Source organism: Alexandromys fortis, unplaced genomic scaffold (assembly GCF_014885135.2).
Source record: "Alexandromys fortis isolate MF-2015 unplaced genomic scaffold, M_Fortis_MF-2015_v1.1 scaffold_125, whole genome shotgun sequence".
NCBI lineage: Eukaryota > Metazoa > Chordata > Mammalia > Rodentia > Cricetidae > Alexandromys > Alexandromys fortis.
The window spans coordinates 1377184-1442483 of NW_026068026.1; the positions used below are offsets into that span (position 1 = coordinate 1377184).

Consider the following 65300-nt stretch of genomic DNA (forward strand, 5'->3'; position numbering starts at 1 on the left):
ATAATTCATGTAGTGCTGACCAGCACAATAAAATATTTTACTTTGAGCCTTCATCTACATTTCTTAGCTTAGCTCTCAATCATAATTACTGCATTCATTCAATTTCTGTTCCTTGATGAGAGGAGGAATCCTACGTAGACCTGAACAACAGGCAATGGGCTCCATTAAATAGACTGGTTGAGCAAAGCGCCGCTAGATTTACACATAAATCAAATTTCCTTCCTGAGTGAGAACTCGAACAAACTGTTAAGTAGGCAGAGGTTTATCCACAGACTTGGCAGTCTTGAGGTGGTGCTATTCTGTCATTGCTCCCTTCCTCTATCACAGTTCCCATGACCAGGGGATCCCTGGATACCAGGAAAGGGAGAAGGAGGCACCGCTCTCCAGCTTCATACACACACACACACACACACACACACACACACACACACACACACTCCTCTTCTCTAAATTGTGTTGTTCTCAATGAGTTTGGGAGCAGAAGGAATAGTAGGGTGCTTTTCACATCCTCTTGGGTCCTTGTTCTTGCTTTCCCAGCGCCGTGGGTAGGACCATCCTGACAGTTCAAGAAACTGGGTATTTCTCAGAGACCCTTAGGAGATATAAAATACTGAACTCCTCTCAGAAGGACCAAGGGGAAAGGAAACTTTTTCAGGTAGCTTCTTCCTCGACATAAAGAGCAGGGCTACTTTGAGCACAGGCTTCATTCAGGACCCAGGCTGCTATCTTTCCAGTAGATGAGGGGGGTCAGGCAACATTTGTATTTCTCTATCTGTGTACAAGCTCCTCAAAGCAGGGGAGTGTCCCACCCAATATCCTGAATAGTGATGCCCAGAAATGAATGAGCAAATGAATAGTTGAGAGGAAATGGATTGTTTCACTTTATAAAGGAGGTCAAAGCTTAGCAGAGCCCTTACAGTCAATAATCTGAGTGACAGAATCCAAAGGAACATAATTGCTCTTCTTCTTCTTCTTTGCACCCTTATGTAAATTCCTAGTTTACAGTTGCTTGTGGGGGCCCACACCTGTTATCCTGGCACCTTGGGAGCAGAGGCAGAGGCACCTTGGATCTCTGTGTACGTGACGCCAGCTTGGTCTCTATGAGTTTCAGGCCAGCCAGCACTCTTTGCGGAGACCCTGTCTCGAACAAACAAACAAAATACCAAACCAAACTAAAATCTGGATGAAAATTTCAATAAGTAAAGAAGTTTTCCTAGCTTCGAAACACCAAGTTTTCTATACGGCTTCTATTAGAATAAGGAACTTTTATTTATTTATTTTGTTTTTTGAGATAGGGTTTCTCTGTATATCCCTGGCTGTCTTGGAATTCACTTTGTAGACCAGGCTCACAGAAATCTACTTGCCTGTGCTTCCCAAGTGCTGGAATTAAAGGCACGTGCCACCACCACCTGGCCAGAATAAGAAACATTTAAAATGCTCCTGGCATCCCTAACCCTTTCCCCACCATCTCATAGAGAATCATGTTTATGTTTGATATAATTCTTTTCCCTCTGTGTTTTATAAAATGTGTGTTATTAATTTTACATGTCTTTATTTTTAATTCTATTGCACTATGCTACAAATCTTCTCCGTCTTATTTATTTTAACTTTCATGCCGAACACAGTGATCCATTGTATAGCCTAGCAAATATCCAATCCAATTACTTTTAATTGCTACCTAGTCCATCATAGACTACACAGTAATCTCCTTACACTTCTGGTTTTGCTTTGTAATGGCTTCAGGTAGCTGTAATCAACAGACATCTGAAAACATTAGGTAGAAAATTTTCTTGATAAGTAAACATTTCAAGGTGGGCATCGTAGTAGGATGAAGTCTCACACCCTCCCATATTGTCTTTGCTTGGATGCTAAGCGTTCGTTTGTTTAGTGCACCTATGCTGTGTACCGACCCACCCCTTACTTAATTAGCTGTCTCCCTAGCCAATCATAAAGGCACCGCGGTGTTGGCTCGGAAACGACCTTTCGCTTGTTTATTTCGATAGCCCAAAGCACTGGGATAAATTACTTGCTACTTTCCATGTGTGTTGATTATTTTTCTCATAATTGTCCCACAAAAGCAGCGCCAGGAAAGAAGCTTGTTTGGGCTCATTATTTGAGCATGCGTCATGGTAAGGAAGATAGGGCGGTGAGATCGACAGGACACTCTGTCCTCAGTCAAGAAGCACAAAGAGATGAATGCTGGTCTCCACTCACCTTCTCTTTTCCTTTTTCAGCCTAGGATCACAGGACATGGGATGGCACCAAACATTTGGGGTGGGTCCTTCAGAAGCAGTTATCCCTCCGTCCCAAAGTCTGTCTCCTAGTTTGATTCTGAACAACAAGAGCTGACACCCAGGACGGACCTCCACACAGCATGCTCTGAACAACCAGAGCTGACACCCAGGACGGACCTCCACACAGCATGCTCTGAACAACCAGAGCTGACACCCAGGACGGACCTCCACACAGCATGCTCTGAACAGCCAGAGCTGACACCCAGGACGGACCTCCACACAGCATGCTCTGAACAGCCAGAGCTGACACCCAGGATGGACCTCCACACACCATGCTCTCAGGCTTCCATGGGGACCTTGGAATGGATTAACTATGGAGAAAGGCAATTGATCTATTTATCCCACAGTGGCCAACACCTAGATTATTTCTGGTATCCTGTTCCCAAACTGATTGGAGAACATCTTGCTGTTTGTTTCCTTAAAGACAAATATGACCATTTAGTACAGCCCGTTCTCAGCCTGTGGGTCGCAACCCCCTTTGAGGGAGGCAGTGACCCTCTCCCAGGGGTCACCTAAGACCACCAGAAAACACAGATATTTATATTACAGTTCATAACAGTAGCAAAATTATACAGTTACGAAGAAGAAACAAAAATAATTTTATGATTGGGTTTGCCACAACATGAGATATTAAAGGGTAGCAGCATTAGGAAGCCCGAGAACCACTGATTTAGTGGGACAGACATGCCTAGGAGTGACATTTGTAAGGCAGAAGAACGAAAATCATATATTTAACTTAGGCAACGTTAGGCAGTGCTTTAGCAGGTTACCCAGTGCCGTCCCACCAGCAGTGACGAGCATGCCTGTGTCCCTGTGCTCCTGCCACAGAGATGGCCTATACGATGATATCCTATTATTTACACATTTTAAGTCCGTGTGTTTTGATTAAGACTTCTTTTTAAACTGGCCATTTTCCTTGCCTGCTCATATTGGGGCCTCTGTCTTTTCCTTGTTAATTGTGAGTCTCCTACCATTTTCATGTCTTTCCCAAATCTGTCACAAATGTCTCTGTTAACACTTCTTATGACATCTTTTGTCTGACAAGATATTTAATTTTTGTAAAATAAAATTCCTATGTTTGGTTTTGCATTTTATGCCTCTGGGGTTGAGCTTTATTAAAGTGATATTTTTTGATAATAATACAAGGGATGGAGAGATTTTCCCCCCCCAACAGTTTTATGTCAGACAACAAACACCATTTCCAGAGTCGAGCATGAACCTCTTCTAATGGCCCCAGGCTTCTTCTGCATTACTGCAAATAACTCTGAGTCCCTGTAGAGCCAAGGGGAGACTGCAGTTTGCTCGTGGCTTGCGTGTGAACGAGCTTTCTCACTGACGCCAAGACGGCTTTCTGAAGAAATGCTGTGTTACAGAATGCTGGGGCTGCTGGCACCGGGCTGCAAACACACAATGAGGAAAAGACATCACTGTGGAAGTTTCCACAGTGGTTCGCATATATCTTCCTTGTTGGGCTGATGACTTCAGTTATCTAGGAGAAAACGTAGATTGGTTCCCTAAGGGCTAAGTTCCACATTGGGTCACAGTTGGTATAAGGGACACCTATCACGGTGGCACGGGTTAGATCAGAAAGCGACCTTATCCGAGTGGAGAGTCTCCTCACACAACCAAGTGAAATCACTCAGTCAAGTGGGCCTCTGATCCAATGGCTGACCAGTGCGTCCGCAGAGAGGTGCCCAGTGAAGCAGGGCAGCTGCAGCTGGAGTGTGGAGTGCCACAGGCCGGACAGAAGGAGTCTGTGCTGTGCCTGCAGCTGGAACCTGGCTCTACCACGTTCTGAGGTAGGCACAGGCGGACGGCATTGGCAAAGCGGTGGTTTTCAGCGGTGGGTGTAGAAAAGTCTTCTTTACTAGTTTAATGTTTACTATAAACTAATAAAGTTCTGTGGCTGTTGATACAGTTAGTCGGCTTGATAGATGAATCCAAGGGCAGACGTGTGATAAACTATCCAGATTTTAGGTTAGACTTTGGGTCTGCCAGTAAGGGATTTTCCAGAGTTTGTTAACTGAAGGGGAAAACCCTCTGTAATTGTTGGTGGTCCCCTTCCATGGCCTGGGGTCCTGGATGAGCAAAAAGGAGAAAGCCAGCTGAGAGCTAACCGGCATCTTTCCTGACAGTCAACGATATGTAACCAGCTACCTCAAGCTCCTGAAGCCGAGGCCTCCCAGCATTGTGGTGTGTACCCAAGGGTGTGAACCCCAATAAACTTCCTCCCTCGAGGTGCTTGTCAAGGTGTTGCTGCGTCACTAAGATGGGTACGTTTTGTCTCATCCTTTATAATGCCCTCAATCAGAGCTATTAGAAACCACTCACAAGAATAAAGCAAGCTCTCAGGGGCTGGGAGAAAGCTGAGACTGGATAATACTCCCCTTGCAAGCACAATAAGCCACCTTATTTCCTAGAATGCGGTTTTTAAAACAGAGCCAGCCGTGGCGGCATGGTTGCTATTCCAGCATCGGAGAGGCAGGACCAGGCAGATCCTGGGGGCTGCCGGGATTGTCAGGTTAGCCAGCTTGGTGAGATACTGTCTCAACTAGAAAGGGCAGCAGCTGAGACAATGTCTCTGGCCTCCACTTATACAGCTGCACACGCATGCACTGACATGCATAGGCAAAACCTCCAGCCTTTTTTTCTCTTCTTAATAGTGTTAATATCTGAAGCCTTTTATTTGTATTTTTAGCTAGAAACCAATGCTCTTATTATTGAACTATTGCCATGAGATTTTTTTTGACTAACTTTTATGGAGAAAGATGCATTATTACCATTTCAGTATAAAAGAGCGGAGGTGTAAATTAGACTTCAGGCTCAACCCTGGTCCCAGAGCACACAAGAACAAACCAACAAATCACACATCTGTAATAAACTCAGGTTAGCGCAAACAGGTGCTCATATTTAAATTCCCCTTGTGCTTAAAAACATCCACAAATGTTCGAGTTACTTTTGTTGGCAGCTTTTTCACACATGCCCTAAGGTAGATCCATTTCCTCTCTCAGTTTTCGGATTTGAATCGATACTGAAAACTCACTGGCTAGCCGCATCTCCTGTCTCCGAGTCATGCATCTTATCTCCAAACGAGGCCGGGAGGGATGCAGGAGATCAATAAGAGGGCTCGACCAATGTTCAATAGAGGAAGGACAGTCTAATGAACAAAATATAGGACTGGGAGCTGAGCCAGCTCTGAATTCCAGTCTTCTCTCGGCCTTGTAAGCGGGAGCCTGACCAGTGAATTTTTCTCCCGGGGTCGGTTACGCATGTGCGCAGACACTCGGGAGCAGAAACAAACCATGGTCAGCACAGAGCCTGCCCTCACGAAGCTTCTGCGGCTGCGCGGAGGCTTCCCCGCTGTTTGCCCACCGGTATGCTGGCACACATATTTTGTTTCTCTCTCCTTCAGTCTATTTATTGACCATTTCTGGCCTCGGGTACCTGACTAGCATGCGTTCAGTCAACACTATTTACCTCGTGGAGAACTGTCCCGGTGACCAAGGGTTCAGGCATGGGCAAAACGTAAGGAGAACCTCACCCTAGCTTCTCATTAGTCCATGAGACAAATATAAGAATATTTGGCTTAAATGAATGAACACGTTCAAGGGTAAAGAACGGGGAGACAGAGAAATCCCAACGCATCTATTAGCAAATTTTACGAATCACCGGCAGGTGGCGCACGCTGCTTCATAGCTATCTTTACCCTCTACGTTTTCCTTGCAAGTCTTGAGCATGCCTGTGTACTAGCTGGTCACGATGCAGGTCTCTGTCTTTATACTGCTCTAGAGAACAGTTCGGATTTCTTCAGTTGGAGTAGGGTGTGAGGTCTTGCCAGTGTTTGAACCTCTGCCTTAACAGTGTCTTCATGTCCCAATCTAAAGATATCGCCGACGGCTGCTCATTCACACCGGGACCCTGGACGAGTTCATTTCTGCTTTCAGAAGATGCCCAAGTCCCAGCTACGAGGAAGGAAAGACAAAGGAATGAAGTTTGGAGTGGATTGTGACGGGACTGGCGACTGCTCTGCCCACTGTATGCGTGTGAACTGCTGCTGCGCATGGCCGTGCATCCAAGCTTACCCGAACATTCGAGTTCAGCCTGTCCTGAAATCTCAGCCATTGCTATTTGTGGGCTTTTATTGTTTCTCTATCACTGGAGCTTGGAGTCAGGGAGGTGGGGTGAGCAACTGAAAAGTGGGTAAGAAAGTAACAGTAGTAAAGATGATCAAAATCTGATTAAAATGATGCCTATTGCGTTTACTGTGTGCTGAATACCCCGCGAACTGGGTAGCATTTTCCTCCTCTTTTAATAGGGGATTAGCCAGACAACTGGACCGGGCCCCATAGCAGCTGTAGGCAGAGCTGGAATTGAAAACCAAGCAGCCTTGTTCCAGACAGGCCCACCCTGACGGACACAATGCTACAGTATGTTTTTTACGGACAGACGGCACATGACCACATGATGGGGGGACTCGAAGGTACACGGAATGGGGAGGAAGAGTGAGGGTGAAATGAAGGAATGAACACAAACCGCCGGACTCACTTTCATAGATGCACACGATTTTCACAGCAGGAAAAGGTGTGCAGGGAAGCAGGAGGTTTTATTCTTTCTGCAGAGTTTTCTCAGGAGCCTAAAATTGCTCTGAAAGAAACATTTTTTTTTAATAAGTGAAGCTTTCCTAAGATGATACTGCGTGACAGTTTCAACAATTTAACACAGTCTAGTTGAAAGTAAACATCATGGACACTTTCATGCTTCAATATCATGGTACTATGGGGGAGATTTTTTTTTAAAGCCCTTATTTACTTCTCCCGCAGTGTTGTGAAGATTAAACAAGATTCATGGTTCAGCGCATTCATCTATGGAAATGTCTTAATAAAGGCCCTCCCTTTGTACAGTTAATATGCTGCTAAAATGGGATCCATGTATCTGAGAGTACTCGTATGGAAAACCTCACTGGTTTCCGTTGACGCATTTGGCTTTGCTCTTCTACCTGTGTCCTCTTTTGCTTCCTGATTCCTGCAAGTACATCTTACCAAGCTGCCTTCTGTTGCTGAGAACTGGTCCCATGTCCTCTGGGGTGTTCCTATACTTCTATTTCTGTTTGCATAGTGGCAAGATTGGAATACTCCAGAGACTTGCTCCCTCAGAAGAACTGTAAGGAACACTTTGCACATATTATAGTCAGTTGAGTGTGAGGGTCAGGTGAGCGTGAGCCTGGACTAGAATGATTGGTGGGGTCACTAGGCAGAAGTTCCTGCTCCAGACATTTGCTTGAGCAGACTGCATAGGCATGTTGGTTACTTAGCTTCTTCACAGTCAAACAATTTAAAGAAAACACAATAATATACATAATCCAGACTCTGTGTATTCTCCATCTTTACATGACTTATTTGTTTTAAATCTATTCCTTTTTAATATTTATTTTATTATCTTTACTCCTTTAATAATCACACAGAAACTGTATTAATTGAATCACTGCTTGGTCCATTATCTCTAGATTCTTATTGGCTAGCTCTTACATATTAATTTAACCCATTTCTAGTAATCTGTGTATTGCCATGTGTCTGTGGCTTACTGGGTAAAATTCTGGCATTTGTGTCCAGCAGAACTTCATGACTTCTCTCTGACTCTGCCTGCTTTCTCCTAGCGTTCAGTTTAGTTTTCTCCACCTACTGAAGTTTTACCCTATCACATGCCCCAAACAGCTTCTTTATTAACCGATGGTATTCACAGCATACAGAGGGGAATCCCACATTAAAGAGATGGTGGATTTGTGTGTCTGTGTGACCTGAGGACTCATGATGGAGCCTGACAGGTTGCATTGTGTGTCTCACTTTGTCTGATGGCTTACTATTTTGAGAGTAGATTTGAAAACCGAAAGCCAGAACTTTGACATTTTGATTTGGTTTTATAGCTCTGTGTAGTCAGTGTTTAATAAGCAATGGGCAATACTGCTCAACTGATAATAGATCTCAGGGACAGCACGCATCGATTGTGTAGATTAGACTATGGCTCTCCCTGTGTACTGCCATTCAGTCATAGCTCAGATGCTTTGGTTGTGGAAAATTGCCAGAGCTATCAAAGTAACAATTCTCCACTCTTTTCTTTACCAGTTTCGATAAATATAAAACAATCTAAGACAAAAATCAAAACAAAGGAAAAATTAAACTCACATGTTTGCTAAAACAAAAAGAAAAAAAACTGAAAGGTATAATTTAGAATAAATAAAAGCACAATGTTTGAGAGTAGAGACATTTTGAAAATTGTTTCCAGGTGCAATAGGAAAGATTAAAAGCTATTTCTAGTCATTAATCCACAAGAGTTGTTTTGCTTGTTAGTGAGATATTTGGGTACCATGTGCCAGGGTACAAACATACAGATCTATGTGAAGGCTGTGGAGTATTCTGATCTATCTATCTTTTCTCTTCTATGTCTACCCCTTCTAGGGATCATCCATATCTGAAAAAAATTCTTAGAAACTCAGACCATGCAGCGGCGAGTCATCCCAAACATCAGTCAATACCACTTGGCCTCGGTCTCTGCTTGGCTCCTTTCCCTCTGTGTTTAAACTTTAATTGGTTACCTGTTCAAAAAGGGAACCTCATCTATTCACACATCTGGCCATTGTGCCAGGTCTTGGATTTATACCCAACAGCTTCTCCTCCACTTCTCCTTCTTCTTATAGTCACAGATGTGCTATTCTCTTTGTGTCTCTTTGTTTGAAATGTGACTTTCAATGGAAGACTTTATGTTTTACCCATGGATGTTACATTGTCTGGCCACATCCTGTTTATGCATGTGGGAGTGTGCAGGACACAGAAATAAGCTAAAACTAAATCCATTGCTCTTGTCTACTTCATCTCAGGAGAGTGACTTCCATTGCATATTAACTTAATGGGAATGGAGGCATTCTGCCCCATTTGTCCTCTGAGCATTGTAGACCAGACATCAGATTTTAGCCTCTGACTTATATGGAGTTCCTTGGTGGGTGTTTATTTAGACTCTTTGAAGTTGTTGACCTGAAGAACTATTAGGTTATAATAAATCCTTCCAGTGTGCCATCCTGAACTGCATGAGGCTGTTTTCTGGGAACAGAAGCTTATATCTCCTACATTCATACAGAAACGTTGACTTATATATTGTGCTTATTTATCAAGCATCTACTTAATCCTCACAACCGTTCAATGAGAATAACGTTGTAAGTTTCTCTTCTACTCATGAGAAAACTGTGATAAAGATGGTCACTGCTTATTCTTTATGTTGCAATTCAGCTACACCTCCAAAGGCTTTGCTGTGGGAAATTGCTAGAACTGAGAAAACATCCAACATTATGCAGGCAGCAGGCCCTGGAGCCACAATTCGAATCAAGCCACCTGGTGTTAGACTTTGTTTCAACTCTGTGCCCCCCCATGCAGTGTGTGTGAAGGCCCAGACATCTCACAAGCTTATGTATGAAGTGAGAAGGTTGGTGAACTGGCAAAAGTTTGGAGAGGAGGACGCTCAGTGGTCCTTGGAGGAACCTAGGGAAGGGAGTTTGAATTTCCTACAACTGTCTTCAGTCCTTAGGTTTCCCTGTCTCTGCCCTCTAAACACACTGCTGAAGGAGAGAACTATGTGCTTGCTATGGAGTGTATCATTAAATAGTGTCTAGCGCCTCAGGCTGCCAGCTCGCTGTCAGAGGCCCTCCTTTATAGAATTCCCAGATCCTCCCGTGTTCGGTTTCTAAGTCTGAACGGTTGCACATGGTCTCCCTGCTCTAAAAATACATACTGTGGGCCTTTGAGATTTGAAACCAGACCATCTCATGGTGGACTTTTCTTTTAATTTCTTGATGAATGGAGTTATGAAAGTCACATAAAAATGTGTTCCCAAAGGTTTATCAATTTTCTATTAATATTGAATTTAGGCAGTTCCCTCCGTGTTTTGTTTGTATGACATTTTTATCTTCTGAAGAAGACTTCTAATAACTTTTTGTGTCAGTACATTTGTGAAAAGCTCAAAGCCAAAGCAGGCAGCAGCAGCATTAAGATGCTGATTATGAAGAAAATCCATATGACTAGTCATTGCTCCAAAAAGACTGCTGGCGTTTAGCCAAGATCAAAGGGGAGACTTCTCTGAGAAGAGATTCTGATAGCACAACCTACGTTAATTTCCATTCATAGCCTCTTTGGGAAATTCGAAGCAGAAGTGGGCAGCCAATGAATGTTCTGCCTTCTTCTCAGCTGCCAGTGGCACTTGGACTTCTCCAGAGGTAGAGACTGAAGTTTCCAAGCAGACTCTCTCAGTCCTGAGATTATTCACTCTCAGAGACCTACAATTTTCTCTTCATGAATTATGCATGAGCTATAATGTTCCTCATAACCCTTAGGGACCTTCAGCTCATCAGTTGATTCCACATCGTGTTAACTATCGCAACTAATACAGCTGTTCCATATTTCGAAGTAAAATGCCCCTTTCTTGTGATTGATAGACATGTAGAGCGGTGTTTCTCCTTATAAGGAAGAGTGTGTCTGTGTGTGTACTTTAATTTCACACACATAAGGAACCAACTTCTTCCACATTGCTGTGGTCTGTGAGCTGAAAAACAAATGCCCAGAAAGAGTTGACCCTCTTGAGTGTAGGCAAAGCTACTTTCTTTGCTTTGTAACGAGTTCCTAGAATATCAAAGTGCAGTAAAAATATTACTATAATGTGGAGAGCAACACATAAACACAATTAAAAATCACCAGGACTGGGGAGACTGCACAGCAGTGAAGAACACTTACGTCTCTTGCTGATGACCTGAGTTAGGTCAGCACCCATGCTGGTCAGCTCACAATGGCCCAGCTTCAGGGGATCACCTGTTTTCTTTGGCCTTCCCCATGCACCTAGACACATGTGCCATGCGCACAGACACACATGTGCACATAAATAATTCTCATGAACCAGAACAGGGCATATTGCATTCATGAGAAGATTAAGAGTTAGTACTCACTGAAATGGTGATGACGAGGGCCCGGACACCTGACACCTGGCAGATGGTACCTGACATTTTGAAAAGTTTTGTTTGTTTATTCCTGTTTGTTGAGTCAGCCTTTTTCTCATGGTCCTCCTGCCAGAAATGCTGGGATTGCAGACGTGCCTCCTCATGCTTAACCTTGCTCTTATTTCTCATTGATTGGTCCATTCGCTTATATGATATGAATAATCTGTGCATATGTGCATATGGAAGCCAGAGCTTGATGCCAGGTGTCCTCTCTATTACTCTCTGCCTTAGATTTTGAGAAAAGGTCTTTCAGTAAACTAGAAAGTTCCCATTAGGGTAGGCTGGCTGTCCAGTGAGTACTAGGAATTCTTCTGACTCTGTTTTCTGTTTCATTTTTATCTATTTATTATTTATTTTGTCAACTGGGATCACCTGGGAAGAGAAAACCTTAATTGAGAAAATACCTCCATCTAATTGGCCTGGGGAAAGTTTGTTGGCTCATTTTCTTGATTAAAGATCGATTTGGAAGAGCCCAGCCCATTGTGTGTAGAGGTGCTCCTGAGCAGTTGGGTGACCCCAGAGTGCATTAAAAAGACAGGCTGAGCAGGCCATCCAGAGCAAGCCAGTAAGCAGCACTCCTCCATGGTCTCTGCTTCAGCTCCTGCTTCTAGGTTCCTGCCTTGTTTGGGTTCCTGCCACAGCTTCCTTCAGTGACGCACTGTGATTGAGACACATGGGCCAAATGAACCCTTTATTTCCTAAGCTGCTTTTGATCATGTCCTTTATCACAGCAATAGGAACCTAAGTAGGATGCTGTATTTCCCCAGTGCTGGGATTCTAGGCAAACATGCCTCTATGCCTGTCTTTGAATGGGGGTGCCAGAGATTCAAATTTACTTTCCTATGCTTGTGCAGCAAGGACTTACTGGCAGAGCTTTTGCTCCAGCCTTCTGTTTTTATTTTACACACACCAATTTGATTTTTTTAAAAGGTATATTGAAACTTAATAATTAAAATAATAGCATGCACTTGGGAAAATGTCATTTATACGATTAATTTTCCTGAAAATAATTATACCTATATTGAGTATCTCCTATAGATATCTGTATGTATTATGAAGGATGTACAGGTGAAAATATCACAGCCTCTGGTCCACAGCAAGTCTACATGCTTGTTAGTTACAGTGACCTATTTGAGCAGTACCTGAAGGTTTTCAACAGCTGGCACTGAATCTTTTCATGCATTCATGAGTTTCATTTCCTTTCCGTAGTGGGTGCAATATTGTTTTCCCTGGAATTTTATTAGCTGGGGATTCGCTTGCTGCATATCTGGGCTGTTTGCTTGACTGTTTACTTTTTTCTCTTTAGATCTAGCTCCACTCTCTTATCATTTATAATTATGCATCCTACTCCTGGTCCTGGTTCTCAGGGAGTTTTATTTTGCCTCCTTTGGTTTTAGGGTAACGTTTGCTTAAGGTCCAAGACAGTAATGGGTGGCCTCTTGGTGGGACTGTGTTAGGACACTAAAGCTGTCAAGTCAGCCAATTTCTTGTGCCTCTCACTCAAATCCTAGAGATTCAGAAATCACCCTTCTGATCATTTCTTTGGCATCACCCACAACCTGTGCGGGGCCTGCAATTGTTTCTAAGTGACTTGAGCTCAAATTCTGACCACTAAGTTTTCTTATGTTAGGTCTATCCTAGTACTCTTGAGTATGAAAAAAGGTGCTTGCTACAGTTCCCCATCTGTTTTGTATTTCAGAACGATTATGCAAATTTGAGTCAGAAACAGCAAATAAATGCTTGAATTGGTGCTTTCACAAAAATAAAATTCTTGCAAATGAGATTACATACCATACACACATACAAAATATGTGAAGTTAAGAAGAAGTTTAAGGTGAAGCTAGGTTGTTGATTGATTTAAAAAAATCTTAAGAAATATTTGAAAAAAGTCAGCTGGTCAGGTTGGACTCATCGAATGGTTGCTACAGGAATGAATTCAGACAAGCCTCTTTCTCTGAGAGTGACATTTGGGTGAGCTAGCCAACTGTCCTGGCAAGTTATATGACCGAGGGTTTAAATTAAGAGATGTTATTTTAGTGACAATTTTTTAAAAATCAATGCATAAAGCAGTGAGCACTTCCTAATTTATCCATCAACCTTGCTTTGTCTGTTTCTGGGCAAGGAGAGGTCAGGGCATCGATTCATATTTAACAAATTCCTTAGCTTTGATTCAGAAATCTCAAGTTGCCTAATTGCAGTGAGTAAAGACAGCTGTGGAGCGTCGTTCTCCTGATGGTGAAATCTTTTCTGATAAATTAGACATCAGAGAAATTGCTCACCGAGCCTGCAGTATCAGGGGAAGGTCGGCAGGACATTTAGGTCCATGTTCTCACAGAGAACTGAAAGGGCCCTCGTGTGCTCTTGAGACTTCGCGGATGGATGTTTGAGTTACAGTTCTATCCTTGAAAGGACAAGAGCACTTGCAAGCAAGCTCTATTTTGATTTTAAATCTCAAACCCTGAAACTGATTACACAAAGACACTGCAGGCTCCTTGTCAAATAAACACAATGAGAGGGAGCTGGGTTTGTTTTTTCTTTGAGAGAGAGAGAGAGTTGCCTGTTGAAAAGTATCATCCTGTTTGCTTAACATTTATAAAATTTATTCATTGCTTAAAGAGACACATAATTTATTACTTACTGCTTTGCATTCAGCATGTCTGTTCTCTCCTAAAGAAATCTGCCTATCAAAAGAGGTCAGCCAAAACCCAGAGGAAAATATCATGCCCCTGCAATGCTCCATTCTGATATTATAAAAAACAGTTTGATACCTGCAAAGGACTCTGTGTCTCCAAGGGAATAAAAGACAGTAGCGGTCACGTGCATTGTCTACTGAAGGGAGCTGAGGGATACTGATTTTTCTAATATCCCTTCATTTTTACCAGCTCTTACTCACTGGCCCATTGGGAGGTCTCGCTCTACCTTCTCCAGTTGGTGATTGGATTTCTGTTTTATTTATGAGGTGCTCTCATTCTGGGATCTAATTCTTGGCTCTGGCTGTGCCTTACGCGATTCCTGTGACCCATTTTGTGTGGCTGCAGAACCCACACCACTGCTGCTCTTACCCCTCCTTACGTCACCCCTCCCCTTCCAGTCACCTCATACAACACTGTCATTGTAGAGACAAATGACTTCCAACATCCTGAGTGAAACCTTAAAGAGATATTTTACAGTGGGTAAAACCACATAGGTATTCCCTTTTCATTGAGACCTTCTCCTTGTTCCTTGTTGGGGCACTATCTAGGTAGTTCAGGGGGGCCAGAAACTTACTATGTAGGTCAGAAGAGCATTCAGCTTGAGGTTTTCCAGCCCTGGCCTTCTGAGAGCTGGCGGTAGAGCATATGCTGCCACACGTGGTGAAGATTTCTTACAACGAGGGTATCAAAATATTTGTATGCAGTTTTCCTAAGAAAGAACCCCTTGAAGAACGATAGACATACACTATAGACATACAGAACTTTAGCAAAATGCTTATTCACTAGTGCTGTGGGAGCTCCTTCTGCTCCTTCAGCCAATAGCCTTTAAGTTAGATACCAGCCCACTTGGGCGTGGCCTCTTATACTATAAATGCTATAAAAGGCTATAAAGCCTGCACTTGCTCCAGCTTCCAGCTCTCACTTCCAGCTGCTAGACTCTGTTCCTGTTCCCCATTCATGCAGAGGACTGTGATCTAGGACAGTGATCTGTAAGTCTCCCCTAAATAAATAACCCTTTATTATATGTAATTCTGTACTAGTGTGGGATTATTTTGCATCTTCCACTATTACACTAGCTGAAAAACCAGCTATTACAGGACACAGGGTGGAGAGAGTGTCAAATGGACAGAACAGCTCACCATGGAGGAACGTCTTACCTTCCCATGTACTTGTGTGAGACAGAGTTCTTATTTCCTGGTTATCAATATTTGCTAAGTTTCTATCAGGACAAAGTTGATTTAGATGTTCTAAGTTTGACAAGATGCTAAACATGATGACATTTTTGTTTCCTTGGTGGGGAGACAAGATATATGCTAGAAAAATGACAACTTGGAAATGAAATATAGGGTTTAAATTCTATGCAAGTGGCAGAAGATTTGTCACCCCGTGGCTAGCTTTTATTTTTAAGTCTGAGTAACACCTCCTTTCATCCCTTCATGTTCTGTCAAAAAAAAAAATAAAACACTCGTGTTTATTTTTGACTGTTGGGAGGGTAATAATTACTGTGTACGCAGGGCATGTGGAGGTGATTTTAGACTTTCAGTTAGTACCCTGCTTAATGCTTCTTATTTCAAGCCAAGGATCTTTATGATTGTCAAACATGTGTCAACAGCAAACATAGATACAAGTAAAAACATATGTGTATATATACATATATATACATATGTTTATATATGTATGATTATTTTGCACCTGTATGTGATGTCTATCTATGTGTATGCATCATATGTGGGTCCATGGAGAACACATTTGTGCACTGTGAGTTTGGGTTGGAGATTGATGCTGGGTATGCTCCTCTATTGCTCCCCACGTTTATGCATATTGAGGCATAAATTTGGGGTGCCGCAGAGCTTGCCTGTTTGGCTCTCCTAGCTAGTCGGTTTACTCCAGGGATCCTTTGTCTCTGTTTCTTGAGTGCTGGATTGCAGGTGGACTGCATGCTTGTCAACACTTATGTGGGTCCCGGCTATTTGGACGCAGGTTCTCATGCCTGCACAGCAAGCACTTTCTCCGCTGAGCCCCATGAGTTTTTCTCAATAGTACTTATCATACTGCTTAACTTGTGTTATGTAATTAGAATAGGGAGAATTTTGAGATCGTTTATAATTGTATTATTTCCAGGCAACACCCAAGGAAGCAACGTTCGGGAGCTATGAGGAAACACAGAATAAAAGGGCTATCTGGAGGCAAGGATTTTCGGTCAGGAAAATGATACAATTGTAATTCCAAAAGTTGAGAAGTGGAGCGAGATTTTCAAGGATAGCAGCAACAAATTGATTTTGTAACCCTAAGGGAGAATGGAAGGGAGATTGAGATATGTCAGCAGGATGCAAGGGGAACTCGGGAGAAACTGGCATTGGCGCCCTGGGAGGCAGATGCTGGGCCTGCTCACTCTACCGCACATCATCCTGCGCACCTGCCATGAATGATAACACTGAGAGCAAAGTGACTTAGGAAATGACTCTTCATTTGCATACAGACAAACTGCAGAACTTCATCACAACCTCGTTCTAAATCAGCTACTTAGCAGTACAATCTCATCTCCCTTAAGAATATCTTACTTATTAAGAATGTTTGTCTTGAAAGCCCAAACATTCTAAGCTGAGAATTGGCCCAGCTACTTGTTTCAGAATGCATCGTCCCACATCTTTCTTCTTTTTATTTTAAAAATAAATTCACAGCTTTGAAAGTGACAGGTTAGAAGATGCTTTGATTCTGCTCCCCTCCTCACCTCTCAGCTCCTAGGAAATATGAAAGACTTCACGTGGTAGCACTAATATCCATTCATTTCACCTCATGTCAGCTGTGTTCACAAGCCCGAAAATTATGCAGGAAATAGTGTGCCTTCTCATTCTTATCTCCAAATTCTATGATCATCACCAGTTTAAATGTAGACTCTGAAACCAAGTAGGACTACACTGGAGAGGAAGAAACTGGAGAGTGGCCTGGGCAAGGTTACCAGCACTAGCGATGGAGTCCTGACCAAGGGCTTTGGTTTTTGAAGTTCTCAGGCCATAGTCTCTTTACTTTCTGCACGTGTGTCATGTAAGCTGTTCAACTCTGATATCAAACACACTAGGAATGTTGTTTTCCTTATGTGAGCTGATATCACATAAAGAAATTGATAAATAGTCACTTGCCTCTGGAGACTATTGGCCAAGGTCACTTAAAAATGTTTGTATCTTCAGACTTACAGTAAGTTTTGCATAGCAATTATTGTTATTCCTTTCTAATAGCTCCATAGAAAGTGATGCAATGAGGCTGGACAAAGCTGTAAGGGTCCTGCACAGCCAGAATTTTTATATAGGTTCACAATAACTAGAGGGAGAGCCATGCTGTGAGAGAGATGGTCATCCTGATTCTGTCCATCTTTGCTCATTCTGTTTCTTATGTCATGAAATAGAACTTAAGCCCTCTCTCTTTGCATGAAGGCTGGATTTAGGGATTTTTGGACCAGCAGGAATCCATGAGAGGGATGCTGTATAGTGATATTTTATTTGTGTTTTAATAAATAAAGCTTACCTGAAGATCACAGTGCAAATCTAGCCACACTGGTCAGTCATATAGGCCAGAAAGTGATGGCACACACCTTTAATCCCAGCAGCCACACTAGTTATCCATAAAGGCCCGGCAATAGTGGTTCATTCCTTTAATACCAGCACTAGAGAGGAATATAAGGCAGGATGAGACAGGAACTTGCTTTCTTTTCCTTCTGAAGGTTTCTTAGAGGTAAGAGTTCTCTAGTGGTTTGACTGCTTTGCTTTTCTGATCTTCAACTTGAACCCCAATATCTGTCTCTGGATTTTTTATTCATGCTACATCTATACCCAATGTTTGTGGTATGAATTCATTAAAAAGCTGTTTGCTTGTGCCTTTGCAGCATAGACTGGAACCCCTACCAGATAGGTTTTCCTCTCTTCTCTCCTGGTGGGCTTTCCTTAAACTCTCTTCTCAGGCTGCTGCCAAACTAGGTAGCTGCCTTGAAATCCAGTCAGGCTTTTACTGTTCTACACAGCAGAAATAGCCTAAATGAAGGGGTAATCAACTTAATCAAGATTGACATACTGTTAATTATCATTTTAGTAATCCTTGCTTTCATTTTGCTGATTCTTAATATATCTCATAAAAAGCTGTTTGGTTTGACTTCTAAGATACAGGGCTTAGAAAAGCTTAATAAAACAGATGATTGGGATAGTCAGATACAGATAGAGGAATTTAATGAGGAACCAATTTCAGCATTGTAATATAAGATTAGAGAAGAACAGCCTAAGGTTTTCAAACAACCAACTTTAATATATCCAATAATCTTACAGGAATTTTCAAGTGATAGCTCTGTAAGAACTAATTGGACTCCTGTGCCATTGTTAGATTTAAGAAGATTCAAGGAAGTGATAGTCTCATATGGCATGTATTCACCTTTTGTGAAGCAAATGTTAAACCTTGTGGTCAGTTTGTGATATTTATTGCGATTATTATCCCTAATGAATGGACAGGCTGGTTAACATTGTTTTAGAGCTGGGTCCAGAATTACAATGGAGTACCTGGTTCAGAGAAGAGGATAAGACAGTTGAATAACCAAAAAAAAAAAAAAAAAAAAAAAAAAAAAAAAAAAAAAAAAAAAAAAAAAGAAAGACAGAGGCAGAGGTATGGAAATCTCTCAAGATCAACTTCTGGGAGAAGGAGATTATGCTACTATAGAAAGGCAATTTTCGTGTGATGACCATGTCCTGACTTTATGTTGTGCAGCAGCTTTGAATGCTTGGGACAGAATTGAGAGAAAATTGAGTCATTTACTAAAGTTATACAGGAATCAAAGATTTTTTCTTTGTTTTTCTTACAAAGATTGACTTTAGCAGTAAATAAAATGATACAAAATAATAATTTTCTGACAAATAACAATGGGAGAATATTAATTCTCGATGCAAAATGATAATTAGGCCTGGAAAGGCAAGGTTAGCACCCTTGGAGGAATAGATCTGAGATACAATCAATATTGAATCTCTTGACCATGTTGATGTATGGTTAGGAGAGGTTATTTCCAGAGGTTTGAGGAAAAATTAAAATGTCAAGTGTTATAATTGTGGCAAATAAGACCACCTTAAAAGGGATTTTAAGCAGGCCTTCCTAGGAACAATGCTTTTTCTAAGCATTAGCCAAACAGAATATCCCTTCCTTCTGAATTACGCAGAAGTTATGGCAAAGGCACACATTGAACTAATAAATGTAGATCAGCAAGAGATATTCAAGGCAACCCTTTGCCATCAGAAAACACCTTGAGGGGCCTCTCACAGCACCTATGCCAAATCTAGTTCAGTTGTTTTCTGTCATCATAGAGTAAGCCAATAAGATGCTAAAGCTAATGGGCCAAGCAGTGATTTAATTAATACAGTTTCTGTGTGATTATTTTGGAGCTAAGCAGCCGGGAATCAACAAGTGGCTCACAACAATCTTCCAACAATAGAACAGCTATAAAGAGAGAACAAAAAATTCAGAAGAAACCATAAAGCTAGTATTTTGGCATACTTCTATACTTGAAAAAAGACCAAAATTTAAAAATATGAATAAGTGACATCGTCACTGGATGTCTGGTAGACACAGGGGAAGATGGAACAATAATTTCACCAGAATCTTGGCACCCAAATTGGCCCCTAGATGGTCAAAAGCACTTACATAGTCCCAGGAAATTATCAAATGAAGCTGAAAGAGAATTGGCTTTGATGGAAGAAAAATTACAGAAGGCAAATGTGGATCATGTGAATCCAAATCGTAACTGCATTCTGGTCCTATTACCCTCCAATATTGACCTACAGGAATTTTAATGCAGAGGAAGGATATTATCTTAGAAAGGATTCTTTTATCACATAAACCAAGTAGAAAATTTAACACATGTTGAAAAGGTCTTTGAGTTAATTCTAAAAGTAAAATGGAGACTTTGTCAATTAGCAGAAATAGACCCAGCAGAAATTCTAGTACCTTTTAATAACAATGAAATTGACAAATTATGTGAATAAAGTGAACCCTGGCAAAAAGCTTGTAATAATTCTTGCGGGACAGATTAGCAACAACTATCCCAAAAGCAAGAGAATTCAACTTACTGGATCCTTCCTTGCATTGTATGGGAAACACCAATAACTGGAGCCTCTACATTCTATACTGATACAAATAAATCAGGAAAGGCAGGTCACAAATCAGAAAATTTAAGTAAAGTGGAACAAAGCCCTTATGATTTTGTCCAAAAGTCTGAATTTTATGCTTTTCTCATGGTACTATGGGATTTTTAAAAACCTTTTCATATAGTTACTGAATTGCAAGATGCAGAAAGAGTTGTTTTTCATATTGAAACTGCTGAATTTATTCCAGATAAAACAGAATTTACTTTATTATTTATTCAGATACAACATACAATCAGGAATAGACATCATCCCATGTACACAATACATATCCAATCCCATAAATGTCTGCCAGATCCTCTTGTACAAGGTAATGAAGAAATCTATCAGTTTTTGTTTGCAAATATGCTGAAGACCTCAGAATTTCATAAAAACAGCATGTCAGTAGCAAATATTTAAAAATGAACTCTTCCATTCCATGGCAATAAGTCAAGGAGATTATAAGGAGATGTACTACTTGTACTTTATACAACCAAACACCACTACCTGCATGAAGTAACTCAAAAGGTACGGGCACTCAAAGGAATGAGATCTGCCAGATGGATGTGTCCTATTTTGGAAAAAGATGATTTGGCACTCACATATTTGCTGGAAGTTATGGCCGTCATCATTACACCTGCACAAATATAGACAGTGTTCCAGCATATGTCTCTAAGAAAATGAAACAATTTTGTTTATTATAATATAAAGAATATTACAGGCATGCTACACAATCATACAGGGCAAGCTATTATAGAAAGATCAAATCAAACTCTAAAGGATATGTTAAGTATACAGAAAGGGATGATAAAGATCCCAAGAAAAGATAGAATAATGCTTTATTAACTTTGAATTTTCTAAATGCTAATGAAAATGAAACAACAGCTGCACAGAGATGTTGGATTGTAGAAAAAACTACAGAATTAAATCAGCTGATATACTTTAAAGATGTGCTGACCTCAGAACAAAAACCCGAACATGTCTTAACACTGGGGGAGGGTTTCTGCTTTTGTTTCCACAGGAGAAGAAAATGTATGGATACAGTCAAAATTGATGAAGATTTGATGATTCCTCTTGGACTATGATAATACCACCAAGCTGAAAAACAGCACTTAATTAGCTTTGATCTACAAACTACTCAGAACAGTTTCAATGTGGCTAGCAGAGATGGTCCATTCTCAGAGACTACTCTAGCCAGGACTTAAGACAAGCCCTGCACTTTCTCATTATACAGAGAGAACAAAATATAAAGCTACTTCTCCCAGGACTTGACTAGCCCAAATTCTTCTTTCCAGGATCTCCTAAAGATGCTGTTGTCCTGCTTCATAGAAAAGTCTGTCAAATGTTCTAGACCCGTAGGCTTAATATGGTTGCTCCAATGTTTTAGAGGAACCTTGGATAATTGTCCAGGCAGCCAACTGCTTCTGTCATTTCTCACATTTTTTTGGAAGTCATTTGTTTGTTCTTCCTGCTTACTCAGTTAATATAATTTCCTTTTTGGATCTCTGATGTAGTTGAAGTCTAGATAGTTATAGTTTCCCTTGTTTATGAGACTCAGAAAAGGAATTCACTAAAGAATTGTAAAGTGTATAAGGTTGAGAGACATCAAAATATAGTTTTGGATGATAATGCAAGTTATGAAAGAAAATAAATTAGGTGCAAGACTTTGAATTCACAAAGATAGGATAAATAATGGAGTATTTTCTCTGAATTTGTCAAATGCAAATGGACTAGACATTGTTGATATCTTATTGCCTGTATATGTTGTATGTAATTTTATACTTAGTGTATATAGTTTTTCTTATATTAGTTATAGACTTCTTTTTCATTTTAGCCAAAAATTGGGGAAATATAGTAATATTTTATTTGTGTTCTAATAAATAAGCTTGCCTGAAGATCAGAGTGCAAAGCTAGCCATACCAGTCAGCCATACAGGGAAGGCAGTGGTGGCACACACTTTTAAACACAGCAGGCACACTAGTTAGCCATAGAGGCTGGGAAGTGGTGGCTCATGGCTTTAATGCCAGCACTGTAGAGTAATATAAGGCAGGATGAGACAGGAAGGCACTCTCTTTTCAGTCTGAAGATTATTTAGAGGTAAGAGTTTTCTAGTGGCTTGACTGCTTTGCTTTTTTGATCTTCAACTTGAACCCCAATATCTGCCTCTGGGTTTTTATTGTTTGTGGTACAATGCTGACCTCTAAAACTCACTCATAAGGAAGCTTTTAACGTCATCTGTACTTTTCTTGGAACACTTGTTCTTGGGACATCCTCCAAGAACCTGCATGCAGAGACTCTGATATATCTACAATCAAATAGCCTGTAACTATAACCAGGTATCTGGATGAGCATCTTGGATATCCAGCCCAGTTAAGTTGGCAGGTGTCTCTAATTGCAGCTGTCATCTGATTGAATGCAAGAAATTCCCTAGGGAAAATGTCCCTGGTGTAGCCCAGAGGAGGATGGGTACAGGACAGTATATTATTATCCTAAATGCTAATTTTTAGGGTGATTTCTTTTTTAAAAATGCTTATTTTAGTGTGTGTGTGTGTGTGTGTGTGTGTGTGTGTAGAGAGAAAGAGAGAGAGAGAGAGAGAGAGAGAGAGAGAGAGAGAGAGAGAGACTGTATTGACTTAGGGTACAGACACGGAGACTTTTTCCTCCTTGGTCATCAAAATTTAATTATCATACTCCTTTATGTAGTCCATGTAGAAGTCAGCAAAAATCCTGCTGTCCTTTGAAAAAGATGTATAAAGTATAAGGTGTAAGATATATAGAGTATTGGAGCGCACCACGCCTTCTGAGTCTCCCCTGCTGCTGCCACTCCCTGGGATTTTGGTTCCACTGGTCCTGCAGCTATGCTTTTGTCACTGGGGACACTCCTGTCTCCAGGGTCCTCCACCCCCACAGCATGAGTGGTTTTATGGACTCTCTTCCCATCTCCCATCAAATGTCTGCTAAGTTTCTCCTGATGGCTCTTAAATCAGCACCGTCCTCTCCTCCTGCCCATCTTCTTACATATTCGATGGTTGTTTTTCATGATGTATATCATCTGATGTGACGTAGTGTTCATTTGCCCCTTAACTCCTTTAACGGAATGCAGGCTCTTCGGGGTTCAGGGCTCAGTTTAGGGTTCTACCATTGTCAACACCACGGGAGTCTCTTCCCATGATAGTAACTAAGTGAATACATGTTGTTGGATAAACAGTCTGTAGGTGAATCAGAGAAGAGAGATGTTGATGCTGTTAGGAAAACCATTGTGTTTTAGGTAGGGGTATTGGATCATATTTGGGGCTTCTGCCACAAAGATGGATGAATCAGTAGTAGCCATTGGGTAGAGCTTAGCTGTGGTGGTTTGAATGAGAAGAACTCATAGATCTCAATACGTGGTCACCAGGAAGTAGCACTACTAAAGGATTAGGAGGTGATCGCCTTGTTATAGGTGATCTTTGAGGTTTCACAAAGCTCACTCCAAGCCAGAGTTTCTTCTCTTCCTGCTGCCTGTAGATCAAGATGTAGAGCTCTCAGCCACCACTCAGCACCATGCCTGTCATGCCTGCTGTTGTCTTCTGCCATGATGACAATGGGCTGAGCCTCTGAAACTGTAAGAAGCCCCAATTAAATGATTTTCTTTATAAGAGTTGCCGTGAACACCAACTAGGACCTTAGCTTAGACCTTAGGCTTGCCAGGGTCTGTGCTGCAAGGTTAGCCGGTGGCTCTCATGCACCCCATAGTCCTTATGAGGAGTCACAGGGACTGGAGAAGGCAAGGGAGGGAGAGCAGAATACAGTCTGGGCACAAGAATAAAGTGGGGCTCGTCACACAGTTACAGATACTATAAATCATACAATGCTCTGTGAAAGGAGAATTAAATTCTACCCACATATTTGTGTGCAACCTTTATTTTATAGGCATTATGTGCTAAAATATATTCCACATGTGTTTTAAATAATAATTTTTACACAATAGACAAAATATAATTTTTATAGGTACCTATATTTACTAATATATGATTGTTTAAATCAAATTTCTACATGTCTTGGAGGAAGAGTACTAAAAGGAAGGGGAATTTGTTCTGGAGTAGAAAATTCTCCTAGGGTTAAAGTGCTCAGAGTTAGAAACCTCGTGTTAAAAGGGCCTGTCATAAAGCTAACGGGAAGTCAAAGCCTATGTAGTAATGCAAGTTCTCTACAGGGCGCAGTGAGTGGCAGAAAAAGCTGCTCAGCTCTCAGGTCCCAGAAGTGGGCACTTTGTGTGCAATGTGATTGCCTTGCCATGACATCTGCCTCCCAGTAAGGGATCCACCTTGCTAGGACAGTGTCATCTAGAATTTGCTCTTCTCGACATGGGACTTTTGATTGGCATGAGACAATTCAGCCTTGTGCTGCTCAGGGCTATGTCTCTGCCTTACGGTCCATTTTGTAATCACTGTGTTTGTATTCATCAAATCTTATGAGATCAAAGTTGACCCCACTATGAGGGGGTTCTCTCTAATACTCTGCAGAGAAGGGCAACTGCTGCACTACTCATCCTGAGTACAGTAGTGGAAAGTGTGGGTTTTTCAAGAAATCAAGATTTGAAAATCCGACCCATTCCTTTTTGATGTGCAGATCTTGGATGAATTATTTCAGCCCTCCACTCCTCCCTTTCTTCATATATAAGAATAGAGCAATTATCTTTCTCGAAAGCTTTGCTCAGTAGATAAAATAATACATTATGTTAAATTTAGCATTTGTGGCACAGGCAGACATCTGTGTTACAAAAGCAAGGCTGTGAAATAAGCAAAGGCACAATGCCTCATGGCGAGAATGATGTCCTGTTGACTCTATGTATAGCTATCGTTTTCACTCCACTATAAAATCTTGTCTCACTGAGTGACACTTCATCTGGTTTGATCATGGTTCCATCAAGGTTCTCTCAGCCTTCCCTCTAGCAAGGGTGATTTAGAGATTTTATTGCTTCATCATTTTGTGGTCAGTGTTCTATCTAAATGAATGGCCTTGCTATGACATATTCTTAGGAGAGTCTCTGCTTTTCTTCAGCTGGCTCTGCCTGCCAGCTTCTGCAAACCCTGTTTATAAACTTGGAAGGTTATGGCCGATGCACAGAGAGGAGACACATGTGCAGTTGTGGAAATCGCTTAGTGTTCTAGGGGCATCAAATTATAGCTACTGCAATTTATCATTCCATTACTCAGTGCCACGGTTAGCACCTAGAGAAAAACCTAATGCTATCAATAACACGTAGATACGTAATGAAGTTTCCAAGAAGAATGGGCCTCAGAACGGGTTCAGCTGATAAAGTGGCTTGCAGCCAAGCCTTACGACCAGAGTTCAGTCCCGAAGACTTGGATGGTGAAAGGCAAAAACTGACTCCTGCAAGCTGTCATCTTGCCTCCAGAAACACACATGCACCCACATGCATGTGTATATATGCACGCACAAGCACACACACACACACACGTGAAAGAACAAATCAATCTATCAATAAATGTAACATAAATTCTTTAAAGCTTCCAAGATAAAGTGTCAGTTTTTCAAGGTAGAATGGGAAATTCTATAACCTCGCAAGACAGGAGAGGCAATGTGGGTAGAAAATCCACTGTTATAATTCCTCTTGTTTATGGATAATGAGGATCCTAATAAGACAGGTGATTGCAGAGATGTAAATGAGGTCTGAGGTTATTTAGTACCTATACAAACTATATCATGTGATTATGAGGAAAGAAACCACGAAACTCCCACACAGATAGTAAGCTAAAAGCAAATTGAACATTTTAAATTATTAAAGGGACTTGACATGGAGTTTGCTGCTAGCTAAGCTTGCGGAATATGCAAGCAAACAAGCCCGATAAGAAAGCGTAAATGACCTAGTCATTCAAATATCAGATAGCATCGCCACATGAAGAGAGCCAAGCATCCCTCAGAGAAATTATCCAGGCCACAGGGAAAGGTGCTTGAAGCTTTTGTGCACACCCAGCACACAGTCACTCAGAGATACACACACTTAACTGGCTTAGTAATTTCCCTGCACCTGACAGATTGCAAGCATTATCAAAGGAAAAAAGGCCATTTAGAAAGCTAGCAACAAGAATAATAAGCGATTGCAGGACAGGGTTCGGATCAGAAACTTGAGACTTCAGTGAGGGAAAGTGTTATCCTTTAAATCATAATTGAGAGAAAAATGAACACTGGGCTGTGGAGAGAGGAAGCGAACGTTTCTGTCAATATCATTGCCTTGGCCTCTGTTATCTTGCATTGTAGCGAAAGCATTACCAAGGCCACAGCTTGAAACATTTATTACCAAGAGACTGGTTCATTAATTTGTTAAGAATCTCTGTGTACCTGGCAACGTAACGAACATAGGAGATACTGAAGCAAATAGAAGGTCTCGCTTTAAAGAAGGTTGTAGTTGATTTGAGAGATAAAAACCAACAGGCAAATTCTAATAGAATTCTGTAACTGTTGTTACATACATAAGGAAAATTTTTTTCATTTCCCACTCAACTGTGCCTCAATCAGAGCAAGGAAAAATTTGAATGCAATCTGTATGCATGCGTATACATTAGTACAGATTTGATGAAGAGAGAAATGGAGGGGGGAAGAGAAAGAGGGAGAGAGTAGGGAAAGGAGAGAGGGGAGAGAGAGAGAGAGAGAGAGAGAGAGAGAGAGAGAGAGAGAGAGAGAGAGAGAACATAATAGCAAAGAAAACAAAAAAAAATTAACTAATGGTGGCAATATATGTTGGAAGACAAGAGGCTAAGTAGATTGGGGCTCTGCCTTACATAGACATGCCTTTCCAACAGTACGTGTGATGTCTTGCTTCCTCCTGAGCAGATCCAGGAGAAGCCAATCTCTCATCATTGGGCAGATCCTTTTGGAAATACTTATGCTAAGCAGAGCCAACTTTCTTGCTCCTGCTAATTCTATCCATGAAATACCTTCAAAATTAATATCTATATTATTGTCTTATTTTAAAATGTCCCCCACAGGCTCATACGTTGGAAGATTTTGTTTTCGATTGGTGGTGGTGTTTTGAGCGGTTGTGGAACATTTGAGACTGAAGCATAGCTGGCAGAAATGAGTTGCTGGGGAGGGGCTCTGAAGGTGATGTCACTTTTGGCTCCCATATTTCAGACCCTAGGCAGATTCACTTGAGAAATGACTGTGGTCTCTGCAACACAGCAACTCTGAGATGGTGCCTACACATGCCACTTGAAAACTCCCCACTGACCAGTGCTCCTGAGAAGGTGACATGTGTTCAGATACTGATGGTGACACATTGAACATTCATTTTAGAAGGCGTATTTCTAAAGAGCTCATCCCAGTGAATCTGCCTTTGAAACTGGGGGAAATGCAGACTAAGCCCGTGTTCCTTCTGGGAGAGACTGTCCTACCACATTGCCTGAACATAATTCTGTACTGAATGTGGAAGGAAACTCTCGGGGACAAACATCACCTGGGAAGCACAATATGCTCATAGGAGGGACGGGAACAGAATATGTTTGACATCTTCCTTTGCAGTTTGTCCAACTGACCCCAAAGTGAGTGTAAATACTGATTGTTATGGTTGGTCTTGGTTGTCAAGCTGATGCACCTGGGAAGAATGAACTTCACTTGGGGAATAGCCTCAATCAGATTGGCCTGTGGGCATGTTGGTGGGGGCATTTTATTGATTGTTAATTGATGTAGGTGTTGTGGATGATATGATCCTTAGACAAGTGAGCCCGAGCTATGTAAGAAAGTTAGCTGAATGTGAGCTTGAAGCATGACAGTAAGCAGTGTCCCTCCATGACCTCTGGCTCTGAGTCCTTGAATTGGTTCCTGTCCTTCAATAATGGACTATAAACCATAAATGAACTGTGATTACTAAGAGATCAGCCTTGTTAAGGTGGAAAATTCCGAGGCATGTTTCAACAGGGTCGGTACCGAGAAGCTGAGGTCCAGAGGGAACCAAAGGGGTACAACTGGAAGCAGAACTTGGACATCACCATGGAGCAGTTTCCCAGATGATACTGGCTTTTTAAGAGTGAAGGGATTATGGCCAGCAGCTGATGCTTGTCACTGTGAGGGTCCAGGACAGCCACTGGACAAGGTGCAGCTCTGATTGTATTGGAGATCCCAGGATATGCCAGAACCATAGAACGGATACCCTGACATGTATGAAGTGGAGCTGATACAAGTCTATGACACAAGGTGTGTGTGTGTGTGTGTGTGTGTGTGTGTGTGTGCTATGGGGGCCTGAGCAGAGAGGCAGCTTAGCCATGTCCTTTGGAGTCCAAAGGATTATGAGTGAGCTCCAGATGGCAAAGGTTATGTGATAGGATATGAAGTTACAGTGTTAGACTTTGGTTTTGCTTAAATGTGATTTTTTTTAATGCCTAATCTTCCATTTTCGAACAAGAAATACTAACTTTTTAAAAAAGAGGAACCCACATTAAGAGATTTTGGGTTACTTGAAACAGACACTAAAATTTTAAGTGATAGAATTTTTAAATTCTGTGGGACTTTTAAATTGCATTGTGTTTTATGTTGTGATATTAATGTGAGCTCTTGGGGACAAAGAGGAAAGTAAAGATTATAGTTTAGCAGTGATGTATTTGTGTCTTGTGGAGACGTGTTGGTTAAGTCATGGTTGTCGACTTGACAAACCAGGAAGACAAAACCCAAGTTGAGGAATTGCTGCCTTCAGATTGGCTTGTAGGCACATCTGTAGGACGGTCTCCAGATTTTAATAGATCTAGGAGGATCCTCAGTCATGGATCATAATTTTAAAGCTGAAATGAACATTCTCCTCCTCCAACTTGGTTTTGGTTAATGTTTTATCATAACAACAGAAAGCAAACTAGACGGTGATGATGATGGTTTTTAGTTACATAGCATAAAGAAGAAACAGCCTTTTCATTTTATCTAGGAGTACTTCCTTGAAGGTAGGGGTCTGGGTCCTGAGAGAACTTGTCCTTGAAGCTTCAGAGTGCTTGTCCATTACCTACTCCACTTCCATCCCTGGAATCAACATCTAGGATTGATTTTCCCCATGAACTGCCATTTGTTTTCAACACTGTTTCTAGTCTGTAGACTGCAGCAAATGCCAACTCAGTCTTGTCTCAGTGGAGATGGAAACAGTGGATCCCATTGGTCTTCTGTAACCAGAGCCCCTGTTTTGACTTAGTTCTACTTTCTGGGTCACTGGTTTACGGCTTTGTTCTCTTCCTCCTAGGACTCGTGACATTTATGAAAATAATAAGGACTCTATCTGAAATGTAAGGGTAGGGGACATCTGGCATTATTGTTTTGGCCCAGAATCTGCCTTCATTCTGCCAATGCCCTGATACACTGAATGAAATTGAACTTAAACATAATAAATTAGCTTTATTTGGCAGATAATGTTTCAGGGGGACTTTCAGTCTAGTACTAGAAGAGCAGCTACAATTTTCAAAGAAACTATCCTTGCTGAAACCTCCCATGTTGCTCTAAGACAACGGGGAGAGTGGCCTGAGGCAAAATCCTATCCCTCAGAAACTCTATCTTCTGTAGATTCAAGTTAACTTGAAGGAGGAAATTCTAGCCCAAAGGGGTTCCCTGCTCCTAGAAATAACTTCCCAAAGAAGTGTTTTCCCAAGGTCAGTACACAGAATTCGGTGCCTTGATGCCTAAAATGGGTCAGACTACATTGCAGTCTGGCAGTAGGAGTTGCTATGTCATCCATGGGATACTGGTTTTGCACATAGGAAACATGCAAGATGGAGAGCAACCGAGTCAGGCAACAGCAGGGCTGGAATCCAAGCAAGGCAGCCCTTTGAGGCAATTGTTTTGTGAAGTAGTGATGACAAAGTCTCAGTTTCAGTAGAGGCCCCAGGAAATTAGGGACGCTAGGATCATGGGACATTTTACAAAGAGGGTTATGGGATGTGGAGTTAAAGCAGTTTACAATAAAAATGGTGCTCTACAGGCCTAAGAGCATCCCAAGCCTTAGGAAGTCTCATTGATTACATTAAAAGCTCCAGGTGCCAGACATGGAACAGAGGGATGTGGTGTTTTCCCCGCTGGAGTATGGTTTCGCTTTGACCTGGTCATTTCTTCCTATGTTCCAATTTTTCATTTTCAATAGGAATATTTGGTTAGCACTATTATATCCTGGGAATATGTAACCAATCACCTTTGGGGTTCTAAAGTGCTGGAATTGTTGAAAATGATAAGGACTTTTAGAGTTGTTTTGAACGCATTTTCTAGTATAGCATGGTCATGAGTCTATGGGATGAAGAGAGAAAGATTATGGCTTAAAAATTCTGTGTCTGAATGACGAGTTGCTCAGGTGTGGGGTCAATGTTAACTGTTTGCCTGACGAAGTCTGGGCTTATCTGGGGTATGGTTCTGGACATACTTATTGGGGATCATCTTGATTGTGTTCACTGATATGTGGAGAACCATCTTAAATGTGAGCAAGACCATTCCAAGCCTAGGATCCTGGACTGTATAAATAGAGACACAGAACTGAACACCAAGCATGTGTTCGCTGTTCTCTGTATAGAGACAGGGAACTGATCACCCAGCATGCCTTCGCTGCTCTCTGTTCCTGATTGTGGTTGTGGTGTGACCAGTTGTCTCAAGTTCCTGCAGGACTCTCAGGTCACGATACTCTTAAATGGTGAACTGAAATCAATATCACATTTTCCCCTTAAATTATTTTTTTTTCAGTTTTTAAAAATTGCAGGAACAGGAAAAGAATCTAATCTACAAGTTACTGTGTTTTATGTTGAACAGGAAAGGGTTACAGTTTTTCTTTCCTGGCCTAAAGTCGAGAGATAAAGCTTAGAGTACTCACTGCCACGGTCATTATTATGGTCACAGATTACATCACTGCATTTTATTAGAACAAACCAACAACCCAGAGACACAATATTTGTAAATCCCATGTCAGGTTAATTTGGCTTCTTCTACATGAAGAAGACAAAGATGTGTTTTTCTTCCAGTGGAAACAAAATTATCTCCACTTAGGGTAAAGTTTTTGTCATTATATTTGGAAAAGATATTTATAGGAAACAACAACCAACAAAGAGAGTCTGCTGAGTCTAGAAGTGGGTACTTTGGGCAGGAAAGAAGAGGATGACCTGCACGAAGACAGGAAGACCTCAAGCCAAGATCAAGTCTGTTCCAGGTGTGTTTGGCAGAGGGAATTACAAATCTATAGTGAGGACACGATGTCAAGTAAACCAGGAAGGGTGCCTATACAACTGACGTATATATAATTATTTGAACATGAACACAGATATGTTTCAATAAATACTTTTCTAACTACATATTTCTCTTGTTCATATTTGTTTTCAGTCTCCTCAACTAATTTTCTTCTTCTGACTTCTCCTCTGTTAAGAATGTTTCTACTAGTAGACAAACACAGATCTGGGAGGAGTTAGCTAATTTTGCGAAGGGTCATTACTATGGAGGTCAAGTAGCCTGGATGGCATGCTGTTTGCCCCATAACTCATCAGGTGTGGGTGGGAACCCAAACTGTTCCTATGTGGGAAAGGAGCCAAAAGGTGATATTATACTTTGAGAGCTCTTTTATTCTTACATCTATACTGATTTGCTTTATCAAATGCATCATAAATGACAGATTTTGTACAGTTGACATCACAGCCTACAAAAGCTTTAGAGTTTGGAACATTATTTTTGTATGCTTTAAATCACAAAATAAGCAGAGTAATCACTTTGTAATTATTCATTCAGGTGAACCCGACTTGGGGTGGTATTAGCGGAACTGATGTAGGATTGGGCTTGCTGATGTTAGAACACACCATTTCTGTTAACCTCATCTTCGAGGTGTGAAATGGCTCCTAGGGATTTGATACTGTTAGATGTATTTCTCAGATGGTTGTATTTATCAACAACTCTAGAGCTCCTCTAAAAAGACATCAGGTCAATAGTGAGCACTTTCTTCTTCTTTGGGTGGGGTCATATAATGGATGTTCTCTGAAGGCTGCAGGAGTTGTGTGGCTATAGCAAGCATTATAGAGTCCAGCAGAGTTCATTTAATCAAGCCTGTAATGGTGGTATTGACTATAAAATCTAATGAACTGATACTAAACATGGATGATTTGAGACTGTCATGGGGGTGTTTAGAGATGCGTTCAATGCTATGTATAGCCTCAAAATATTGTTAAGGACATAGATGAGAGTTAGGACATTGGAATACTTCTTCTGTTTTTATTTTGAAAACGGATTTCTACTATTTTTGACTTGAGCAAAAGCATTATCTAAAATACACTTAATGCCAATGTAAGCAGGGAAATTAATGTCCCAACGAATGGAAATAAACCCAAATCAGGAGGAACTCATGTGAGATTTGAAACACAAGGTCTTATAAACTCTGCCTGTCATTGCCGGCCATTTAGTGACAAAAGGAAAAATAAATGGCGGGACATGGTTGTGAGCTGAAAAGAGCACAAGGCGTCATGTGGAGGGGGCAGGAAGAAGAAATGACTTTGAGACATTTACTGGAAGGCTTAGGAGAGACACTGGGATTTCTCTAGTAGTAAGGCTAAGAGCAAAACAAAACAAAATGCTTTAAAAAAATAAAAAAGGAAAGGAAAAAGCAGCCCAGGCTGGCTGGAGATGTAACTGGGAAAAGGAAAAAGTGTGTTCATTCAGGAGTCGAGATGAAAGTCTCCAGCTTGCTTATGCTCATGTGAACTTTCAGGAGTAAATGACCTTGCCAGAAATAGCAGCGATTAAACCAGATCTCTGCAGAAAGAAAATGCTGAGAGCAAAATCAAGGTAATAGGATGAGAGACATGGAACAAAATGATTCAGTACATTGAAGTATAAAGAAGTCACCTGCAAATGCCAGCATACAAAATGGATACTTGTGAAATATCACTGAAGGAAAGAGGAAATTTGACATGCAATACCAGTACAGAATGTGATAGTTTATTTCTGTGCTTTTAAAGAATGCTTACAGCCTGAGTCCATCAATGTAAATAAAATTACATAAGTAAGTGTTTACAGAAAAATAAAGAAAAAGCTCAGAATACCAGAACTTACAATAGAGATGTATCTTTTCTTATTTTAACTATTTATTAAAGTAGCCCACCATCTAAAAATCAACCATTCATCTAGCTCTCATGTTTATATTCATATTCAGAAAGATAATTCTATTGAAGCAAAAGTAAGATCTGTGTCTTCCTTAGGTTGACATTGAGTGTTCACACTAATGAGCCAGACAGAATTTGTGTATGGCAGGAGAAATAGCAAACTCAACTTCTGGAAATTTCCCTGGTTTGCTTACTTTATTATCTTAATGTGTTTGTTCTTATTTGTTCACTTGTTTTTTTTTATTTTATTTTTTCATATTGGTTCCAAAGGACACTGAAAATAACACAGTACTTCTTTGTAGGGGATGAAGGCCCTCACAGACTACTTCAGGCCAAGGTAAAACGTTTGCTAATATTGCACAATACATGGAGTAACACTATTCGAGAAGTTACCTTTTGAGCTTAGTAAATTTTTTACCTTTAATTTGAAGTCTCATCTATTTAACATAAAAAGTTGAAATCTTTGATCTTTGAGCTGTGGCTTGTATGTTTTGCATTTTTTCTTCCTTTACATTTTTATTGACTCTAAATATTTTTAATATATTGAAAAATATTAATTTTTACTTCTATATGTTTAATGAATTTTATTAATTTCTGATTTGCTTTTATGATGGCCAGGAGGAAGTATGGCCCAAGGGAGGTGGAAGAGATAAAATTTATATGAATCGGGGCAGGGGCACATATGGGTAGGGTGGAGGAGGCAATATGCTGGCCTTGGAGCTGATGTGGATCTGGTTTGTTCTCTCAGTTGTCTTCCTGGATGTAGTATAGTCAGAATTTCTTTGGACTGCCAGTTTCCAAATAATGGTACTGACACTCCTTATTAATTATAAAAGCTTGGCCTTACATTAGGCTTGTTCCCAAGTAGCTCTTTTGACTTACATTAACCTGCGTATATTAATCTATGTTCTGTTACATGGCTCATTACCTCTCCTCATCTGACTCCTCCATGTCTGGCTGGCAAATTCTACATGCCTCAGATTCTTGCTAAGCTCCCCTCTCTCCCTGGAAGTCCCACCTATCCTCTCCTGCTCAGCTATGAGCCATTCAGTTCTTTATGAAACCGATCAGAAGATGCCTTAGGCAGAGGCATATCTTCACAGTGTACGAAAAGATTATCCCATAACAGTGCAGGGTTGATCATCCCATTCCGGCAGCACCTCCAGGCCAAGGACATGTGGTACTTTCCCAGTGTTGATCTTGACATTTCCCTCTCCACTCATTCTGATCTCCCTGGCCAAGTTTCTGAAGGACGCTGGCAGAGCAAGCAAGCCTGGCCAGTTGCCAGCCGTGTCCTCACTTTGAAAGGTGTTCTGGTAAACCGACACGGCATGTGAGCAGCACAAAGACCATGCCCAGATTTCTTCTACTTGAGTCAGAGCTTGTCTAGCCCATTCTGACTTGATGCATGCACAGGGTAAAGAAGTGGAGGAGAACTGGGAGAGGCTTCTTAGTGGCCATGAACTCAGAAAACTGACAGGGACTGAAACCTCTGACTAGCCTCCTTATATCTAGAACTCAGAGTCACTTTCATTTCCTAAGCCCAAGCCCTGAATACCAGCAACTGTTAGAGGAATAAAAGGACCCTGCCCGGGATCCTCCCTGAACATTATTGCATTCTTTGCCTAGATTCTGCAGCCTTGCACTAGTCGCAGAACATCTTTGCTGAAGAGGTGCTGTGTGCTGGGAGCCCTGGCTCATTTGAGACTCTTACCTCATGGGTAGCTCATGATTCCTGGAGTATGCAGTCATTTTCATCATCTCATTGACAGCTCATCATTACTGGATGTGATGTACGCTATCGTTTTCATCATTCAATTTATAGATGAGGAAACAGTGCAGGTAAGTAGCCTGCCCAAAGTCATATACCGTGTATTCTCAAAACCATTCTCAGAATATTATTGACTCTGAGACTCAAATATTAAGTCCTTCATTTTTCCCATTCTCTCATTTTTCTCTTGCCATCAAAGATTTACAGCAGAAAAGGGTACCAAGGGGATGGAACAGGTTCATGTTCCTCGACTTCCTAGTTGGAGGTGAGTGTTATAGCTTAAACCTCGACTTTCTAAATTGGAGGTGAGTTTTATGACTTAAACCTGGACTTCCTATTTGGAGATGAGTGTTATGGTTTTCACCTTAGCTTCCTAGTTGGCAGTGAGTGTCATGGTTTTCACCTTGGCTTCCTAGTTGGAGGTGAATGTCATGGCTTTCACTAGGGAGGAGTGAATATGGTCACATATGCATGTCACATAAACTCCAAAAGAAGTAATAAAAACTCATTTATAAACAATATAATGCAGTGAACAGGTCTCACCTGTCTGGCTGCATTTGCTGCTCTGGCATTTTGCCTCCTTCTCTCTGATGAGGACATCACCTTGCACCAGAAAACTTGGGATTGTGTTGGTAGTTTTGTCCATTTATGTCAGCTGTGCGGTTACTGTCAGCTGGACAGAATCTAGAACCACCTGGAAGACAGGCCTCTGGGAACTCTGCGGGGTGGGGGAGTGACGACTTTCCCACAGTGGGAAACTTTTCTCTGGCTGGGGTCCTGGGCTGCATCAGTAGAGGAGGAAGTGAGCAGGAACACACATCTGTTCCGTGCGCTGCTCTGGCTGTGCACACATCTGTTCCGTGTGCTGCTCTGGCTGTGCACACATCTGTTCCGTGCGCTGCTCTGGCTGTGCACACATCTGTTCCGTGCGCTGCTCCGGCTGTGCTATAGGTTGCTGCACCAAACTCCTACTGCCTTCACTTCCCTGTGGGGATGGACCGCGCCTTGAACTGTAAGCTAAAATAAATGCTTTATCTCTTAAACTGTATCTGTCAGAGCAGTTCATTACAACTGGAAGCAGGATGCAGACAAGCTGTAATTGCTTTGTCCTGCAGCCATGAACACAGTCATCACCCTGGAGAAACACTGACTGGGTTAACGACAGGCAGGATGTCTCACCATGTCTGCTATAGGCAGTGCTGTCCCCTCCCCTGAGTGACATAGAATGCCACACAATTCAGGACAAAGGTAAACTCCCCACCACACAGAAGAATCCTGACAGTTTTTACCATTCAGACATTGCGAAGTTAGAGCTACTTCAGAGGAGAATGGGTGAACAAACCCTTCCGACTTGTACACCAAATGTAAGTTAAGAATTTCTGGCTTTTTCACCACTTCCATTGTAAACAGGAGGACACAGCCTTGCAAATTCTACCCACACACGATTGCGCATCTATGCCACCCCACAAAATCCCGAGAAACCAAGGCTCTTTCCTGGGTATCACCTGCTCTGCTTAGAGGCAGAACACTCTTCTCAAGTGAGTGGATCTGCGTCGTTGATCGGTATTCTTTTTTTTTTTTTTTTTTTTTTTTTTTTTTAGTTTTTTGAGACAGGGTTTCTCTGTGGTTTTGGAGCCTGTCCTGGAACTAGCTCTTGTAGACCAGGCTGGTCTCGAACTCACAGAGATCCGCCTGCCTCTGCCTCCCGAGTGCTGGGATTAAAGGCGTGCGCCACCACCGCCCGGCCGTTGATCGGTATTCTAAGGTCTGGCGTCTTTGCATCTGCCTTTCATGTCACCTTGTGGAGATCTTTTCACAAGAGACTTTTTACATGGCTCCAATTTTCCCTAAAAGTTAAAATTAATTATACCAAATCTAATGTCCATTTTTTCTAACTCAGGATCTTGAAATTCAGGCCACTACCAACTAAATCACTTTGATCCTTTTTACTTTCTGTGGTAACCGTTCCATGGAGCTGTCAGTAAGAAAACATCCAGTTTTGGCTAGTTCCCCGCCACCGTGCCTGTCTTCTCAGGGCCCTTCTGGTATTTCTGACCACTTTGGACATGATGGGATGGATGGTCATCAACAATTTGTTGAGTTCCTATGAGAAAAGTGAGAGAAGAAAGGGCTCAGGAGAGTGGTTTCCCACTCCGTAATTGTGGTTTCTACTTCATTTGTCTTTAATTGTTATCATGAACTTCATGCTTGAATTCAGTGTTAGCACGTGACTGCAGTAACAGAGGAAAAGTGCAGATTTTGTTATTATGAGTCTTTTTCTGTCTCTTCTCCCCAGTGAGAAACAAAGAACAATTAGGTCATCTTCACAACTGATTCCCGGAGCCGTTGTGCGCAAACTTGAAATATAACCTTGTTTCACATGGGTCTTTCTAGAACATTTAGAAAACACATTCCAATTGACTTTGTTCCTTCAGTAAATCTGATATTCAAGTTGTAAAGAATCAGGGGGAAGCAGATCTCCCTTACTGATTCCCATCTGCGTACCTTCTAATGTTTTTCGTGCACTCGTTAAGGTCAGATGTGTAAAGTTTCTTTTTAGAAGACCTCAAACTTACCCTCCCCCCAGAACTACTACTCTTTATCAAAAACAGCTTTATTATTATTTTATTTTGTGTGAATGGGTGTTTTGCCTGCATGCATGCATGTTTGTGTACTACATGGATCCCTGGCTCCTGTAGAGGTAAGAAGAGGATACTGGATTTCCCTGGAAATGGACTTATAAAAGTTTATGAGCTTCCATGAGGGTGCAGGGAATTGAACCCAGGTCTTCTGTAAGAACAACCAGTACTCTTAACCCTTGAGAGATCTCTCCAGCTCCTAGAGTAGTTTATGTAACCAGAATTGCATTGATTATATTCTTATAAAACCATTAGTGCTTTAAAATGGTTAGATTTTTATCTTCTCTTTTGGGATGATATGAATACAGTCAGGCAGACAGACAGACAAACACACACACACTCACCAACAGTCATGCTCTCTCGGGGATACCCTCCCCGACAGCCTCCCAAGCCTGGCTGTTTTTCTCCAGCAATGCTTAAGTGACTAGTTTGGCCAGGAGTAAAGCATCCGCTGCTCTTCTCCTGATCCTCATGGCCCACCCTGCACTTGGATGTCCCTCCCATCGGATCCCACTAAGCACCATTCCCTTGGCGCTGTCAGACACTGGCGCTGGTGTCACTTTCCCTCACGTTCTAACAACTTTTGGTCCAGCGCACTGTCAGGGTTTTTTTTTTTTTAATTTTTATTTATTTATTAAAGATTTCTGATTCTTCCCCGCCACTGCCTCCCATTTCCCTCCCCCTCCCCCAATCAAGTCCCCCTCCCTCGTAAGCCCAAAGAGCAATCAAGTTTCCCTGCCCTGTGGGAAGTCCAAGGACCACCCACCTCCATCCAGGCCTAGTAAGGTGAGCATCCAAACTGCCTAGGCTCCCACAAAGCCAGTTCGTGCAGTAGGAACAAAAACCCATTGCCATTGTTCTTGAGTTCTCAGTAGTCCTCATTGTCCACTATGTTCAGCGAGTCCGGTTTTATCCCAGGCTTTTTCAGATCCAGGCCAGCTGGCCTTGGTGAGTTCCCCATAGAACATCCCCATTGTCTCATTGTGTGGGTGCACCCCTCGCGGTCCTGAGTTCCTTGCTCGTGCTCTCTCTCCTTCTGCTCCTGATTTGGACCTTGAGATTTCAGTCTGGTGCTCCAATGTGGGTCTCTGTCTCCTTTTGATGCTCCTGTTCTTTTAATTCTTCCTTGCAAGGCTAGCTACACGATTTGCAGGGCTCAGTGAATAATGAAGCTGCAGAGCCCCACTAACAGGGATGATGAAGACTTTCAGGACATCAGTGAAGATCATTCAAGTCATCACAGAGTCCCTCTGAGCATGTGCCCCCCGAGAGACCACGTAGGTGACACAATCAAGGTTGATCCTGCTGGTTGGAATAAACAGTTCATTTTCTGATTTTCATCAATGAGAGCTTCAAAAGCTCTGTGGAAAAGTACTAGGGTCTTTCTGCCTTTCTCTCCACCTCTTGTCTTTCCTTTATCTTGCCTGGAGAGGGAGGAACTCTGAGGTGAGTCAGTAATAGTCCGATTCCCCTGGGCCACATTCTTTGGTCCTAAGGCAAGTATTCTTACCTCCTCCTTGTAGTTTCTCTTGCTGGGCTCAGGGAAATCACCTTCTGCACCCAGCTACCCTGCTGTGAATCAGCGTTTGGTTTACCCTTCCTGCACCTCAAGTCAGTAACTTGGGCCCCACATCCTTGATTGGGTAGAAATAGTTCTTTGGATCCAAAGCCTTGCTTCTCCACAGTTCGCACAACACTCCTAGGCACTGCCATCTGCCCAACACAACCCGACTAGTGCACAAATAAGCTGGCACTTTGATCTCCACGTGGTTCTCACCTCTCCGTGGCCATTTCTACCAATTATTAACACATGAGCCTGTGGTATGTTATCCGGCTTGGGCTTCTTCATGGTGAAACATTCTGAGATACTATTAAATGATCCTCCTAGATCTATTCTCCTCCCCCACCCCTCTTGCTTAGTTAATAGTATTTTCCTTTAAGAGAATTGAATTTGAAAACAAACCAAACCATGTCTGCCTACACTTCCAGTCTCAGGCTTTCATATCTCTGACTGGCAGGGAAAACAATTTTGGCAGAGTTGACCATGAATTGACCCTCTTTGTTTCTGACAAGCCGAGGGAAGGAAAAACATGACTGATAATAAGAAGTGGTTGCTTCGGGGCCAGCCTGGCTGACAGTCTTAGTCAGGCGATGTCTTCAGTCCCGGGTCTTTTTTGACAAGTAATATTCTCTGAGTAAGCAAGGAAGACAACGCCAGAAGTTTGTGCTTGTAGAAAGTGAAGAAATGTCCTATGCTCTTATTCCTCAGGACCCCCATGCATTCCTTCTGTCTAGGCTGAGGATGTTAAAGAATACACAGGGTGAACTGAATTCTATTTACCTCCAGGCTATGACAGAAGTTCATTTTCTCATGGATAGTTTTCGTGTGGATACAAGTGAATAATTCTTTTCTGGTATTAAGATCAATAATTGTGTTCCCTGTGAGCCTCATATTTTTTTATTGTGGACACTGATAATCTTCTTGCATTTGCCATAAGCAGACCAAGCTCACTGATTTGTATCCCACTTCTCACAATGTAAGTGTCCTACGTTGAGTGACTCAGACTTTACCAGACTGTTTATTTTGGTTTCCTTTTGATCTTCTAACAATATTTTTACTTTTATTTTAAATTTATTTTTATGTGTGTTATTCTCTGCATGTATGTATGTTCACCACATGCATGCATGTATGGTGCTTGTAGAGGCCAAAGGAGGTCACCCAGTCCCCAGGGACTTGGGTGACAGATGGTTGTGAGCTGCCATGTGGGTGATGGGAATCGAACCTGGGACCTCTATAAGATCAGCTGGTGCTCTTAACCACTGAGAATCTCTGCAGTACCAGAGCTCCTTACTTAGATTTCATCCTACTTGCTATTGAGTCTCAAGAACAAGTCACAGTGGACTAGAGTTTAATCCAGACCAGAAAATAGGAGAGCTCATAAATTAAAGGGAAAGTTATAATAAAAGCATATCACCTTGATACAAGCTATGGCCAAATGATTAAAATTATGAAGATTTGGGGGCGGAAGAAATGGCCCAGCAGTTAAAAACACTTTTAATTCTTCTGAGGATCAGACTGTGATTTCCAGAACCCTCATGGTGGCTCACAAACATCTGCAACTCCAGTTCCAGGGATCTGACACCCATGCGCACCACGTATTCACATGGTACACAGACATATATGCATGCAATATTTTTTTTTAAAAAAACATTGAGTTAGAGAGCTTTGAAATTGTGTAGAAATAGGTTGAGATACAGGAAATTGAAATTCCTGATGCTAAGTGTTGCCACTTGTCATTGCTATGTGGCTTTGTCAAAGTCTCATAAATATAGATTTATTCTGAAAAAAAATGTAGGGACTTGTGTGCTCAGAGGCAATGTGGAGACTAATTTGTTCATGTAGAGGTTTGACAGGCTAGCTTCATGGAGAGGAAGTTAGTAATGAGAGCTGTATCTTCAGGAGACAGGAGGGCGGGTGTTCCATGTAGAGCCACAGTTGAATATTCAATCTGCCCTCCTAAGAGTTCCCTGTCTCACTGTTTATTTCCAGCGAAAAGCCATGGTAGAATTATTACTGACACCAGACCTGGGACTTTTCTGATCTAATTAAGAATTCATAGCATCTTTAATGAAGCATATAACGTTAACTTTTACATCAGAGGCTTTACCTAACAACATGGCCTTGATTCTTTGCATACCTTCATCCTACCTGCTCTATTTTAACATATAGATGATGTTGATTGACATTTTGTCTGAAACCACTCCGTTTAGATCGCTGTTGACAAGTGACCATCTCTGTTCCAAGGGAAACTAAGTCCTGTCGTCGTCGATGTACCGGCTTTTCTTTCCTTTGTGTTCCAAGGCACTAGGAACATGACTCTGCCTCTCTCTTTGCATAAGTGAGTTGGTGCGGGGGGAGGGCTCCTTCAATTAACATTGAAATTTTGATTATGTAAACTATTTAGCCTTTTCAATTCCTATAACGTCACTTAGCAAAGGCTGCATGGAACTGTCTACATTAAGTACACAGAAACCAAAACTTATTATCAGTCTACTGTGTGTAAACCAACTGTCTTAAAAGGGCTGTGCTACGGGCTAGACGTGCTGTTTCTCTCTTTCCACATTCAATTTTTCAGGTCCTCATGTGTAGTTGTATTTGAAGGTGGGGCTCTTGAGAGGTAGTTAGGGTTAATGTCATAAGTTACAATAGGAATAGTGCCCTATAAAAAGAGGGAATGACACCAAATCTCCATTTTTTCTGGTATGTCAAGGAAAGGCCCTTTGAGGTCATCATGAATGTGAGGTCCTCTCTAATCAAAGGGTCTTTATCAGTTATCCAATGTCCTGGCACCCAGGTCTCAGACTTACCAGCCTTCAGAACTTTAAGAAACAAAGGTTTGTTGTTTAATCAATATTATTTATGTCATTTTGCTGTGGTAGCCCAACCCGAATGAAATAGATTATATTTGCTCCTGTATTGGAGTTATCAAAAACTTATGTGAACATGAAGGCATATTGGAAGGGTTCAAGTCAGTAACTCTTTTTGGATTGTATATGCACAGAGCCTACTGACAGAGGACAGCTTTGCCCACAGCATGCAGATAGCTAAGAGGCAGTACTATTGCTAGTGTTTCTCTGCTGATATCTGCTCAGGGTTGTACATATCTTTGTTAAGAGACCAAGGCTTCTTACTTGATTGCTTTTGTGCTTATCTTTGCTTTTGATATCAGAGATCTTCTGGACATCATAGACCCTGGGTTGTTGTAATATGCAAGAAGGAAATGCCATTTTAATCAGAACACTGGTTAAAAATAGGAGCTGTAAAATATTTCCTTGTCATATGGTATGGAAAAATATTGAAAATTGATCCGAGTTTTCCATAAATAGTTGGAAAAATTATTGGTTCTTGGGTATATGCTATTTTTAGGATGAAGATTTTCTTTTTTAAAGATTTCTATTTCTATTATCTGTTTATGAGTATTTTGCCTGCATGTATGTATGTGTAGTATGTGCGTGCCTGGTGTCCACGGAGGCCAGAAGAGGACTCTGGAACTGGAGATAGAGATGTCTGTGAGTTAGCATGTGGGTGCTGAAAACTGAACCCATGCCCCTGCAAGAGCAGTCAGTGCTCTTAACTTCTGAGCCCTCTCTCCAACCCTGATATGCATTGTTTTTATTCTCAAGACATACATTCAATTAAAGAAAGCAGAAGATCTGCAAAAGTTATAGTAGCTGCACAATGCTTAAAGGAAAAAATGAGTGGGGTTATTTCCAGGATCTGCTTGTAAATATACATGGGTATGCATAGAGATTTATTAATTTACTCTATCAAGTTGAAGGACCTACTTAAAGTTGCGGGTTCTGAAGAATTCCTGGTGATTTTTGTTTTGTCTCTTCTTCTGTTCTGAGATAGGATCTCATTATGTAGCCTGGGCTAGCTTCACACACATGATCCTCCTGCCTCAGCCTCTTGAGATTTAGGATTGCAGGTGTGTCGCTATGCCTGGCCTTACTTGGCGATTTTGATCAGCTGTGTTGTAGTAGTTAATTTGGTGGTGATGTGCCAGTGTCTAGACGATTAGAAGGGACAGAAATCATAGGTAGGAGGACCAGTGGGAGTTTATTGACACAACTCAGGCAGAAAGTACTGAGAACTTGACTTTGGATAAAACTGTAGAGAAATTAGGCAGAGAGAATATGGAGCAATAATAACAGAGTTTGCTGTCTGTTCACCTTAAGGGTGAGGGAGAAGGGGATGCTTCTACCCAACAAGAAACCATGTCTGAATGGCAAGGAGGATGCAGAGGAATTCCCGAAAACGTCCTGGCGCTCTTTCATGTACCTCCTAAAGCTGATGTTTATTAAATTCTGCTCACTAATTTCCCCTGCATTTTAAAAATCCTGGTTCCCTGGTACAAGATCTGGCGTTCCAGTCTCCCAACCTAGGTCCCCGAAATGCCCAGCACTGAGCTGTTTTTCACTCAGGAGCAGGTGGACCGGCCTGTGCTGGAGGCAATTACCCTTTCAATTGCCATCCCCTCTGCTCTGTCAGTATTTAATTCTGAGCTTCACAGGCAGGAATCATTAGTAGCTTATCTGCCTCGCACGTCTGTGCAAAGGAAGAAAAACTGATAAAAATTTAAAACTATGATGGGCTAATTATAGTAGCTAAGTTTGGAATAAGTAATTAAAATTCATATAACAGAACAAACATATTGAAATGTAATTGCAAATGGGGTGACTATGTTCAACAGGCATTTATTCATCTGGAGCACAGTAGGGTTACGAGAAAGAACAATAAGGAAAATCTGATTTAGGTTATGTTCAACATATAAATAAAGGCACTTATTCAAGGCATTAATTGATCAGTGTCAAACATGTGTAAATATAGTATTTCTCTATGTATGAGGCGCCTTGCTATTAGCAGCCGAACAAGCCACTCAAGGGTGCAGTGTACATCATGAGTCCTTTAGTATGATACAAATGAGTAAGGAAAGAAGTTGTGGAGATTCCCTTCACCACTCATCTCTGTACAGTCAGGAGTACGGTCTGCCTCACTCTGTAGGAAGTTCCTATGTGCTCCTGTTTTCATCACTGAGGGTCACACCTACAACCCTTTGCAGCCGTTTCTCTTAGCCGTCATAGATACTGGACTCTTTGGTTAAGACCATGAGACATAGTGAGCTCCTACCGCTGTGTTACTGGGACACAGTAGAGGAAAGATATATAGAGAACCCTAGAGTCTGCATGCTCACTATTGTTAGTGATGCCCTAACCAACCTCTTAAATGGTTATTATTTTAAACTTAACTTTTAAAAAAAAGCTTCATACTGAGATTATAGGTTTCCCGAGATTGGCACCATGTGATACCTAACCACCTGGAAGAAAGTTGTTCGTGTTTGGTATTAGAAAATTGTAACCAGGGTGTAGAGATGGCTTAGTGGTTGAGAGCACTGGCTGCTCTTCCAGAGGACCCAGATTTGACTCTTAGCATCCACATGGCGGCTCACAACAATCTGTGACTCCAATTCCAGGGACTCCAGAGCCCTCTTCTGGCCTCCATGGACATGGTGTGTATGTGGTTTACCGACATACTTGCAGACAAAACACCTATACTTATAAAATAAAAAGAAGCAATCATTTTTTTAAAGGAAAAGATGATTGAACCCAGTGTGTTTACTGCCATGAGTGCAGAGCTATCTAACACGTTCAGAGGATGAGAGACAGACCACAGCTCACAGGAAATTCCATTCTACCTACGTCCAGGAAAGGGGGACAAGGACAGTGGGAAGACTGCTTCTAATACTCCCAGGGCTGTGTGACTAGACGGCCCCTAAGTCAGAGTTACTTAGGTCCAGTTACCTCTTTCCTGAAAGTTCTGAGGACAAGACCATTATAGAAAGCTGAAAGTTGTATTTGGATTTCTAGGACATGTGAAGGTGTAGGGAAACAATGACAAAAAATAACCATTAGTAAGTTACTAGTGTTTATTAATAGTAGCTATTAATTATACTACTTTACTAAGTGGTTTGGTCATAATTAGTTTTATCGATATTTGGCAAACTTGGTTCATAGTAAATATTTAAATGTTAGTTCTGGTTATTAGCTGCATCCAGTTTAGCAAACACTTTACCCACATGCTACAGACTGCATGTGTTGCGCTTAAATGTATTCATTGCAATCCCAGCACCAGGTATGAGGAGGTAGGGCCTTTGGGTCATGTTTGTGGAGACAGCGGAGTCCTCATGGCATGAGTGGTCTTATATGAAAGGGCAGAGAGCTTGCTCCTTTTCATTGGTCACTGTCGTGCGATGAGACGAGTATCTGCCAAACAAGAACAGGCTCCCTATCAGTTCTCCCGCACCTTCTTGGACTTTCCAGGCTACAGAATTGTGAGAAGCAAACACATGGCCCTGAAGCTACTAAAGTGTTCTGTCAATCAGCCCTGATGACTGTGCCGTTACATCTCATTTAATCCTCAGAACCTCCCTGCAGAATGTAGGTTTTGATTCTGCCTTCTTCCTGGGTGAATTGAAGTTTGCACTGGTAAATACATCTCTTAGGATCTCACTGGCACTTGTACATACATCTCTTAAACACACCTTTTAAGATTGCTCTAGCTTCAGTTGGTGGATGCTTCCCTGACTCTTGGCTGCTTTGACAGATGTTTTTTCCTGAGAATGTCTTTGTGGTTTGCAGCGCAGTACCAGAGGAGTGAGAAGCAGAATGGAGAAGCCACTTCTGGGGACAGCAGTGGATGTCAGAGCGCCACCTCACGCTTTCTCTAGTTTTGGCCTGCATTGAGAGAGGTAGGGTCACTGGGAGGAGAACGCTACCGATGGGAAAAGGACTTCTGAAAAAGCAGATGAGATGTAACCTTGAGATCTCCTGAATTACGAGAGACCCCAAATTCTTCAGATGGTGTGAATTTGGAGATCACCCTCTTTTGTACGGTTGTACACCTGCACATAGCTTTGGGTGTCGTCCAGAGCCTGGTCTCTGTAGGCTCCCAGGAAGTGGTTTCCTATGAGATGACTAAAGACATTGGAAGGAAGAGTTAGTTTATGTAGTGTGAGCCAAAGTTTTACCCTTTAGGCTCAGAACAGAAACAGAAACCACTTCAGATTTGTTCTTTTATCTTTGCATCATTTCTGCCTTCTCTTCCTCCCTTCAAGGCTCCCATGCATCCTTCCTTGCTCTTGCCTGGATTCACAGCCTCATTATTCATTACTTGCTGTCATATGCATACACGAGTTACATGCTTATATATACATATAATATAACCCACTCTCAGAGGAGAGCTGATACTAGGACATGGAATAGAAGGGTCCCAGCTGCTGGGCTCCATGGGGCATGGGCCTCTACAGAAACAGCTGGAGTACTGGTTACTTAGTGAGATGTGATACTTGTGGAGACATGTGATCAGAGGGAACAGGATCCCATGTGTGCTTCAAGGCTCCCTTTGGCTGTTAACAGACCCAGCACCCTGATACATAGTCACAGTTGTAGTCTGTTTAGCAGATCCATACTAAGTATTTCCTATGTATCAACCATAGGGCTATGTACTGGGGCATCTTGGCCAGCTAGACCAATGCCTGCTCCTTGGGTAAGAGTTGATTCATGACAGGAATTCAGATTCCTCAAGATGTGAGCCTAGAGCTATGATGCCTTTGAGAAGATGAGAAGATACGGGGTGGGGGTGGGAGGGAGTAGGTGGACAGTGTTAACCACACTGGTAAACTCTATAGTAGGAAGTCAGATGTAGTCCCAAAGCTATTTAAAGTTTCTGCAAAAATCACACACACCACATATATTTCAATATGATAATGAATTCTTAAACTGTTAAGTAACAAATTTTAAATAGTGTCAAATTTGAATAATTGCTCCACTTAACAACTCACGGATGCTCAGTGGAGCAAATTGTGGAATTTATGGACTTCTCACATGATTATCATTAGCAATGACAGCCCGGGATTAGCTGGAGAACAGACATGACATATTCTATTTGTTATCCCATCGGGTGGCACAGACGTTCTCCTATAGCATGGCCCATCTGCTATTACCATCATTCAGGTTTACCCTGCAATTATCTAAACTGTGTGATTTCTACTCCTTCAGTAATCTTATCTTATTAAGATTTTATCGCGAGCATTTACCCTGCCTCAGCCATTGAGATAATTGTTATGTTTCGGTATATGGCTTGTGTAACAGCAGCCCTGCCATCACCTCTCACCTCTCCTTTTGTGGAGCTGCTCCACAGATACGTCTTTCCCCACTTGCTTCTACCGAAATCTATATTTTTTGGTCACGAGAATAAAGGGCTCTATTACCTGTTTTGTGTTCTAGATCTTAGCACAAAATTACTGTCTTTTCATGGAGACTTAATTTAGAACACCTTGGTATAAATAGCTTTTTAGATACTAAGACAATATTGGATGGTTATAAGACCATGCTGTCGTGACTGGTGTAATGAGAATTTAAAAGTTTAATTTGCTTAAATCTTCTTCTCCTGCTATGGGTTCCTCTCACTGGTGTAGGCAAGGTTAGATACAAGATTCGAGAAGTAAAGAAGCTAAGGAATGGGAGATGCACCAGTGACCTTTGTCATTTATATTACGAAGTACTAGACTAAAGCAATGCAAGGAAAGAAGGGATTGCTTTGGTTCATTGTTTAGTAAGGAAAGCAGACCATCGAGGCATGGAAGGCATAGAGGCACGAGGCAGCTGATCATACTGCACCCATAGTCAAAAACCAGAGCAAGAGAGAGAGGGGCAGGCTCGTTCACTCTCTCCTTTGTTTTTGCCGTGGGAGCATGTAGCTCACATTCAGGGTGTGTCTTCCCGCTATAGTTAAATCTTCCTGGAAACACATTCGTAAGCACATCCAGAGATATTTCCAAGATGGTTCTAAATCTAGTCGAGTTGACAGTGAAAGTTGACCACTCTGACTGGGTTCCTCTTCTCACACATGGAATGATGCATGAGTCTTCCACACATTTTACACCTCCCAGGAAACACCATGGAGGCATGCTCAGAAGCATGTCTCCTAATTAGTTTAAAATATAGACAACTTGACAATGAAGATTAGATGTTGTAAGTCCACCCACTGTCACCTCAACACATAAATTTATCATTTTTTACACCCTATGTAGTCAACAATGTTGAAATAGGAGCGGCGGGGCTGCGTCCCCAGCACCCCGGCCACTTGGCTAGCTTATGCCTGAAATAACAACACACAAACTGTATTCATTTAAAGACTGCTTGGCCCATTTCTATCTAGCCTCTTCTAGGCTAATTCTCGCACCTGGACTAGCCCATTTCTAATAATGTGTGTAAGCACCCCAAGGTGTGCTTACCGGGAAGATTCTAACCTACGTCCATCCTGGGTCGAAGCTTCATTGCGTATGCCCAGGAGAGCGAAGCAGGGCCTCTGCTCCAGAGAGCAGAGCTGTCGAGAATGTCTGAGGAGTCTTACCTCACTTCCTCTTCCTCCTGTTTACTCCTCCCACCTATGTTTTAACCTATCAGGGCAAGCAGTTTCTTTAATTAATCAATGACCTTCCTCCATCACAAGAACTCACAGCCATCTCATAGGCAAAATGCATAGAGTTCATTTCTAACAGTGCCCCAAATCTTAGCAGTTTTGACATTGATCAAAAGTCCAAAGTCTCTTCTCGTATTCAAGGCAGTCTGTTAACCATGAGCTTCTTGTAAAATCAAAACACAATTTACGTACTTCCAGTGTATAATGGTACAGAGTAAACATTTCTACCTGGTCCACAAGAAAAGATCGGAGCCTGGCAAGAAGACAGACCCAAACAATACAAAACTTCACAGGGCAAACATGAAATCCTTTAGCACCATGTCTAGCTTATGCTGGCCTTATATGGACCCAAATGGACTTGGGCAGCCCTACTCCTCCACATCCACCTGCCTGTGGTACATATGGCATTTCTCTTGAGACAATCCCATTCTAAGCCTGCATCTTTCCACAGTGTACATCCAGTCTAGGAGTTTCCAGCATCTTGCTGTGGTGCTGCAGCCAGCGCAGCCAGGATGCCAAGACTGGCGGGAAGGGGGTGGGGTGTGGGGATTGAGACACGGAGGCTTCTTTTCAGGTGGAAGAACAGCAACCTTTATTTTTGCCCAGCAAACTTTTGTACCTCTACTCCTTCTGTGGAGACCCACCGGCCAGAAAGAACACAAACATCCTTGTCAATTACAGACCACAAGGAAGTTCTGCTGTCAGTCAGGGGGGGGTGAGGGCAGCTGGATCACAACGCTGTGGTAACTTGGGTTTCACCTCCTGTAGGTCAACTCAATTGCTTCACAGGGCCTCCTTACAGGGAATCCTTATCCCCTGCGATTTTCTGGAGCCTTGATGACCCTAGAAACTTTTCATTTCACATTCCTGAGTACCCACACAGAGGGAACTGTGAATTAGTGCTGTCTGTAGTATGCTCTTTCTACCTTTGGCCATTGCTGCTTTTCTGAATCTTGATGGCTGAATCTTAGAAAATACTTCTCTAAAAGATTGGTTTCAGCTGGGCAGTGGTGGCGCACGCCTTTAATCCTAGCTCTCAGGAGGCAGAGGCAGGCGGATCTCTGTGAGTTCGAGGAGCCCGGTCTACAGAACGAGTTCCAGCACAGGGTCCAAAGCTACACGGAGAACCCCTCTCCACCCCACTCCCCCTCAGCCCCCCCCCCCAAAAAAAAAGAAAAAGAAAAAGGAAAAAAAGATTGGTTTCAAACAAGGAACATCTCTAGTAGCACTCCTAGTCCAGGCATTCTCAACTCTCAAATCAATTTGCATTTTTCACAAGTTGAAATCTTTGACGTGTGATGTTTTGCATTCAGAATATCTTTCCTATTGTTCTACTGAAAAACATCAAATTTCTCTTTAATGACAATAATCTCTGAGACTTTGAGGCTAGGCAGGGGCAGCTGCTTCCTCAATTTCTGCCTTGTTTTTATCTTGACGCTTACTCCCCTGCCCGTCCTCACCACATGTACGTTTTCCCTCTCTGTGTGCTTTCGGTATAGATTTGACCACAGGAACAAGCAGCAGCCATTATACCATAGCCCGGATATTAACCTGTCCTGAAATTTCCTCCACCAAACAACTTCGCTACTTCTTAATTCTGTGTTGGTTAAATGCTTAGTTCAAGGGCAGGATGCAATCGGATTCTTTGCCGGAATGTAACACCCAGTCTCTGTTTCCCTGGAAACTTCCTTAGCCAGATCTGTTGTGTGTGCTTCTCTCGGTGCTCTGATCTTCCAAACTCCCAACTAAATGGCCCATTAAGTTCTGCCTTCGGCATCCTAGGTCTCCATTCCACTCCCGAAGCTCCAGACCGTTCTCACTCTGGCAAACCCCTTCCAAGGGCCTCATTACAGCAACAGTCCTGCTCCAGGTGCCAATTTTCTGTGTTAGTTACTTTTCTTTAGGTTACAACGAAATAACTGAGGAAACAACTCAGGGAAGACTTGTTTACTTTTGGCACAGAAGATGTGGTGGAACTCTGAAGCGCTTGGCCACAGTGTGTCTGAAGTCCAGCAGCTGAGAGAGATTAATGCTGGTGTTCAACCACCCTCCCCCACTCCCCTTTTCATTAAGTCTGGGATTCCAGTCTGTGAGGTCTTCCTGCCCACACTCAGGGGACTTCCTATGACTGGATTAAGCCTCTTCGAAAACACTCTCACAGACTTGCTCAGAGACGTAACTCCTAGTGATGTCAAATCAACAACCCAGGCAAATTAGCAATGAAGATTTTCCTTAATGGGGGACTTTATCACTTCAACATTAAAATAAAATAGGTGAACGGAGGTTGTAGGATTCCTCCATGGCTGTATGGCCCCGAGGACGTACCTAGACCCCTTTCATCAGGACTAAAATGGGTTATAAGGTGGGGATGTATCCTAGGCTGCCCAGTGGGTACTGTCATTATGGTCTCTGGCCACACCTGTACTTGCAGCTGCCCCTTAAATGTTGTGGCTTTGATGCCTGGCTCACTTCACCTAAGTCTTAGCTTTTAATTGCCAACAAAGTATATATATATATATATCACTGAAATTCTGAAACCTTCACGCTTTGCTTATCCCTTGGTCTAGAGAACTCCTCACCTAGATCCTGAACATACCCAGTAGGGACGTACACAGCATTTACTTTCACGCTCATGGGTGTCCCCCGAGTGCCTCCTTAGAAATCTGTTTGCCTGATGCCATTGTCCTTCAAGCTTCAGAGGCTCTGAGGAGAAGCAGGATTTTACACTTTCCCTGTGTCCCTAGCACCTATATCCGGGGTCCTACATAGCACGCCTTCCACAATTGTTTGGTGAACAAGGAAAGACCCTCTGGGATTAAAAAAAAAATCACTTTAGGTGTAAAAGCAGTCATTTTTGAACCCAACCACATTTTAAAAAGCAAATCTTTCAGATGCAAATGAATCCTAATTATGTTCCACCGAGGGACAATTTGCCAGTTGCTGTTGACTATGTAAGTAAAATGAAGATGAAAAAAAAATGATTTCTAGGAAAGGGATACCTCCAATGTCAGGTACATTATTATTTCAAGCTTCACCAGCTGCCAGCTAATTACCTTGGCCATAGGGTCCAAAGTAAACACAGATGTGGCAGGAGTAATTACTACTGAAAGCCAAAACAAAAGCACTTCCACTGCAGGTTGGAAGGCAGCCTTGGTGACTCTGGTAAGGGTAAGAAAGCTAGAGACAGTTGTGTGGACAGGGAGGGACCCAGAGGTCTTGATGGGAGGATGCCCGAAGGACACAATCTGAGGGAGAGGAATCGTTTGCTGGAAAAGTGATGGGAAAGTCATAGGATCTCATATCATCTAGACTTCTACCGGCGTTATAAAACAGCAAAAATAGGCAGAGGTGGCAGATCTCTGTGAGTTTGAGGCCAGTCTGGTCTACAAAGAGAGTTCCAGGACAGCCAGAGCTAAACAGTGAAACCCTGTCTCAAAAAACAAAAACAAGCAAACAAAAACCCAGCAAAAATAAAGGACAAACCCAAGACTTACTATATAAATATATATTATCTATGTAATTATATATTTCTTATCATATTTTTTGCCCAAGTAAATCACTATAAACCGGATAGTAAAAGTGAGATAGGAAGTGAAGATAATGAAATTGCTCACCCAAGGATACTTGGAGTCACTGGAGACATAGGATTCGGAGTGCTTGGGGACAGAGTCTATTCTTTGTTCCCGGTTACACTGGATGTTTTTACAGTCCACAATTACATTGGTAGATTAGCTTATGAGGCACGTTTTTTTAATTCTTTATTTTATTGGTGTTTTAGCCTATATGTATAAATGTGTGAGGTTGCTGGATCCTGGAGTTACAGACAGTTGTGAGCTGCCATATGGGTGCTGGGAATCGAACCCAGGCCCTCTAGAAGAGCACTCAGTGCTCTTAAGCGCTGAGCATCTTTCCAGTCCCCATGAGGCATTTTTGTGCCTATCACAAGCCAAGGAGACAATCACAAAAGGAAACTGCCCTCCTGTGAGCAGTTGCACAGGAGTGCTGTCCAGACAGAATGAGGATGTGACAGAGGCTGCTTCTCTACCAGGAGGGGAGCTCTCTGACCGAAGCAAGCACCGCTCAGATTCTGTGATCTTCAGTGCGTCTGTGGAACTGCTCTTTTTATATAACACCCATCCCAATAAAGTGAGAGGATGCGGAGCACTGTTTGAGGATGGGAGGCCAATGAGAGCGCTGATTGATTACAGGTTGTACTCTAGGTAAAGCAGTCATATGCAGGCGCCACACAGAACCCCCGCCCTATTGATTATATTTTAGGTAAAGCAGCCATGTACAGGTACCACACAGAATCCACTGCCCCCAAATTAGAGCTAATTCAATACAATTTTGTGTAAGAATAAAACATAACTAAAAATAATGTAAAATAACTAAAAGGCATGTGGAAAATGGCATTTCTACCTAATGGAACCAAAGTCATGTTAGTGCTAAGTATGCAATTTAATGAGTTTTCAAGGCCATCAGGATTTGATGGTGGAAAGGATATTTTCTGATATTAACGGAATTTAATTCCTAAGTATGACTGATGGCTGAAACCAAAACTGTTTTTCTGTTAAACTCAGCTTTTCTGTTAAAAACTGTGATGACTGGTTTAACTTACAGGTCGCTCTGAAGACTGGCGCATAGCACCCAGCTCCAAGACTAACTGGCGTTGGTAAGCTCGTTCATTAACGAAGTGAGAAAATCAGAATGTAGCATTCATGCCAATGTTAATGTATTTCCACCTCATTAGAGAAGTCAACACATGGGAGAAAAATACATTTAGAAGATTGCTGGGTATGGAATTTAAGCAAAACGATCGGGATGCGCACTCATCATAATTTAACTCCCTGCTTGATTGTGTGGTTATTTGTTTAAATTTCACAGTTTGCTTTTAGATTAGTTTGCCCGGTATTATCTCTCCAGTGTCTAACATGGAGCCTGGACTGCAGCAGGGCCACAGACGCTTGTCAAATGAGCGCTTTTATCAGACAGGAACGTTGTGATGCAGTCCCTTTCCCGGGACCAGAATTCTCTTGAAGGTGTTCTCCAGCCTGAGCAGTCACGGAGATAGCTGATAGAAACGCTCTTTTACAAACATACAGCCATCATTACATCATATCCTACGAATTGTCATTATGAAACTACTCTCGTCCAACTGTGTAAATCACACGTTACACCACATCATTCCTACTATAGATCTACAAAATCCCCGTGGGCAGAGGCTGCATGGACGTTTTGGTGCTTAACAACAGAGCCGGTTGTATGATGAGTATCTGTTGATGAGTAAATGATTACCTTATGGAGAACACAGACTAGTTCAATGATAGGAAATGGATGAGCTACTGTGGCCTGTTCTTACACTGTGGCAGATATCTCTGGTAGATCCTGAAGATCATTCCCATTGAGGTCAGATAGGAAGGAGCATGGCCTCCTTCTCCACCAAAGCTCCAGGGTGTATGAGTCATCTCCTGGAGTTTAGAACCCCAAGTCTGTTTTCCATCCTGATCTTATTATCTTGGCTGAGCCAAGGGAATCACGCATTCAAAGGTGTAGGCTGCTTATCATTCAATGGTAAACATTTATCTACTCTGTTGTTCAGTTCCTGCAGCATCAGCAACCAAGCGTATCTGACTTTCCTCTTCATCCTCTTCTAGTTAATTCTGCAGTGGGTGAAAAGAAACCCCCCAGACCTCATAAGACAATGCAGCATGGTGTTTTCTACAACAGAAGAACATATATGAGGTAAGCGAACTTAGGGAGGGAGAAATAGAGGGTAAAAGAAACTCAGAGAAGATTGTGTATGGGATTGTACGTAATGTTGGGGGAATAAACAGGGGAAGTTAAGGAACTGTGAGTAGGGAAAATAATATTTCATCTGATCTTCCAATATAAGGCAAGCCACTTGGGCAAAATATTTAAGGCAAGAAAGAGCAAATGTAAAGACATTAAACATGGATGCTTGTCATCTTTATTATCACCACACTGGCACGGTGGTACATTGCAATGTGGGGCTGTTTGGAAAATAATGGGTCCACATGCATTGGGATTCCTAAAGGCAGAGAAGGATTCCCTTTCCGTCCAAGAAAATGTCCATCTATACAATTGCCCAGCCTCTGTGGCTAATGAATAAAATGGCCGATGAACATATGATGCATGGCACCCTTTGCTTAGCCAATTAATAAATCCAAGCAGTCGTGACAATCAAAAGAATCCCACTGTTCCACACCCCGCAGATCCGGCAAGAGAGGTCATGGCATTTTCCACCTGTGACAGGTTTCGAGGACAAGGGCTTACATATTCCTTCCATCCATACTGGTTATGTGCCCTCAGTCTGCCCTGTTTCCCACTTTCCCAAAGCTCCTGAGTCAAGAGAAGTAAAGGGGAGCAGTTGGACAGGGTGTAGGGGAGAAAGGTATGAGGGTTAGAACAGTTCAGACCCTGTTTATGGGGCTCCTGCCAAGCCTCATGGAGTCAGAAGCCAACTCCTTAGCTGCCCAAGCCACCCGCCCCCCCTCATTTGCCTGTGGCTGCCAGTCACTGCCATCTACACTGGATGCTTTGGGGTTTCTCTGTACTTTCCCCTATTTATTCCACAGGTAACCTATGTTTAGCAGAAAGTTCTGTTAATTCTATTTCAAAAATGTACCCCCTCAGTCCAAATCTAAATGTATCATTTCTTTACCTCCCACTGCTGTCCTTTCCAAATCCGTTGGAAATATCTTGTTTACCACTGCCATAGCCTCTAAGGTCTCAGAGTTATGATCTAATAAAGTTGTGGTCCAGTAACATATACAGTAAAATCAGAGTTATGATCCAATGAAACATAGCAAACCCTTCATAGGGGATCACATCCACCCTTCCTTTCATGCCATGCAGGGACCCTAAGCTTCCTTACCCTGGGCCCAAGACTTTTTATTCATTTAGTACAGAACACACATGGCCCGCCATCTAGAGGTATTTATGTTTTAGAATGAATTGCTTGAGTTTGGAGTCTTTCACAGGCTAAAATGACCATGCCTTTCCCCAGCCCTACCCCTCACCTCATTCTCAGAAGCTGTGTCATTTTTTTTTCATCTTTCTCTGAATGATCCAGGTCCTGCACCCACCATGATGCCATGTCTTCCCATTGACTGAATTCACTTTCATTTTCTCCTCATCTGGAAAACCAAGACTTGTTCTTTAGGATCTACCAAAAGATCCTAAAGAGAGTAATACAATACACTAGTGCCTTTCCACTCCTGGGTGGCTCTCTGTCATACCCATGTATCTTTTCTACTTTAATCAAATATTTACACATTTGCTACCCATGTCTTTCTTCCTGCCCTTCTTTCTACTCCATGCAAGATGAATTTGAAGGGGGAATGGTTCAGCATCTTTATGAGAGAAAACCCTGAGACTTTAGGTTGCAACTGAAGCCAAAAGTCTGTCCTGATGATGGTACCTGTCTTTTGATGTATCAAAGACGAATCTCGGCAGGTAGACCAGAGAAGTGGCTGGAAACAGAACTGACAACTCTTCCACCTGCTGAAGTGTTGGGAGCAGTGAGACCCCATATCCTGAATTTCTTATAACCCCCAAATCTGAGTGCCTACAGCTGCTCTGAGCACGAGACCTTCAGGAGTTCCTGATGGCAGGAGAGTGGTTTCTGGTGGGTTTGGCTGGGGCGTGGCTATCTCTATATAATCTGCCCCTGAACACAATAAAGGGGGTATTCTTGGGGAATTCAAGGATGACCCTTGTTGCTGTCTCTCTGTCAGTGTGTGTCTGTGTATTTTAACCTCCAGCCCCCTTGCCCGAAGCTTAGTAACGGGGAGCCAGCACACAGAGCGCAGACACTGGGGCGCGGTGCGCGGCACTGAAGGTTTTTGGTTCTGCATGGAAATTTGCTCAAATTGGAATGTTGATAAAGCCATGAGGGATGGTATTTTGAGAAAAGAATGAAACTTTCAAACATGAGAGTTGTTTGCTTAACTAGTTGTAGACTAGACAAATAACTCAGAAACAGAAAGTTTGGAGAATATAATTCACCAAAGTCAGCTATCACCTGTGTGTTTTTTTGGTAACTCTGAGAAATCACCTCCAACTCCAGTATACGAATGAGGACAGGGGTCAGGCTTCCAGTCAGAAGCTGAAGTAAGGACGGTACAGATCTGCCTTGCATTATTTAAAAATATGAAATAGGGTTTACTATGTAACTGCTCTAAATGTCCTCAAACTTGTTTTTAAAGAAAGCTGACCTCAAACTCACAGAGATTCACCTGCCTTTGCCTCCTGAGTGCTGAGATTAAAGATGTGGGCCACCACAAACCCAGCCTGACTCACATATTTTTGCCATCTTTGTCTCTCCTCCATTTATATGGAAAGTGGTTATTGTTGATATTCCTAAGCCTGCATTGTCAGCAGTTCTCCCTGTTTTTCCTCTGTGCAGTCAGCTGTCAATGATGATAAACGGAATACTGAATGTTAGATTAGGAAGAGCAATGAACAAACTCACATCTGGAGGCAAAATCACACCACCACTCCATGGTGACTTGTTCACAGACAACAGAATGGCTCTGGAGAAGTAGATTTCAGAGGGTATTGGGGACATTGAGTGAATGTGTAAGTGACAAAACAATCCCAGACCAGTTTGGAATTATGATTAATAAAATGGTTATTTATTTCAGGGGAAAAACTTACAGATCACTATCTTAGACAACAGCCCTCTGAGCGACCAGGAATAGAGTCTAGCAGCTGGAAGTGGGAGCCAGAAGCAAGAGAGCAAGCACATGGCTACCGCTGCTTTTTAAAGCAAAAGAGACCACACCCTAGTGGGCTGGTATCTTAAAGGCTATTGGCTGAATGAGTAGAATGTTCTCCCATAGCAATTGAGATTCCAGAAGATGTAGAAATACAGTGAAGTACAAGGTGATGAACTCTGCTGGCTGGGGAGAGAAGAACAAACTGGAAGAGCCAAATTTATGGAAGGGGTCAGTGACACCACCTATGTTTTTCTATTCTGTCACTATAATAGTTGGAGAAGAGATGAAACAAAATGGTTTTGTGTCTCTAGAGTGAATCTATATTTTGTAATTTATTCAGAAGGCATGTGAATGTTATGGATAATTGCTAAGTTTGCTTTCTATATCTTGCTACATTTCGGCTCTTGTTTTCCTTACAGCTACATTTACTGGCAGATCAGCTCTTCCAAAAAGCAGAAGGTAAGATCTCCTGAGGTATCACTGAGAGAAGGAACTAGGGATGAAGCACTGTGATTTTACCTTGGAGTTCCCATGTACCAATCAGGGCACTAGGGTTCAAACATATGCAAAAGGTAAAAAACTGATGGTAGACACCATAACATGATGAAAAAAACTGGGAGTCAGATAAACAATGTCATTATACATCTTCATGAGCTACATTGTAAGTTCCCTTTGGGTGTAGAGAAGAGGTGAGCTAGAGTTAGCTGGAAGGGGAGAATAAAAACCTCAGGAAACAGAGTAAGTCAAAGGACAGTTCAAATGAAATGTGGTTTAATGAAAATGTGGAATTGCAATGTGTTGGTTTGAAAGAAAATGTCCCCCAGAGGGAATGGCACCCTTAAGAAGTGTTGTGGTCTTATTGGAGGATGTCTGTTACTGTGGAGGCGGGCTTTGAGGTCTCATACATGTGTGAATCATGCCCAGTGAGTGAGTTCGCTTCCTGCTGCCTACAAGACATAGGATTCCAGATCCCTCTTCAGCACCATATCTACCTGCACGCCACCATGGCCCATCATATTAATAATTGACTGAACCGCTGAACTGTAAGTGAACCACCCCAAATGAAATATTTTTATAATAGTTGCCGTAGCTCTTCATAACAAAAGAAACCCTAACATAACAGTAAAAGTGTCATTAAATAAATTTCAACACAGAAAGCATGGATGAGTCAGTGAATTAAAAAACTAAAACGTGAGTTGACACAAAAGGAAGAACAATTTTTTTTTAATTTATGGACTCAATTGTGATGACTATTTCATTTTCTTCTCTTGAATTTATTTAGAAGACTCAATTGCACATTTAGCTTGTACTTGGGCATTGCAAACAAGAATGAAAGTATTAGCTGTTCCTTCTAATTTCTCACGGAACATCCTAACTGAAAAAGTACAGACTAGGATTAACGTGGAGTCAAAGCAGCCTTCAAGTTTCTGATGATTTGAAGCCTTTACATAGCTTCTCCCTTTCCCTACAGCTTGGTGCATTCTCTGTCATCAGAACCCTAAAGACAGCATGTCATTTATGCCTAGGGTGACAGTCATGTGAGAAAAAAATAATGTTTTAATACGCTAAAACTATTATCCCTAGAGATACACACATAAATCCATCTTGATTTAAAAGGTACACGAGCTAGAAATTATGGCTATTATTGGCTATTGCATCCTGTAAATGTGAAAAAAATCATGAATAAAACTTTGATGATGATGGCAATGTGGACTTTATATGTCTGAGTAAATTACTTCCAACAGCGGGAGAAATCAACAGCTATTTATAATGTTAGGGTTTCTCTGAATTGCTAACGTGGGAGAGGCTTGGCTAGAAGATTCTGACTCTGGGTCTTTGAGGACAGCATCAGTTATAGGAACCTCGGCCTTAGCTGTAGTTGTCTGAGATCTCGACTGAGGCTGAAGATCTGCTGGGGTTGCGGTTCACACTGCCAGACTGTTGGGAAGAGGCCCCAGCACTTGCTAGATGTGGGGTGTCTTCACAGTGGATCCTCTCTGTAGAACTTCTTGTGTATTCTCAGGGCACGGTGCTGGTTTCCTACAGAGAGAGAAAGGCAAGACACCCACACAGGCCTTTGTGGTCAAATCTCAGAAATTCCACGCCATCAATGCTACCACATAATCTGTAGCAAGGGAGTCATTCGAGTTTGCAGTCCAGACCGAGAGGAATTACATCTTGCAGGAGGCCATCCCAAAGACTCTTGTGCATACTATATCAATCCGAATGAATTCACTTAAGATCCAAATGACAAGCTTTCTTTCTGAATTAAACACTTAGGAGTACTAGAAAATATATCCTTTCATTTGTACGACTCCAAGAAGGCTTCCAGAGCCTCGTTACATCCACTCAGTGATAATGATACACCCTAGATGTCACTACATTTCGAGTTAAGTGATTTCAAGGCATAAATACATATCAAACTTATATTTTAACATTAGCCGTACTATTTCTAGTCAGCAAGTTTTGCGCTTATATTTTAGAAACTAAGAAAGAAGAATTTAAAAATCTAATTCAAAACAATGTACGGAGCCAGTAAATATTCCCGTATTACATTCGCCAAATGTAAATCAGCTTCACTGAACCTACTACCTTTTAATAGAGGAACCAAGGCTTATCAGCTTCTTTTGTGCTTTAGTAAGCATTATAGTACTCTGAGAAACACACATGGCTTTCTTTCAGCTTTTAAATCAGTTACTGCCAAATGTGGAAAGTGTTACCCTATACTCCCTGGGTTAGGAGACACGATAGTTAATCTATGTATCAACTTGATTGGACCACAGGATGCTCACATATTGGCTTAAGCATTATTTCAAATGTCTTCAGGGAAATTTCTAGATACTATCAACCTTGAAACTTTAAACTGAGCAAAAGAGAGTGTCTACCCTGACATAGGTGGACCTCATCCAATCCTCTAGAGTCCTGAGCAACACAATGAGAGTACTTACATTCTCCTGACTTACATAAAGGAGAATGTTTTTCTAGGCAGCATTCCTTGGATTAGAATACTGACTTTTTCCTACTTTTTCATTCTAGCTGAAAATATGCTCTTCCTGGGTCTTGACTCTTCTGGCTTTTGAAATTGGACACTGTCACCAAGTTCCTGAAACCCCACCACTGCTTCCCACATCCCCTCCCTAGATCCCACAAACTCACAGCTCTGTACTGAGAAGTCCTTATAATAAAATGCCTTGTCTTCTTCCATAGTGTACACTTGTGTGCATTTGTGCATGTATGTGTGTTCATGTGGTCCATGCGTGTGCATGCGTATGGGTACATGTAAACACACACATACTTACATTTGTTCCCTGGAGAACCTTGCCTAATACTGGTAATATCATAGGGGTAGAATTGTATCTCAGTTCCCACCATGCTGAGTTTTGGAACATTCGTGCTGAAGTCTTTGCTCTGATTCTCACAAGACAAATATTTCCACCTGTCTCTTCCTGCTGGGAAGTGAACATGGCTTCCCTTCCCTGTAATAGTCTACTGTGAAGTCTACCCACCATGGGGCTGCCACTCGGAGGCAAGGCCTTGGAAGGTATGTAGATAACAAAAGGACTGGTTCTCCTCTAAGAAGAGGTGGTGGCCTGATCCTCCCCACTCCTCTCCCACTCCCCTACCATCCTTGCTCTTTACCACACTGGAGTGCAGGAGGAGGTGATCACCCTTGAACCTGGAACGAAAGCTTTACCGCTGACCTCATCTCTCGCGCCTCTAGAATTGAGAAACAAATTTCCGTTGTTTAAGTCACCTTGTCTGTAATATGACAGCCCACACTTGACACCTTGACAGCTCACTTCCTGAACGTAAAAGATTTGGGTTAAACGAACCTCATTTCCTTTCAGTTCTGGAGGGAAATTTGCAGGGATTTGTAACCCACTCTCTGGAATAGTCTATCTCCTTCTGCTTATTGGCACCCAAGTGATAATGAGTTCAGCCCAGGGATCCACATTTGATCTTCTCTCAGAGTGTAAACATTCTCAAACAACAGACCTGGACACTGATGGACCTGGAATTAGAGTGTGTAGGAACCTCCCGAGGGGCTAAACCCCAGAGCGCATGTTTCTTCAGTCCCCGCTCAGCTATGCTGCTCCTAACGACCTTTTAAACTTGGTTCTACACTTGTTGGATGCTCACTAATTCATCTAGGAAATGTATGCACTGGGGCTCATATTTATCCGTTCTCATTTGATTGGTTGGGATAAACTACACACAATACCATGGCTCCTCCAGAGCAAAGATGGTTAAGATGTGCACAAGAGGTTGAAAAATATCTGTAGCATAACAAAAAAAATCATTTTTAAAAAGAACGCCTTATAAACTGCAGTTCTCTGTTCACCGAGCCGTGTCAGATCTATCATGCTTCCACCAGACGCACGCGCCTGTGAAGTGGAGAATTACAAGCAACCAAATGAAATCAAGATTGCAGCCCACGCCTGGTGACACACCGCACATGGAGCTGGGGGTCACGGAGACCTGGCTATGGATATCGGCTTTATTAGCTGCAGGACACGGGGCTGTAGACTCAGGGCCCCTTCAAGCCTTGGTATCCTCAGCTATTTAGGACAAGAGGATAGAGGAAACAAAACTCCACCGTAGGTGGTAGCAAGAAGGATTTACTCCATGAATGGTCACCACCGTGACGGCAAGCCAACATTTCCAAAAAGAACGAACAGACCCCAGGTCATTTTAGGATTTCAGAGGAGAATTATGTCTACTTTATTGTTCTGCTTTAGTTTGCTCTATGGCTCTACCATTGCCCTGATTTCAGTAGGAGATGCCCATGCAGATACGTAGTGCATCCGCTGCAATAGGAACTTAAGACTACTAAGGACTTCCTATCTTTTGACTTGGCAGGGGAATGTCTGCAAAAACTAAACTACTAAACTACCATTGTATGACAGAAGGGGAAATAGAGCCATGTCCCTTTCCTTCCTCCTGAGGGAAGCTCCGGAGAGCCCCAAGAAGATGAAGGCTGGGGGGGGGCGAGATCTGAGAGGACATTGCCGTCTGTGCATGGTTCTCTCTGGTGGGACTGAGCCTTCGGGCTCTTCTGCAAAGCTGTGTCTTGTGGTCTGCAAGCTCTATCGTTGGAGATGAAGCATACTCCTCGTTCTTCGCTGCTTTATCCTGGTGGCTCAGGTGAAACCCAAGGCTCTTGTGCACTTGCACATCAGCAGATGAGGAGTAGTGAGCAGGTTCTGCAGAAAGGGGTGCTCCTCACCCCAAATCCTAACCAGAGCGCCCTTAGCAGGAGTGCTAAAGCTACAGATGTGCTTTATAACTTGCATGCATTGTGAATTTCTGTTTCCTTTAAGCTCTGAAGTAGTCTGTTAATGTTTTTTGATACCATGCACACCGGTTTATCGATACTTGAAAGAGTTAATTTTCTTAGCATTGTCTTGGCAGCTCATCTGTCTCATGTGGGCACAAGAGGAGGCGAAGACGCTGCCTGGCTGGCATATGTAATGTGGAAGTATGGTGTAAGGAAGCCGTTTTTCTCTCACCGACTGCGGCTGTCATGGAGAACCTGCAGAAACACACACTCGACCCATCCCAGCAAGTGCATTCTAAAATGGCACCGGGTCTCCTCTTCCTTGAGTCAAGGAATGCTCAGGGAATTAAAAACATCAAAAGCAGAAAAAGTTAAGCAGCTCCAGCAGGTACAGATCTAAGGTAAAGAACTACATCGAGCCGCAGAATCTCAGATCAAATATGCCTGCCTTTTCCTTCCGCCCTTCGGGGTCGTACCTTTGATAAAGAATTCACAGGCTGCAGTGCAAAGTCGTTTGCATACTGACAAGATTAAAAAGAATGCTTTGTCTGGGTTAAATTTACAATCTGAAACCTTCCTTTAAAATGTCAAGAAGGTAATTAATTTAAGAAGGTTTGCCAAGCAGAGTCTCCGACCCTGTCAGAAACGTTTCATTTCCTGAGGGTGAAGGGGGCGTTGCACTTTTCTTCCCCAGATGCCTGCTTTGCTTCCTGCTTTAGGACCTTTCTTCTTCTTCTTCTCCCTGAAAAGCCTTTCAGAGCTTTCTCTCTTGAGCCCCCCCCCCCCCAATTAACCTAGTATTCTTTTCTGATTTTTGTGGTTAATATTACCTAACGCAGTCTTCAAATGAGCTCTGCCTGGGGCCCCGAGTGTCAGACCTTTTGACACACGCGGGAGAAGAGCAATTTCACAGATACTCTCCGTGCCCAAACATTCAGACAAGCCTTTTGAGTAGCAGCAGGAAATGCATAAATTTAACAGCATGAAAACACGCTTTTGGCGTAGCAAAGCGTCCCTTCCCACATGTGCTTGCTAGCATGCATTCCTGTGAACGAATGTCTGAACCAGTCAAGGGGGTTTGGTTTGGCAGCTGTTTGAACCATGTTTATGGGTATGAAATTTTATTAGTGATTGTGTCCCCTTAACCGATTCCTGTGGATGTCAAGGGGATTCCTGAAGGATGTGCTTCAGTTTGGAAAGCTGATCCCGAGTTCATGGACCACAGTGCGCATCTGCATTCATCCACAGGGCAGAAACTGGTGTTAACTGGCGTGCTAGAAGTGCACCCCACTCCCTCTTAAAGTTAGAGCTCCTGGGTGCTGCAAAGCATAATAAATGCCATTTCTAAGATGCTGATCAGGAGTCTCCTCTAATTTACTTCAGGAAACAGAGGTCAGCCAAAATGTGTCATAGTCCTAAATAAGAAGGAAAACGTTTCAAAAATATGAAATTCTAAGTAAGAATTTCATGGCTTTAAAGTGGTTCTAAGTCAGAAATGCATGGGTAGGGATGGCATTGGATGCTTAGCTGTCCTTCCCCGTTACCAGCGCTTGACATGTGAATGGTGTTCACCCGCCCAAGTTCAGGTTCCTTCTGCGACCATGTCATCACAGTGGGCTCAGGACATGCTGTATCATTCGACAGCCATGTGCCTGGACGCTTTGCAAAGACAGCCACTGGACAAATTGTTTTGCCAATGGCTCACTTGGCCCTGGACGCCTGGGAAAGGAGGCCTCTCATTAACAGTTGCGTTGGGTTTTTCCTTCACTGAGCCGCTATTCTACTAGGCTGACAGTTTGCATATTAGTCTCTGGTGCTTTCATTTAAATTATTCATTATCTTTTAAAAAATATTTTTAATTGGCATACAAAGTAGCAGATTTCATTATGACATCTTCCTACACACTGGGTTTAGCTAATCCTCCTCTGCTCCCTCCCTGTTCACTTTCATGTCTGGCTTCTCCCGTCAGTCTCCACACGCTCTTTCCTGAAAAACCCTTTCCTCTCTCACATTTGTATTCTAGTTTCATGGCCTAAAACCGCATTTATTCTCACATAAAAATACATATATTAAAATTAAAAGCTAAGATTCCTATGTGAGAGAGAGCATGTGTGCTATTTGTCTTTCTGAGTCTGGGATACCTCACTCCATACAATGGGTTTCCAGATCCACCCATTTCCCTGATAATTTTGGAATTCCATTTTTATTTACAAGAATAAAATCCCATTGTTGACCTTTTATTTGTTTTGAATTTTTTGAAAGTCGTGGCATTATAAATTAAAAGCAAGTAAGACAAAAGCATAAATGAGATAATCCTTAGTTTTAATTAATATAAACACAAACAAGCTTACAGCTAGGTAAGGGCTGGAATAGAGCTCAGCTTGATCCCCAGAACTATATAAACTGTACATGGTGGTACCCTCACGAGGTGGAAGAAGCAGCATTAGAAGTTCAAGGTCAACCTCAGCTACCTGTAAGTACAACTTTAGGCTGGCTGCACAGGGATGTCTTTTTTTTTTTTTAAGGCAACTTAAGTTTAAGAAAAAGTTATATTATTATCTGGCATTGC

The 65300-nt window shown here is 42.1% G+C and overlaps 1 long non-coding RNA gene across 7 annotated transcripts; it reads left to right on the forward strand.

Moving 5' to 3' along the window:
* Positions 1-34835: 34835 nt before the first annotated feature.
* On the forward strand, positions 34836-60644 carry LOC126514756 (uncharacterized). Of its 7 annotated transcripts, none has more exons than XR_007595663.1 (9): positions 34836-35100; positions 35229-35294; positions 53333-53384; positions 54367-54454; positions 56175-56360; positions 57379-57681; positions 57873-57912; positions 58319-58496; positions 60490-60644. It is a non-coding gene; the product is annotated as an uncharacterized lncRNA (long non-coding RNA). The 7 variants fall into 7 exon arrangements; XR_007595665.1 differs by having other exon boundaries at positions 56189-56360; XR_007595666.1 differs by lacking the exon at positions 56175-56360 and having other exon boundaries at positions 34837-35100.
* The last annotated feature ends 4656 nt before the right edge of the window (positions 60645-65300 follow it).